This window comes from Xiphophorus couchianus, chromosome 13, assembly GCF_001444195.1.
Source record: "Xiphophorus couchianus chromosome 13, X_couchianus-1.0, whole genome shotgun sequence".
NCBI classification, from domain to species: Eukaryota; Metazoa; Chordata; class Actinopteri; order Cyprinodontiformes; family Poeciliidae; genus Xiphophorus; species Xiphophorus couchianus.
The window spans coordinates 16,187,317-16,248,264 of record NC_040240.1 but is presented as its reverse complement, the minus strand read 5'-3'; the positions used below and the strand labels follow the sequence as shown (position 1 = coordinate 16,248,264).

Sequence of the window (60,948 nt, the reverse complement as noted above, 5' to 3'; positions counted from 1 at the left end):
ATAAACTGCAACAGATTTCAAATAAAGCATTACATAATAGATTTGTAGCACTGACACGTCTGTCTTTTTAGAGTTATCGTCATCTGGAGTAAGCACAAATATCTAAGCTCTGTTGGTATGGCTAGAGGAAAATAAAAATAACGAATAGTCCAATTTGGATGTGGACATTAAAAAGATCTGCAGTGTTTTCCCAACTTAACAGACCTAAATTACCTAAGAAGATATAAAAAAACAGTTTTCAAATTATAACTTAATTAATTAAGAAAGTCTTGCCTAACCTTGTGAAAAAGTAATGTCCCTCAAAACCTAGTCACTGGTTCTCCCGCCTTTGGCTCCAAAAACTCCCATCAAGTGTCTGTGGTAGCTGGCAATGAGTGTTTCCCATTGCTGTAAAGGAATGAATATGTAAATACTGTTTTTTATTCAGCAACATTTCAGGGTTTTCAAGCATGAACAGTCTGATTTAAGCACACACTTTGACTAAGTGACTTTAAAACAATTATTGTAACTTTTAAACCATTCAGAGGTGGATAAATCCTACTGACTTTTTGGTCTGCTTTGGTTTTTACCTTAGGTCTGTCCCATGAATGCCATTTTAGTCTTATTGTTAAATAATGAACTCTGACCCTTCTTCATGTTGTCAGACGATTCTGTTTAGGAAATTTTTGAATTCCACATTATTGCAGCTATTTGCTGTAGGACATTAAAAAAGCAGCAACTTAAACCTCTTGGGAACCATTGATTTAAACACTGCAGCATGCTTGAGATACTTTTATTAATTTTTGCAGAGAAGCAACTGTTTATTAAACACCGAACAACTGCAGGGTGTGTGTTGAGTCATTTATTTCAGAGGGCATTACTTAAATCTTGGCAGTTAAAAGATACCATAACAAAATTTGGTCCAGCAGTGAGTCATTAGCTGTCAGTGTCTGATGAGCCTGAGAAAAGCTTAAGCTCTTGTGGCCTATAATTGACTTGTGAATAGGAAGAAGAAGCCATTCACAAGAAAAGCCAAGCCAAATTCTACCACATTCAAACGCAGTACTTCTGTATACGTGACTAACATCCAAACCAAAATAAAACATTTTCCTCTTTTTTTTGTTTAAACCAGTGAGTGACCAGTACAGCCAGGCATATTTTAGAGCTCGTTTTCCATCCACTGAATCTGCCAGTTTTGTCATTTGAAAACAATTACCAGTTGCTAATTAGGCAGCTTTAGGTCTTGTAAATGCAGTTCAAATGCAGATATGCTTTCTTTTCACACTTTAAATTTCTCATTTAACAATCAACCACCCAGTTTTAATAAGATTTAATCGAGGTCAGGTCATCGGGGTGATCATATTAGATGTCTGTGTAGCTACTCTAAGCAGTTAAGTACTTGGAAGCATGTGATGGAGCATTGTGCTGCATAAAAATAATATTACTGAATTATTTTTTACTGCACCACAGCTTAGAAAAGTATTAGTGAAAGAAAAACATCCAACCCTGAAATCAGTGATTATGCCTAAGCACCCGCCGCTTCTCCCTCTAAATATTTCCCAGTATATAGCATACAGTTTCTACAAACGCTCCCTGCATTGGAAAAATATTCTACATGGCTCCTACAGACAGTTATTAGATGTAAAGAATCACAAATTAATTGCATGATTTAATAAATGTTGCTGATCTCAATAATCCTTGAAATCTACTAAAAAAAGTTTGGACTATACATTTTAGGATCTTAACAGAAATTACGTATCCTAAAAACATTTACCTCTAGAAATTTTAAAGCATGGACTACTGATTGGTGTTGGAAGGAAGATGAATATGTAAATCTCTTGCAACACAAACTGGAGTCAACAGTCTGGTTGTGAATCAACAAGTTCATAGAAATAGAGATAGCTTGTACAAGGATTACATTTTCAATTGCACAGTCACAGGCTAATTAATTAGGTACAAACAGTGAATCAATCAATTACATGACAGCAACTCAAAACATTTAGACTTCAGCAAGACTCCTCTTGCTTAAGTTGCAAGTCTTTGCATGTATTAGGGGTTTGTTATGTTTTCAGAGACATTTTCTTTAGCACACTTTGGAAATATACAGTACGAATTAGGTATTATTTGCTGCTGTACATCTCCGTCTCTTTACGGTCACATTGTAGCAATCTATGTGTCATGTCACCAAGTAAAAACATCTCAAACTGGTTTCTTGAATCCATCAATGAGTTCATTGTTCCCCAACAACCTCCTCAGTCACGAGATCTCAGCCCAACAGAGATACTTTGGGATCGGGACGAACAGAAGATTTAAATTGTGACTGTGCAGCTGACAATTCTGCAGCAGTAGCATGATGCTGCGTCAATGCGGACCCAAATCTCTGGGAAATATTTCTCACACTTTGCTAAATCTGTGTCGTAAAAATCTAAAGCTGTTATGAAGGCAAAAAGGGAATTCAATCTGGTAAAAGAAAGGTGTACCTAATGAAGTGGCCATGCATTTCTGCATTAAAGTTAAATATTTGAGAGCAATATGATACAACATATAATCATTTACATTTCCTACAAAACACTTGACTGTCATATTTGTCTTATGAAAATGATGCCTATTTAGTTTATTATTGAACAAGTAAAAATTCAATTTTTGACCGATAAGTACTTTTGACTTGAGATATTTGGCCAATGTGAAAAAAAGTAAGGAAATCTTCTTCTGTTTTTAGGTAAAATATACAGAATTAAAAGGTTACAAGGGAAGTAAAGTAAGTAAAAGCAAGTATTCCAAGATTTTTCAAGCGTTGGGTTTTACTGTGTCTGAAATTAATGCACAGGATCAACTCTGTGAAGTGGCATAATGTTGTTTTTCCTAAAACTAACAAAGTAATTTTAGATCTAATTGATAAATTATGGTACCTTGCTCCAACTAAGCATGGTGGCGAAACCAGAGCAAACACAACGTGAAACAATAAACAACAGAATGTAAAAACGCAGCAAAAGAAAATGAGGAATCAAAAATAACGCTCAGGTGTGATCTCACTCTCGGTTTGTGTCAATTTTGCAACTTTTCATTACCTTGTTGTTTGGTTATTTACAGATTCTGGTCAGAAGCTTCACGTTGCTCTTTAAAATCACAACATTAGCTCAGGAGAACAGCAGTTTTCTTTTCTGTGTGCCTAAATGCCTCCCTCACCCCCAATAGACTGTAATCAACATCTAAAACCTTTATTTTGTATTTTCTTATTGATGATCTGAAACATTTAAGTTTGGCAACAAAGCAAAAACAAAACAAAACAAAAGATGTGTAAAGGGGGGCAAACACTTTCTCATGACAGATGTCTAGCCCTCCGCAGTCCGTTTCAATTGGAGGAGGTCAGTTTATCTTTTCCAGACATTAGTTGTTTTTTTTGTCTCACAGGTGCATTTATTATTGAATTATTGGAGTGCAGGTTGCACCTGTTTGCCGTAAAGCCAACCATTTAAACTGCTCAAGGTCTGAGATGTGGGGTGACAACGTCCAGCTGGTGTTTGCAATCTGTCTTTTTGAGACTGACAGTTTATATTAAACTAATTATAATGATTATATGGCTTCCACATTAACATAGGTTGTTAATCTCCTATGAAGGACTCAAAGCATGCAGCTGTAAAAATACTGTTTTGGTTTATTTGGCTAGGTTGGAGAATGAACGCAGCTTTGTTCAATAACTCAAAATAGAGAGAAGACCTTCACAATAAATCGTCCACCTGTTTGCATTATTAATCACGGTATTTTGTGTCAGCTGTGTGTGAGGTGGATCAAGCTATAAAGTGTTTGGTCCTGTCGTTTTAGCACCACAGACATGTCTGCTCAGTAACTTAACATTCAGTGTTATGACTCCCATAAAAACCGAGGTGTGGAAAAGCATTTTAGGAAGACTAACAACCTAAAATTCTTTGGGACAAATGGTGTGAGCAGGTGTGAGGGCCATAGCCTGCATGATCAGAAACCATAACTCTGTATTGGGCTTTGTGTACTAAATGGCACATCCATTCAGTCCATCAGGATGCATCACATGTTGAGCGGTTTCCCACCGTGGTCAAACACTCTAAGATGGGCCTCAATATTCCCTTGCACAGTTAAAATCCTCTGTAAGTAAAAAGGAAAGTCAAATCTGAGCGTCATTAAGGGATCTGTAAACCATAGGTTTCCTGGACAGCTCTGTCAAGACCAGCTGTGCATACATCAGAAGCTGAATGATATGTGTACACTGGTGAAGACAGCGGAGAGAAGGAAGGATAAAGGAATAAAAGCAAACAGAAGGACACAGACATGTGACGAAGAACATACCGTGTCCTTAAAAAGCATTAATACCACATGACCATTTTCATACATTGCTACATATGCAAAGCAAAGTGTATCTTATTTGGATTTTATCGTAAGATATTGCATAATTATAAAGTGGAAGAAAGTTTTTAAAACGTGAACAGCTTGCTATCCATATGTAATCAGCCACCAGGTTCCTTCAGGAGTATTAAGTAGAGTCGAGATGTGTGTAATTTAGTGTCAGTTTTAACGCCAGTAGTTCTGTGCAGGCCTCAAAGGTTTGTTAGAGAACACTGATGAGTAGACAGGATCAGAACGATCAAGGAACACTGCAGACAAGTCAAGTTAACATTTTGTACTTCCATTTGAGTCTCTATTCATGGATTATTGCCATTTTTGTTGCAACAAGTTAGTGTTTTTTGGTGTCTGGAAAATTTGCCATTCAAAAAACTTCTAAAAGCCTTCTAAACAAGCGCTGCCCCCCACCTTGTAACCCCAGTGAACCCCAGACCTGTTACCTAGCAACCCCAGTGAAGTTCCACCTATCACCCCAAGTGGAGTTCCAGCACATTTTCTCAGCTGGTTTTACCACTGTATGGGCTGTATAATGACTCCTGGAAAAGATAAGATAAGATTTTGTTTGTTTTGTTGTTGACTTACTATTCACAAACCACTTCCTACATTCTTGTTGGTTGTGCAGGAGGCTTTACTTCCACTTTTCAAAGATGTACAGTGGCGTAATTGTGCATCTGTTTTCAGCCATTTTCGTGAGTGAGCGTAAATGTTGAGTTTGCAGCAGCTTTCTCGCATTTAAAAGTCACAAGAATCGCTAAAACAGCTCATTCTGAAAGGAGGTCAAAGTAGGCAGAACTGAGCAGACTGAGAATGATTTTGTGGAAAAAAATGTAGGGAGCATGGTCTGTAAACCTATCTGAAGCATAATAGGTCACATTTAAATCTCAAGCCAATAGTAAATCTGGTAGTTGAACCTGTTGATAGAACTACTGTTAATAGTAGATTCCACCATCCTGCCTTTATAATTGAGCAGAAAGAACTGAACAGTTGTTGAAAGAAAGCCATTGAGTTCTGTTTGAAAAAAACATATGGGGGACACATTCGTCAGATGCTATGAAATTTGAGACGCTGGTCAGAGTTGATGTGAAGATGAGTGGAGCTAAATATAAAGTGATCCAGAAGAAAACCTATTTGACGGTGAAAAAGAGTTGAAACTACTGTAGTCAGGGGTTTACCTTCCTGGAGGGCCGTTACCCAGAACTTAAAGTCAGACCTACAAGGGGATTTTTTTGATTAAAGCATATTCATCTCTGATCTCCGTCCAGTCTGACTAAGGTTGAGCTGTTTTGCTAAGGAAGAACTGGCAAAAACACTAGATTCTAGATGTGCAAAGCTAGAAAAGGGTTACCACAAAACACTTGCAGACGTAGTTGCAGCGAAAGACTAAGTATAGTAGACTAGTCAACACTAGTCTACAGAGTATTGACTAAGAAGTGTATGCAAAGTGATGTTTTTATATAAAAATAAAATTTAAAAGTATGTTTTATAAAATTACACACTGGCATAATATGGTTTATCACATAAAATCTCAACCAACTGTCAAATTTGCGGTTATAATGCAACATAAAATCTCAAGGCTTGTGAACACTTTTCAAAGTCACAGAACATGAAGTGGGGGAGGGGAAGTTGCAATCAATCTCTGAACGAAAGTTGGACGGTGTGTCTAAAGTATACTGACTTAATAAGCGGATCTGTTACCATGTCAATAGCTCTCAGCAGCCCGGCATGGCTGCTTCATCTGTCCTTCCTCACCTTCCAGATGTTCTCCCAGTAAAGAGGTGAAAGGTTGCCAGGTGCTTCAAAAAGCCATAGAGTCAAATTTCTAAGATGTAAAGCAGTTGTTGTATTTGGGTGAAGGAAGCGTAATGTTGACTCAGTGTGCTTAGAGACCACACAGACAGAATATCATAAATCCACGCTGATCATCGCTATTAGCAATCAACGACTATCTGGGTTAGCCAAAATCTGCTTTTATGGCATTAAAAACTTGCCATCAAAAATCCATAATCCCAGAATCCTTTGCCTTTAGCACATTAGCATCAATTTAGTAAATCAGTATTTAGTCTGCGCAGTAAATCCACAACAGACCAGTTTGTTGTGGTCCGTCTATGAATATAAACGTAGATGGTTTTTAGGGACTTTGTTACAATTATTCTGTCAAAACTAGAATTCAAGGCATTGAAGATACCACTAATGATTTTTGTTGGAGGTAGTTACTACAAATACATTGTGAAGATCATAATTTTCGGCTTTTACAAACCCGAATGCTTGCCTGAAGAGATTCAAGAATTTCTCAAACATGCATGAAAGAATCATGTTAACACTCCAGGTATGTTTAAGACGAGGGAAAACATTATATCATTATGCATCATTATATTTGATTATATCATCAAAAAAAGTCAATTTTACATAATACTACCCCTTTAATATTTTCAAAGTAGTGAGAGACTGAATCTTTTTATTTTTCTGCTCTGAAAAACAGTTGGCGATTTCTGTTATGTTCTGTCACTAGAAATCACATTTAATTCACTTGCATCTCTAAGAATTGTGTGCATCTGTTCCATTATTGTGATGAGCATTTACGACTGCAAAACAGATTTCCCCGCTTTGCCCTATCACCATCCATTATGCAAACTGGCGATGAGGTCAGTTTATTAAGTCTAGGCATGTAGCCCTCCATCATCCGCCCCTTGCTGTGCAAACTGCAGTGACCCATATTAGTACATTTGTAATCAATATTTCTTCTGGTCTAGAATGCAGATTTAGACGGTGAAGGAAATTGTGCCGTCCACTTTAAAATGTCCCAGGGGAACTTTCATGGCCATGCAGCAATTAGTTTTACTGTCAATAACAGTAATGCTGCGGGACATTGTGTTTCTGGGTGAGAGGAGAGAACAGATAGAGGAAGGAGGGAGACATGGTGAAGTGCAAGCCTCATTGTTAAGGACTTGTTACACTGACAAGAAGAATTTGATCAGACATAGATGTACACTTATTGTTGGCCGGGATTGCCGTTGAAGGGCTTGTGTCATGGGGCAAAACTGCACAATCCTTGAAGATAATGAGTAATGACGTCTTATAAAGGTCAACAAACAAAGCAGTAGTGGGGAAAACACAGGCCATGTGATGAGATTCATTAGGACGGCAGCAGGAGCTGACTGGAAGAGGAGTGGGGGGGCAAATTCCTCCGCTGCTTCCCCAATGAAACAGGTGTGTTTCTATAAGGAGGGCAATGTGGGGAACAAAAGTGCTGCTCTCATGTGATCCAGGCTGGTCACATGTGACTACATTCTGACCTTTGAATAACCCTGGATTTCAATAAGTAGGTCCTAAGTAGCATACGCGTCCCACAGCTATTATCGCAGCAATTTAATGTTGACTGTGGCTGTCACTAAATGATCCCGGGTTGAGGATGTTTATCAGCTGTGTGAGAAGTTTCAGACGGTTTTCAATGCTGATTCAGCTGCACAAACATGTTCTTGCTTCTGGAAGAACATCTAATAAAATATTTCAATAAAAGACACAAAGAGTGTCATTTTAAGATGACATTTTTATTCCGAGCGTCACAGATCCTAGTCTCTTTAAAAGACGAATGAAAAACACATTTGATCCCTTTAACTCAGATCTAATGACAACACACAGCTTTGGTTTCCAGCTCAGGAAACAGAGGGTTCCTGTTTTTCACTCCAAGCTCTATTGTTATCCTAAACACAAGTTTTCGCTCTCTTTTTTTTTTCTTCATACATTTCACATACTAAACAGTTATCACTTACCCACATCTTGGTCCCTACATAACTATTTAGAAGCACCACCTTCTTATCAGAACCTTTACTTTCCTAATATTGACAAATCTAGAGAGATAAAGTCAACAGAAGCCTCCATCAGTACTTTTCCTGTTTTATCTGACCTTCTAATCTGTTTGTCTGCTTGGAATCAATAGCTGGATTTTGAATCATGCAAACTGAAATTACGAAAATAAGTTCACTAAAAGGGAACATAAAAATAATAATAATAAAAAAAACACTTTTCGATGAAAAGGATGAGGTGTTTTTTCCGCCATTAAAAGTCACGTTACATGATCAACAGCCGGATGCTACTACTGGGGTAAACGCCAAAGAAAACAACAGAAAGTAGTAGGAGGATAAAGGTTTGTTTTTGTTTATTTTTTTTACGAGGCATAGCTAGCTTCACGAGAGCCGCATTGAACACTTCATAAAAAGTTGTGTGTCATTTGAACATGTTGAATCCACAGCTCTTCCATGAAATCACAGACAACAATTTCCCCAAAAGGCTGCATACGTAGCCTCTCTTAAGTGTAAGGGTCTTGTTGTTATTGATATTAGCACAATGGAAAAAATTAAGGGACCACCGCAAAATGATCAGTTTTTCTGATTTCACTCTTTATAGGTATATGTTTGAGAAAAATGAACATTGTTCTATTATTCTATGAACCACTGACATGTCTCCAAAATTCCAAGCAAAAATTTAGTATTTATTTGCAGAAAATGATAAATACATTTATCAAAATAACAAAAAAGATGCAGTCATTTCAGACCTCAAATACTGCAAAGAAAACAAGTTTATATTCATTTATAAAGAAAAATACTAATGTTTTAACTCAGGAAGAGATCAGAAATCAATATTTGGTGGAACAACCAGGAGATTTTCAGTGGGGTTCAGTGCAGTGGACTCTTACTTTTTTCCAGAGCTGTAGAAATAAAGATTTTTACACATGCAAACTGGAAATGCAGCTAGTCTCTTTTCTGTTTCTGGTCTTGGGTTCATGAATCACCTGTCTAACTGCTTTGTTTTCTCACTAGCTATGTGTTTTCTTGTTTTCGTCAGATTTGAATGCATTTCTGTGGGAACCAAAGGTGGGGTGTCCATGTTGCTGTGGTGCTAAAGGTGTTGGATGGGATTGAAGTCTGGATAAGCAACAGCTGGATTTAATGCACCATTAAGGTCATCTGTTGTTCAGGCTGCACCTGCAAATCCCCTGATTTCACCCCCCATATCGAACCCCCTCCTCTGTCTGCACCGCTCCCCTCTCCTCTTTCCTTCACACACTCACTCACCCTTTCTTTTCATTGCTGTTCCTCTCAGCTTTCCTTCTCTTGTCCTGTCAGCCGTGAACCCCTCTCCCTCCCCTACTGTTTCTGCTTTCTGTTTTTTAATAATAAAAAATATATATATCAGCTGCCACTGCATCGGTCTCTTTATTCTACAACCCCTCCCCCTCCTTCCCTCCTGTTTTGTTTTACTCCTGTACGACTCCCTCTCATTGTCTTTCTCTGTCTCATTTTCTCAGTTTTGGGCCCCTCCCGCTTGCAGGCTGTCGTGTTGTGTCTGCCAGGCCTTCTCGGCCGGAGCGCAGGTTTCCTGAGTACTGGAACGGAACAAGAGCTGGCAGGGAGACGCATTGAGAAAAGCCAGCTCGGCCGTTCCCACTGAACGTCACACACGCTCAGCCTCCTGTTTGTGTCCGCGCAGCCCGAGCTGGACCCAGCACACACAGTGATGGATGCAATGATCCTGCGTGTCATGGGTGATCCCACCTGGATGCAATTTATCTTGTCAGGGCAGCAGAGGAGGCTGACCTTGACAGTGTGATATGTACCATATCCCATATAATTACATGGAGCAAGTGTGTAACATGTTGAATGCATTAATTCTCCATTTTTTTCCCACAACTTGAGCTGAAAAATTGGGCATGGATATTAATAATGTAAATAATAAAAGCAATAACTAAACAAATACATTCAATACGCATTTCAACTCTCTAAGTAGCTTTACATTTTATTTAAGTGAAATAATTAGTGATCAGTACCTTACAATGAGACGCCATCATAAGGAAAATGGTCATCCAGGTAGTTCACTGGAGTCTAAAAAAGCACAGACTATATATAAGGCTGTGGCTAATTAATAATTTTACAATTGCATAATCTATGAAATATTTCCTTGATTATTTAAGTTAGTGGACAGACACACATTATGCAAGGAAGTCCTAAAGTTTTGTTACTTTAACATCTTTTGTAAGAACTTTGGAAACTCACACGTACATCCTAACACACAATTTACATTCAAATACGTAATTCATTCTTAGATGGGGTAACTTTATTGGTTATAAGAACTGATTGTTTGGTGCTTTGCCAAAGTATGAAAGCTCCTTAAACATTTTTAGATCATATTTTAAAGAAATAACAAAACTGAAACAGTTTGTCCTGTCTGAGTGCATCGGTGTGCACATTGATAATATCAAAAAACTTTGTATCTCTGTTCCCTTCTAATGAGTAAAATCATTTGAGTTTCAGCCTTCTTATAGAAACATTACTTGATTTTTTCCTCTGGGTCACCAACGCCAGACTGTATAAAGTTGTGAAGCACATTTTAAAAGATGCTCATTTGAAGTTTGTCAAAGTCATCTCTTTACTCCACTGGGTGCATCAAGACTCAGGTAGCTCAGATAAAAACTGGATGTGTATTAAGGCATTTCAACTTTTCAAGAATTAGAAACACTGCTAAAAATCTGATTAGATCTATAAAAACACTAAAGGTAATCTCTTGAGTTATTGTAGTATAGTTCATGTCACAAATGAATCATAACTTCTTAGAATTGCCAGATTTCGGCAGCACTACAAGCTGTTTTCCTGTCATGCCCTTTAAAGTCCGAGTAAACAGAAGAAATAGACTCTACCCCTCTGGCAGACGCTCAGAATGTCCCTCACACTATTAACACTAATGCAGACAAACATAAACACCCCTGTCCTAAGAATAACTCCCCATTTTCTCTCCAAAGAATGATGTTTATTTCTCAGTGGCTGCTCAGCTTGCCGCTCTGCCCGGCTCACTGAATGATGTTTATATCTTCTCCAAGTCCTGATTCCACCCTGGAGAAATCTGTGCCCTCTGCACCTGGACAGTTTACCACCCTGAATGAACAGGCAGAGACTCAGATCAAAGAACAGAGCTTCCCGCAGACCCATAATTATGTTGTTGCTGGATTTCTTTCGGAGAGAAAAAAAAAAAAGGACATTAGCCTTCGTGGATGGCTTTTACGATTTGCTAATGGTACCTAATTTTGAAAATGGCTTTAGTAAAGCAAGAGGGTCACGTTGAGAAAAATTAGAGGTCTTATGTAGAGTGCCTTGTTAAAGATGCAGTCGAAACAAGCTGTCTTCTTTCTCGCAGCTGACTGGGTGCGGCTGTTGATATTACATCAGTGGTTAAAATTAGCACCGCAGCAATGTCTGTCTGACATCTGCTCTCAAAGTTCTCTTTGATGCTCACTAACGTGACCAAAATAAGGATTAAAATAAATAAATAAATAGACACATGTAATATATAAAGAAATAAATTCCTTTCATATCTTTTTAATAATATAAAAATTATCTCTGGAGTTTTTCAGGGGTCAATACAGAGGACAGGCAACAAGTTTAAATCTGGCCTAGTTTGCACAAAGATATTATAATAAAATGAAAAGAGTGTCAAAAAAAGGAAATGAATGGGTAAATATATAAAATTCATTCTAATATATATTCTTATATTTTATACAATATTATTTTAATTTATCATGCTATATTTGAAATAAAAATAGTATTAATATTTCTCTGATGAACACAATGACCACCCATAGCCTATAGAGTATAAGCTATTTTGAAAAAAAAAATCTATTTTTTTTTAACTACAACTTTCTTTTATTTTCCTTATATTAAAAATTGTAACAATTACCATTTATCTTAAAATTGTTGTATATACAAAAACATGTACGTACTGTTTCTTCTATCATTTCTTTATTTTATTTAAAGTTTATTTGCATATCCAATTTTCTTAGCCATAATTTAGATTAAAATCTCATTATTTGTGGCCCGTTCAGAGCAACGTATTTGTCACTGCATTTCCCATAAGGCGTCGCGGAGTGCCACGTCATTATTCTGCGCAGTGCTGAGGTGGCGTTTGATTTGAGGTAATCACACAAGACTTTTTCTTTACAACGTTAATGACTTACAGTGATATTGAAACTCCAGCTTTATTTTCATTACATTAATTTTTTTGTGTTTAGCCTGTTTTAACTGTCCGGCCTCTTTGTTGTCTTAAAAGCGTATTCTATCTCCATAAGTGGATGCGTTGCTACGTTACCGTGCTAACAGTTCCGTCTCCCGGTCAGGCTCTTCGTTGCTGAAATATCCATCATGACTAAACTCCTGCAGTGGCTGCTCGGGGTCTCGTTACTGGGCGCTGTGTGGGCTCTGGTCGCTTTCGACCTACTGGAACTGAGCCTTCCTCGGACCTACAGGGAGGTGGCCTGGCCCATTCCGCTCTACCTGCTGGTTTCGTTCGGCTGCTACTCCCTGGCTACGGTGGGCTATCGGGTGGCCACCTTTAACGACTGCAACGAAGCTGCCAGGGAACTGCATGAGCAGATCAAGGAAGCCAAAGAGGACCTGAGGAAGAAGGGGTTAAAGATGTAGGACAATTATAAAGAACTCTTTAGAGACTGAATGGAGAGACAACTTGCAAAGTGGGACGTTTATAAAATCTGTTGCTTTTTGGATGATTATTGGAGCTTCGTTGTAGTCAGCAGGTGCGACCAGAACATTAATTTGAATAAGATATCAAATATTTCTGGTCAATATCACGTTTTTCCTGCTTGACGGTTAAATTGTGTTGACTGACTGAGAACGTTTGTGTGAGACATAGACCCATGAGCTCAAGTTAAAGCTGCAAGCCAGACTTATTTTGTAAAATGAATTCACTTTCAATATAATTTGTCAACTAAACAGCATGTCCTGGTCACGTTTTGTAGCTACTTTGGTTTAAATCTTTACATAATTAAGATAAAAGTATATTCTCCTAAGACCCTGTCCACATTCTTCTAATGACATCACATAAGGCACAGGTGTCAAACTCCACTCCTCAAGGGCCGCTGTCCTGCAGTTTTTAGATGTGCCACAGGTACAAAACACTGGAATGAAATGGCTTAATTTCCTCCTCCTTGTGCAGATCAGTTCTCCAGAGCCTTAATGACCTAATTATTCTATTCAGGTGTGGTGCAGCAGAGGCACATCTAAAAGTTGGAGGACACCGGCCCTTGAGGACTGGAGTTTGACACCCCTGACATAAGGCATAAAGGAACCAATCACGGTTCTTTTGAATATGCCCGTTTGCAATTTTTAGAGTTGCGCTAATTAGGATTTTCCTGGCCGATACCAATTTCAGTGTTTTGTTTTCTCGTTAAAACGTTAATTGGTTCATTGGTTAGTTTTTTATTAAAGAACTAATACATAAAAAAGAACATTCTGGCCTGGTTTTAAAGGCAAACAAGCTAGATAGTACCTTCATATTTTGTGTCGAAGCATGGGATTTTTGTTAGACTCAAAATAAATGTTAAAGCACATGCTGCTGGGTAGTTAGAAACTACTCAGTTTTAGTTATTAGCTATTAGTTTTAATAGATTTAATGATTAGGGACCAATAATTCTGTGTTGCTTTTGCAATGTTGTGTATATTGTGCATTTTCTCAATATTTTTGGTTGGATTGTGTTGCTCACATGCTAAATACATCATCGAACATTTGCAGTATGTTATTAAAAACCTGATAAATGGAAACCAAAGGTTACAAATAAACACTGGATCTTATAGGAATTTCCTGGATTCTTGTTTCTGTCAGCTCTGAAATCATCCAATTTAAATTTGGAACTTAGTAGTTCTGTATTTGTCAAAAGCTGAATTCTTATCAGAGCAGATTAACTTGCATTTTACCTGTAAAGAAGTGTATTCCTCTGTTCAGTGTGTGAAATGAGTCCCTGAGGCGTTGCTGCGAATTAATTAAACAGCTGTTTATTTTCTGAGTTGGTGTCCCTTTGTGGGTTTGCAAGATCTGATAATTTGGTGTTTTGCCAAAGTATGAACCCCTCTTGAACTTTTCCTCTTTTTATGTTATAACCACAAACGTTAGTGAGTTTAATTAGGGATTTTTTATGCTTAAGACCAAAACTAAGTGGTATAAAAGTAAGAGAAATAAAAAGATCAAAGTATGAAAGGTGCAGGATGTGTTTGTATTCAGTTTTCCTAGCTAAATTATTTACAGAAGCATATCTTTTATATCTTTATTGTACCCCTGGCTGTGTTTTGTTGTTCAATGATTACTCTGTATTTAGCTCCATCAATGTTTCCATCAACTTAACCAGCTTTCCTGTCTCTGTTGGAGAAAGGTATCCCCTCAGCATAATGCTACCACCTCCATGTTCCGTAGTTAAGGCTACAGTCAGTTTTGTGGAAGTATAAGGCACTACTTCTCGCTCCCTTTTGAACACTTTTTGTTCTACAGCCTTCCACTTTACAATTCTGTGCTGCTGCTTGTTGATTTATCACAAATTCTCAGCAATGTACGTTGACGTTTCTGGTTCCAATGTGGCGAAATGTGGAGTAGTTCAACAGGCATCAGTACTTCTGCGAGCCACTTTATGTTTGGGGAATAAGAATGAATCCGACTATGAAACTCATGAAGTAATCGATGTTGGCAGTTTCATGTCTTTGGTGTGAGCCCTAACAGGCTGCCTTTGCTCATTTTTACTGAGTCCCTGCTGCGTAAAAACAAAGCTTCGCCTGTCCAAAGGCATCATTACGCGGCTTCAAAAGATCCAATAACTTCTGAACAAATGCAGAAGAATTGGCAGCTCCGCCTGTTGTGCTGTTTGGCTGCAGCCCCATCAAGCCTCGTAACGTTCTCTCATCCCCCCACGAATCTGTGCAAGCTGTTGCTTGAGCAGACTGGATGAAAGGCAACCAGTTACTTACTGGAAAATCTTCTAATCTGGCAAACGTACTGAAGCCTTCTCTCGTTAGTCAGATATGTTCTCACTAGTAACCACATATAAGGACTTTTCTCTGTCCTTTTTCTGCCCTTAAAATACATTTTATTTCCACAAACGAAAGGATTTATGATTTTAGGCTAAACATTTTACAGATCATGCAGCTTAAAACAACAGTTTGATGTCATTTCCTTTCATTCTATTACTAGAAACACACATAAATCAGATTGCATTTTCTTAATAGCAGGTCAAAGAATGCAATCAGACACATAGAGACATGACCTCAGTTGTTGCAACCTTTTTCCATAAAATTGAGTCTGTTTGATCTGTAGCCATAATGAAGTGAACTCCTTCACCCACAAGCCACAACATTTGAAGAAGAGGAAACACCTGTTACCTGGAGGTGAAAGATTTTGCTCTTTTTGAGAGAAAGCTTCCTGGGAGTATCTAAAACCTGTCTCTGTAGTTTAATTTTCCATCTAAAGCAGCTGCCATTTTGATTGCTATATCGAAATGTATTCTGACACAGTAATAGACAAACTTTTATATTTGTGTGAACATGAGAAAATAAAAGGACTTTGTGGAACATCAGTTCAATTTCAGATTGAAGTTGGGTAGAAACTAGTTACATTTACTTGAGTAAATGTAACTTTTTGAAAAAACTCTACTTTTAGCAGTATTTTTACTCTAACTTGAGTAATCTTATTATGACATATTGCTACTCTTACTTGGGTAAAATTTGTGGATTCTCTACCCACTGTGAGTAACTTTATTGAATGAAGAACAAGCTTGTTTGAACCAAAAATTCACCAGTCAGACACTCACCTACTGTACAGTTTATGTTAAAGTTTCATATGTTTTATTTGAAAAGTTTATATTTCTTTTGCCTGACTTTGTTATTTTGTAATAATCTTATTTATATGAATTATTTTCCTTTTCTCTAAAATACTAAAACTTCTCCATAACTTTATGGTTTGGATGTAATTTTTAAATTCATATTTTAATGACGCTTTATTTTTTTTACCAAATCATTTTTACTTTCACTTGAGTAAAATATTTTTGAGATAGTGCTACTCTGACTTGAGTACAATTTTTTGGATCCTTTATCCACCCAGAGAGAAGAAAAAAAGGCTTGTTGAGATGTACTCAAGGAGAATTCGTTCTTATTTAGCACAGGTAAAGTAAACGTAAAATTAAGAAGAAAAAATTAAATAAATTTAGCTAAGAAAGATATTTGAGATCTGTCAGATGTAATGTGCTTATGTGATAAAGTGAAGCTCCTCCCGTTGATGTATTTATGTAGGTGATAAAATGGTTCATCATTCTGCAGCTAGATTCAGTTTGGAGTCTGTAAAACCAGGAGAAAAAGACAATCACAGACTGGTGGTTGCCCTCTGCTCCAACCCAAAGGGGATTTTGACGGTGAGAGCAGCAGCACTTCGGTTCATGCCCGCTGCATGGCCCCTCTGAGACCTTAAAAAACATTCCTAGAGACACTCAGTGACAGTGCCGGGAGGAAATTCATCTCAACATGACTAAAAAATGATAGGTTATCGTTTTTGTCCGCTGAAAAGACTCCTTTTCCCCACCCACACGTTTCACAGCAAAACCTCAAACCCATCTCGAGACGGACAGGATGGCAGAAAGAGTCCGGAATCAGAGCCTTGAGCTGACAGATTGGGATTTTGATTTATTTAATGTCGCCGTGTCAAAAATATTTAGAGATGTTTCAGCAACTTAGACACAGATGAGGTGAAGGAAGGACTTAGGGAAAAGGTATTTAGAAAAGACAGACAGGAAACCAAACCATGAGCCGAAGTGGCACAGATGACCTTCGTTGTGGGGACAATGTGTGACAGGACTTTTTCGGGAAGGGGAGACCACACCCCGACCGTGGCAGTGGGCCAAAGTTTGCCCTCACTAGCACAAATGTTCCAGCTTATTCTGCAAAACCAGTACGCTCAGTTTCCCAGCAGCCTCATCTGACCTTTCTGTCATCTGAAGCTTTAACACGCTCCAACAAAAAGGGAAGAAAAGGCACTTTTACAGTCTTTTATCCGAACTGGCAGAATATCATCAGTGCATAAAACAACACAAACAAAGCTGGAAAAAAGTCACCTCTGGGTCAGGCTACTGTGGAGCAGCTGCTGTGATGCTTACAAGATGCTGGGTTTTCTTTTCAGTCCAGCATGGCTGCTTATAAACGCTCTAAAGAGCTACTAAGGCACCGGGTGAGCCGTCAGAGCTCCTCTGAGTCAGACCGTCCTGGCTGTTGTGAGTTCAACCATCCACTGGCAGGCGGACAGGGACCGGTCATCATGCATCCTGCTGATAGGAGATTTGACTGAGCACAGGGAGGCAGTGATGGACCAGCTGCTTTTGGAAAACGTAGCTTCCATGGCTGCCTCCCAGGTTTCAGTCTCACACACGCCAGTGGCTCACAGCTCTGGCTCTGTTACAACCTAAATGATACACAGAGACATCAGGTCAGGGTTTTCTCTCTCAGTTATTGCACTAAGGCTGTAAGCTCAGACTAAAACCTTTATCTCCTGCTATAGGATGTTTGATTTCTTCTTAACCCTCACTTTTACTTGCAAAGTTGGCCTGTTGCAATAAGGAATAAATCGATTAATCGCATGATAAATTAAAACAAGCTCAATGATTTAAATTTGCATGACTTAGCATTTTTCTCTTTTCTCCATCTCTTTCCAACAAAAACTGGATGACAAAAGTTTTCAGTCTGGTTCTTTATCAACTATTCCTTGTTTTTCTTTGCAGAGACTACACAATGGATTTTATTTGTTGTTTCTGTTGTTTATTGATTTTGGAAATTTTAAATGTTTTCCACTTCCTGTGTTAAATCTTTGTTAGAATTTAAAGTTTATTGATCTTTGAAAATGTGTTCATGCATTATCATGTCATTATCATTATATTACTTGAAAATGGTCTCAAGACAATAATATTATCGTTTATCGCAATAATTTCTGGGTCGATTTATCGTCCAGCACAAATTGTTACAGTGACAGGCCATTCCTGGCAAAGTTGTAGGTATGGCTGGAACTTCTTCACACTTCATCACCAACTTTTACGAATTTTATTTCGATCTGATGCCATTGACCTACAAAGTGGTCTATAATTGCAAAATGGAAGAAAAAAAAGTGCTCCACAACATGTTTGTTGTGGAAGAGACATGCTCCAAATAGAGGTTCTTCTACTATGCTTGACTTTGTGCTGGGTTGTCACAAAAAAAACACAATAAAATACCCTGTAGACTGGAGCTGTAATTGCAACTATACCTTTCTACAGATTCCACAGATTTAATGCTTACAGATTGCATCACGACATTTCAATATACTTAATAGGAACAGTAAAAATGCTCAAAACTCATTTTAGGCTTCACTGTAGGCACTGTGGGAACAAGAATGAGCTCAAAGTGAAGAAGCCAAACCAACAGATTTTTCATGGGAACAAAAGGACCAAATTAAGTCCTGTAGGTCCACAGCAGACGATGAGCGGTGGATAATTACAGGATCCAGTCCAATGCAAAATATAACACCTTCTGAGCATCTAGCTGTGTGAAGGACATTTCTCAGGAGGTTGACATGTCATTGTCCAAGATAGACAGATTTCCCCACAAGGTGCAATTACTTAAGCCAGTCACAAAAAAAAATCTAAAGTAAGATCACATCTTACTTAGATATAATGCAGTTTACTTCATTTTTCCACACAGTGTTTTCCTATAATAGCTTCTTCGTTTATGAACACAGATATTTTGGGATCTGTTTTTGTACATTCTTTTTTCCATAAATAGTTACTAAAAAAGCTGGAAAGAGTGAACTTTCTTTCTATCACCAATTCCCAAACTCTTTAAAAAAAAAAAAAAAAAGTCACGCTCCTTCATTTAAAACGATATAGCGTTTGTCTTGTATGTCTGCAAGACATTGCTCATGTTCTCAGCCTGACAGCCTCCTAACATTTACTGCGGCGTAAAAAGATTTCACACTTGCTGTCCACATTCACACAGGTCAGTATTCTGAAGAATGCGTAAATAAAACGAACGGTTCCCTCCTGATGATCGTCCACTGAACCGCGCCTCCTCCAGGGGTCGGTTAAGAGGGCCTGTCCGACTGTCACAATTTATGAGCACCTCTTTGAAAACACGGGGGAGTTGTTAAACTGTGGCACCGGAGTTTTTTTTTTTTTTTTTTTTTTTTTTTTGGTGCTGCAGCTGGTTTTACTGTCATGGTCGTAAAGCTCCCCTGGGAATGGGAGGAGAACAATGACTTGTCGTGTAGCTCAGATAATCCATCCATCCATCCATCCATCCATCCATCCATCCATCCATCCATCCATCCATCCATTTTCTGTTCACCCTTGTCCCTAATGGGGTCGGGAGGGTTGCTGGTGCCTATCTCCAGCTACGTTCCAGGCGGGAGGCGGGGTCACCCTGGACAGGCCGCCAGTCTGTCGCAGAGCTCAGATAATAAAAGAAAAATAAAAACGGAGTGTTTGACCGGAAAGACGCAGAGATGTGAGTGTGCGGAGAGAGTAAGCGCAGGGAGATCACATCTGTGCATTTGCAGGTCATGGTAAACACTGCGTGGATCTCCATGTTTTATCCCATTTCTGTAGCTTTCCCACTCTCAGCCAGCCTTAGCCTTGATCCTATTTGCCTCCTGTCACCTCGGGTTGTTGGAGCCATTATCTCTGATATTGGCTCCTCTGGAAATCTTTCCGCTCTAATCAGAAGGAAGAATGGGTTTGGCTTCCTGAGAGCTTTTTAACCCAAAATCACATCAGTTCCAAAGAAACAGGGATTTTATTTCATTTAGGACGAAGTCGAGAAGTTTCAGTGTTGCTTCTTTGTCATGAATATTTACTCCCCGACCCATTAGGAGTCTAACCAAGGGCGATGTGCCATGGCTGGATGCTGATAAATATGTGCTATACGTGGCGCAGTAATCCTGCATGGCCCAATTATACCAATGCCACGGAAGCGTGGTAATCCGTTTGCTCCTCGCCGTTTTGTAAAGTTATCAGAAAAGGTCGAGTGCTCCACTAACACTGCGAGAGGAGCTCAGCCAAGGAGAAAACGAAGTGTCACTACTGCTTTCTCAGATTTGTTCCTGTGTTTTCAAGTGTTGCTCTTAGAGTCTAAAGCCATGTTCTTGGCAATAGGAAGGCTGTGCTTTGAGATAAACGCTAAAGCTCGCATTACATCATTTCAGCCGGTTCTCCTGCACAGATGGAAGATATAAATTCAGCCCGAGCAGTTCCCACACACTTGGTCACTCTCCTTTTTCCACCTTGCTGTAATTAATTGATCGCACCAACACTTTGACCCCTCTGGTCTTTCTGTCACGAGTGTTTTAAAGCTCGTCTTGCAGCAGTTATATTGATATGCTTTTCCCCAGCCGCTCCGCATGCACAGCTGTGCCTCACTTATTTCTCTGACTGTGAAATGTGTTTAACTTGTTCAATTTGAATGTCCCATATCTACTTTATGCATTGGACCACATGTGTAAAACACAAGGTCAAATCTGGCCCGCTGTAGCTTTTTATGTGGTCCTCTAGACTCCAAATGACATCAATAAGTCCTTCCAGTTTTTCACAAATCTGCAAAATTCCCACAAAATCAACAAATCTCCACATTTTTGTCTGATTTTACTGCAAATTTTCTCAAAATTGGTAAAAAAAAAATTTCGTTTAAGTGACTGTTGCCTCAGCCTTACTTGATGTCAAGTGATAGTCCGTGGTCAATTCAGGAAGTAACAAAAAGTCACATTTACCAACATAGATTAGCGCAAATCTAAAGATTCCTTACAAACATTTCTAAAATGGCACCACAAAATCTGTTGTTTTAATCCTGGAGAAACAACTATTTATTGGTTTTTTAACAGCTTAATTGGTTTTATTAATATATTCTTGTACAACCAGCCCTTTAAGAACATTCAGATTTTTTGTGGTCCAAAATGAAAATGAGTTTGACACCCCTGCAATATAAATACTTTTTCGATTGGTGTTATTTTCTAATGTCAAACTAAATTTTGGATTTACATTAGCTGGTAGCCACAATGAGCTAATTTCCCTTTTTGTGACATGATTTAAATATTACATATTCTAATATGGTGAGTTTCACTTGGATTAAGTAACAGTCTGAGAATCTAAAGTTTCAGGCATTTGTTTCTTGACAGTTTTTGTACTTTTAAAATAATAGCTATAAATGCATTCATTCATTTAAAATATCCCTGAAACAGTATTGCTATCACAGCCACAGATAAACACAAGAAAGCTGGTCTGATTTTCCAAAAATATCTTTTTTATTTCACATGAAAATGTTTCACATTTATCAAACTGTTTTTTTTTAATATAATCTATATATATATACACATATGGACATATTATACACTTCTCTTACTTACACATGTACAAAATTAGGCAACGAGAGTTCAGGTAAAAAATAAGAAGAGAAAGATGGTAGTCATACACTGTTGTGCTTTGTCGTTTCTGGTCATTTGAAGATGAGCTTAGCAACTCCGTTCGATGCTGTGTCCTGTTCTGCTGTGAACTGGTGACAATTTGTTTTATGAGAGAGATCAAAAACTAAACACAAAGAAAGATTTCCAACCAGCCCTTCATGTCAGAGTTTAACCGTTACAGTGGCTTCACCCAGCTAACGGAGAAGACCAGCCTCTCCTCGATACACGTCATCATCTCAGTGTTTTTGCTATTTGCAGAACATTTTGCCTCGACACTCTTTCAAATCAAAACTCCCCACAGCTCAAGTACATTCTCCTATTTTCAGTTCAACACGCACACGCACATATACATTCCCTTTCACACAAATACCGCGCCCCCGGCACTCATCGCCATCAGTAAACATTACATTTAGTGAGCACAAGGTATGTACAGTAAAACTTCTGAGCTGCAAAAAATGTCATAAATTATCTTCACAGAATGTACACGTAAAAGGATGTAGTGTGTGTTCACACAGCATCAGGTGGAGGTGTGCGTCAGTGTTCGAACTACAGCGGCTTCCGAAAAGCCTACACACACCCCTGTTAAAATGACAATAAGATTGAAAACTTTTTCCACATACAATCTGACATTTTTCTTGCACAATTCAAGTGAAACTGTCTATTTTTGAGACTAAATAGAAAAAAGTTGGCTACAAAATAATGGATTTTAAATTTGAGGATTTTCTTGACATTTGCATCCCTTAGATAAAGTTATAGTTTGCAGAGGTTTACAAAACAAGGTATCAATTAAGAGCATTTTATATGCACTATGTAACGGCGACAGAAGACACCAATCACTTGAGAGAGTGTGGAAATGCGGGAACATTACAAAAAAATTTAATTTCACCGAAATGAAAAAAACAAAGCAGACATAGCCTGATCAGGAAAGGATGCAACAACACTGAAAGAGCTGTTGGTTTCCACATGTGACAAAAAACCTCCAGAAGCTTTTGGAAAAATGTGTTTTAGTCTAAAAAAAAACTAAACTTAAGCTTTTGTGGCACGATGGTTTCAAAAACCTTTAGGTGTTTTGGAACGTAAGGTGGCTTTAGATTAGTAGATAACTAAGCTTCAAAGAAAATCTGGACAGGCCACCTGAAGAGGGCAAAGAAATATCCTCACAATATGACAGATTTTAGGAATCCTTCAACATAGAGCAGGTAAATATTACCAAATAAATTTGATTAAATGCTGAAATTGAATTAAAAGGCGCTTCGTTTCAGAATATGCTCAAATATGCAGCCAAGCTTATTATTTTCCTGCTGATTGTTTTGTTTTTCAGTTGAATTGTGCAGGCTAAATGTCACATATTCTACAGGAAAGGATCTGAAAAGTGATTTATTTTAAAAGCTTGTCGTTGTAACCAGTGTGTGAAGCCTTCTTAAAGCCGCTGCATGTGAGTTTGTTAGTGCTACAGTGTGTAAGCACATGGTCCACAAAGCAACGGTGGTGATGAGAACAGCTCCTGTGTGTATGAATGCTACATTTAGAGAAAAGTAATCACTTGAGACATCAACAGCACTCAGTAACAATAACACAACAAATCAGCACACAATATTCAAAGGTGGAATAGTGTACAAGTTAGAAAGAGGGCTGATCTTTGGCTCGAGTTCAGAAATCCAAAACCTAGATGGTCAAGTTAGTGTCTGTGCTCTTGGTTGTTCTTCATCCATGTTGATATCTTCTTCCTCTTCATAGTTTTAGAAGGAATGTGTCCTGCAAAAATGTTGTTGCATGGCCCTCCAGACAAATACAACTCAAATAGGGCTAGGCTTTCAAAAAATAAAAAATAAAATAAAATACTGTGATCTTCTGGAAAACAAGACAAAGCACAAAAACTTTGTCTCAAATGCTCAATGAGGGTCCATCTGTACTTTACAAGTTCTGAAAGTCTCTCCCAGCGGCCAGCATTGGGTAATATTTTTATTTTAAGTCCGTGGTTTCCAACCCCACAGACTGTCTTCACTCTAGTCCCTGAAAAAAAGTAAGTCTTTTCGCTTCATTTCAGTGTAACAAAAGTAGTAAAGGGACTAGCAATGAGACGACTGAGAGCGACGTAGACGCAGCTGCAGAGTGGACACTTTGGACATTTGGAAGGACTGCAACTGGGTCATCTGCTGGAAGAGAATAAAGAAAAGACATTAAGATTACACCCCAGAATCTTCCTCAAACTAAGCCTGAATTCCAATGCCTTTGAAAAGTTTTCAGACTCCTTGAACTTTGTTACATTTTACCAAAGTTTCAACTTCAAAACTTCAATGCAATCTCCTGGGATTTTATGTGATAGACGAACATGGTGGGGTGCATAATTTTGTAGTGGAAGTAAAAAGATAGAAAGTTTTTCTAAATGTATTGGCAAAAAAAAAAAAAAAATCTGAAAAGTGTAGTGTGTATTTGTATTTAGCCCCCTTTTATCTGATAACCAGAAATAACATCCAAACAATTACCGTAGAAGTCTACATTCGCAACGAGAGTTCACCTTTGGCTCATTTAATTTCAGCATAAACATTTCTGTTTTTTTTTTTAGAGAACATAATAAACAAACAGCATCATGAAGACCAAGGAACACCACAGAAAGGTCAGAGAAAAGGTCTAGATGAAGTTTAAAGCAGGATTAAGTTGTAAAATCTCTCTAGTTTTAAACATCAACCAGAATGTTATCAAAATTATCACCCAAAAATGACAAGAATGTGGCAAAACTGCAGCTGAAAGGTTCATGATAACTCTGAAGGAGCTGTAAAGGAAGCAAGTTCAGGTGGGAGAATCTATTAACACTCTACAAGTCTTTGGGAAAGAGTAACAAGAGGAAAGCCATAAAAAGTCCCACTGGCACATCATTTTTACAATTTGGCATGTTGTTGGCAGCATCATGCTGTGAGAATACTGTTTTTCCTGCAGGAACACAAGAGCTAGCCAGAGTTCAGAGTTGTTTCTTCTGTTTCTTCTTTCATAAAAACCATTTGCAGAGGTTCGCTTCCCAGCAGGATGCCACACTTTTCAGATTTTTGTACACAGAAAGTGTTGAAAATTAACTAAATGTGTAAAAACTTCAAGTGGTCTGAATATATATATATATACATATATTTTTTTTTTCAAAAACTGCATCACAGAGGACTGGTGAGCGTACCTGCAGGTTTGTTGGAAGGGTTGTGAACACCACCCCCTGCTCCAACTCCACCCCCGCCTGTACCTTTGTTGGCAACTCTGGCCTCCTGGGAGCCTAAGTAAGAAACAGAAACACGATTAGATCTCCTGCTTTGGTCTGTCCCCCGCTATTCTCCTTTCATCAGAGATGTAGGTGAACTCACCATCAGCTGCAATGACGTCCACCCGCAGCTTAAGACACTCTTTGCCGTGGTGGTGCAAAGGTTTGGCTGCAGAGAAGGCAAGATGGGGAAACGACGACACAGGCATTAACATCCAGACTAATGCACTTATCCTCCCCTTTAATCCACCTTCATGCTCGCAAGGGTGCAAACATGCACACACACGTTTAAATTCTTGGCAACAAAGCCTTGGGAGGCCATCTGCGACCAGGCAAAGTGAGTTTCGTCCCGCCGTTCCTCTAATTACAACCATGGTAAGGGTGACAAAATTGCACGAGCTCTGTGCACAGTCTAGCAGGACAAACACGGTACATGCTATGCCAACAGCCTGCACACGATAAGCTTCAAAGAGCTGAACACTACGCTCCAGCTGGTGCACGGAGATTGTTGTAGTCATGCTTTCTTATCAGGCCAAGATTTCAGCACGAGAATAATTACATTAACTTTAATTTCACCCTCTTTCGGGGCCACCCTGAGATTAGAGTTTGTGTTAACCTTTTAAGATAAGGATTTTAATGTCTCCTTAGGCTTACATTATAACTATTTACAATATGAACTAGAGCACTTTACAATAATTTATCATCTGTTTTTACAGTGCCTTACAGAGAGCAGACTTAAAATATTTTGAGACATTTAATCAGTTAATGTCAGGTTTCCTAATCAGACTTACAAATCTCAAACTTTTAGATGGTAAGTCAAGGACTGGAAATGGCAATTTTTTCAGATTGTATTTTATTTACTCAATTTTATTTTTTAATTTGAAAACTTTCCAAACATATCCAGACACATAGAACGTTTAAATCAAATTCCATGGTTTTTCAAACCTTATAAAAGCAATGCAGGGATTTTAGAAATGTTTTAATTAAAATGTTTTATGGGAAAAAAACCCCCAACATTTTATGATCAAGTCCTTACAAACTGACATTTTGAACTTCTGAAGCTTTGTGTTATTTGACTAACATGCCAAATAATGACATGGCATTGAGGGGACTCAAAGAAAAATCAAACATTTCCACTACATTGTTGCTGTAGATTAAAGACCTGCAGCTCATGCCTGAAGTCAAAAACTTATTTCTGCACAAAACAAGACAAACGCAAAACCATAACAGCACTTACAGATATAATAGTAGCTTTCTCCCTGACGAAACTCCTTCCCAAACGTGAATGGAGTAAAACGCTGGAACTTTTCGGAGAACTTCTCTGGAGCGTGAGGAGCAAATGGATGGCTGCACTCCCAGCGCATCTGGTCGTATGACTGGGGCTTGCAGGACACGTAATCTTCACGCTCCACCATGTACAGCACATACCGCTCGGCGTCCACCTGCGGCACCTCGCCCAGAGGGTAGTGAGGGCAAACAATGTCCAGGTAGTCATTGAGCTTCACCTCCACGGCATAGTCGTCCCGTTGAAACCTGCAGAGGGGGAGAGGAAGGGTGAGGAAGGTTACGCCAGTGGCAGGAGACTGATAACCGTAGTTATAGCTCAGGAGGGGTGATAAATGTAAGCCTCAAAACCTGTGATTATATATTGATCGGATGAACGTCAAATGTACGACAGGGAAATCAGAGGAAAGACTGAGCAGCCTATAAATGAGAGACGGAGAGTGGGACGAAGAGGGGATGTTGGGCCGAGAAGATGAGTATGTTCAGGTGGAATTAAAAGAGAAAACAGGGAGAAACGGCAATCTGCTGAGAACCTGCGCATAAATATGGATGAATGTGAAGTAGCTGCTGAGCTCTGCTGGGCTAGGAGCTGGCACAGAGCGCGCATCGATCCCGTGTCCCCCAGGAGTTGAATGATGTTTACAAAGAAACATTAGCAGTCAGTTAGCCCGTCAAGACAAGAGATGAGTATCGACAGCAGCAAGGCTACACACAAACACCTCAGGGATGGAGCATCAGAATGCATAATGGGAAAATGCACTTAAACAGACAAAAAAAACTTTATTCAAACCACTTATTCTCCAAATAGCAGCCAAAATGTGTTGTTTAAACTTTCAAAAGTAATGTTTCCCCCTTTTTATAATTTACCATGTATTAATTTCATTATACAGTAAAAGTACAATGACGTCAATGTCAGCATGAGCATGTTAATGCTGCAATAGCATGGTAAAGCCAAACAAATGTTAATTATAAAATTTCAGATTTGTTGAATATGCCAAAGCAAATCAATTGCCCTGATCCCAGGAGTGATCAGGGCAATTGATCACAGCTGGGATAAGCATACATGTTCATTTAACAAATTAAAATATGTAAAAGTATGACAGAGCTGCAGTGTAAGTTGTAATATAAAAACTTAAGCTACAATTAAACCAGGTATTTACTGCTTAATTAATTATATGCAACCTTAAATTATAAAAAAGACAAAAAACAAACATGTTTGTACAGGGTATTTAATTGCCTCCCATTCATACTTTTTAATGAAGATTGCAACATGGTTACAGCTGCAGTCAATGCCTTTGCTAGTGTTATAAATTTATGCAAGTTTCCAGACTTAAAATTACCCAAAATAGCTTCCCAATATCTTACCAGTTAAAAATGGTAATTATGCTATCCAAGTGCCAGAAATGCATAGATAGCATAATTTACACTTTGATGAGAAAATCTAAACATGAAACATGCATTATACAATATATTTTCATACACAATTTTATTTTAATTACAGTTTATATGCGTTTTCCCTCAAAAGCAGTTACCGTAAATCACGCTGTCCAGTTCCAGCTAGCATACTATTAGCATGCTAACAGCACAATTAGCTTCCAAACATTTTTATCTGCAGCTAAGAATAGTGATTTTTAGAATAATTTTAAAATACCCAATCACAATAAACATTCTCTTTTTTATAAACTTTGTCAAATATGAATAAAAAAGTTAAATATTTCTCATCCAGTGTTGTGGGTGTGATGCAGTTGATGCTTGTGAGAGTGAATCCAGTAAAATTTAAAATATTCTAATGGTTAAAACTTTGTTTTGAGTCATAATATGCATTTTAAGAGACATGCAGAGAGACTACGTAATCAAAACAAGCGTTAGATCATGCTGTTCATCACAGATTTTGTGGTTCATTCTCAGCAATCCTGCTGGTGATTATGCAACACAAAATTAGGAATCTAAGGCATGAAACCACACAAGTAGAGCTCAGTACTTTCCCCTCTTTAAATAGGATATGATATAATCAGTTAACATACAGAACACGATTGAGACACACTAAGCTGTATGGGGCATAGAAACATATGTTTTAACCCATTCATTAGCCAAGTTGAACGAACATGCAACATGGTGATAGGCTTTAACTGTCTTCCATCACATTCCCTCTCATTACAAACACAGAGACAGTCAGACTGTCTCTCTCTCCTCCATGAATCCCTCCTTTCAGTCCTCCACCCTCTTTACGATAGTCTTCATCAAAACCTTTTTTTTCCTTGCAGAAAAAGATGGATTTCAGCCTTCTGCACTCTGGAAAAATACAGAAAAGTCAAGCAGAGTACAAGAATTTAACTCCAATATGTCTCAACAATCTACGATTCTCCCTCCTGAGTTCATCCTTCATAGATATGAGTTTATCTCCAGGGAATTGCCACCAAAGGTATTTCACTTTTGTCTCCTGGCTGAGTGAGTACTCCAAGGGTGGCTCACAGCTAAAGCTCTCTGTTCTCTGTTGACGCCATTTATCACCAGGCAGGAGCAGTAGCTGGCCGCTCGTAACACACTGTCGCACACACTTTACACTAATTCCCATCTATCAACAACCTAAAGCTGTAGCTACCTACTATTTACACCCACCAAACCCACACAGAGCTACTTTTCCTCCCCTGGTAGATTACCACCCAGCCCCCATGAAATGTGGATCAGTTTACCGCCTCTTACTGTTCTGAGGTATCAAGGGAATCCCGAAGGAGGGGTGAGATTTGACAGACCTAAATATTTTAACAGCTTTCAAGCACAGTATAGAGTTCTGTTGCTTTTGCGATGAGTTGGGTTTGGATTGGGTTTTCGAAAGCTGAAAAAACAGACAACCAACCGTTGGATCAATATATCTGCGAATCATAATCCACTTCTTTAGGTACAGCTTTCTAGCAACAATTTGAACCCCCTTCTGGTTTAAGGCATAGATACAACGAGGTGTTTGAAACATTCCTGAAATGTTTTGGTATTAAGATGACAGCATCAAGCAATTCCCGCAGATTGCTTTGGCTGCACACATCTGATGGAAATCTCCCATTTCACCTCATCCCAGAGGATTCCTGGTGTACTGAGATTAGGCAACTGTGGAGGAAACTGGAGAACCATTAACTCAGTAAACCATTGAGATTATTTAAACTTTCTGACGTAGCGTGCTATCCTGCAGGAAGTAGCCATCAGAAAACAGAAACACTGAGGTCATCCTCAGGTAAAAGGTGGCGTTTACAGGTGTATCTTAGTAAATCAGAATATGCATTCTGTCAGATTAAAAATACCTTTTTTGAAAATTACGACATACCTATCACATATTTTTGTATTAAAAATGTTTCATTTATTTGATCTAGCATTCTCACTTTAAGGAATTAAACGTGGTTTTAATATGTTTAAGCAGAAAATTATAAGCGGTCTTGAAACATCCTTTTGTTTGTAAATAATCCATATTATATGTAGTTGATACATATTGAGTTGATAAAAAATAACTTTTCAATCTAATTTATTGAAATACACCCATAAATGTTGTTCAGTTGTAGTTAAAACATCTCCCATCTTTACATCACCAGCAGCCTGAATTGTCAATCCAATATAGGATGATTTATCAGACAAGGCAAATTCTTCCAACCACTTATTGTTAAACTTTGGTGCACATATGCAGATCATAGCTTCGGTTTATCAAATTTCATTGCATGTGCTTCAAGATTCAACTTGTGCATTCAGAGATGATATTCTGCATAAGTGGCCATTTGAGCTACTGCTGCTTTTCTATCGTCTCATACCAATCAGCCCCATTCTCCTCCGACTCCTGAGATCAACATTTTCTCCACAAAACTGCATCTCACTAGATATACTCTCTTTTTGAACTATTCTTTGTAAATCAGAACATTACAGTCACTGAAACACTCAAACCAGCTCATCTTGCATCAACAACCCATTCAAAGTCACTATAATCCCCTTCCTTCCTCTTTCCGAAGCTCAGTCTAAAGTTCAGCGAGTTGGCTTCAACTACCACCTATTAAAGTGGCTGGTGAATGAATGCAGGGTCAAGCTTTCAAGAGCTTGGAAGAAAAAAATGAGAGCTACCTATCTTCTCCATAAATCTTACAAGTTATGACTTCTCAAAAGCCTTCAGGGTGCTAAGCTGAAGTAGATATTTCTCTGTGAATTCTGCCTTTTCTCATAAACCCCTTTGGATGTAACAAGTAGAATTTGGTGGGGTTTTAGTGACAGGCTCCATATGTGTGACTAACGATCAAAGTGCTCAGGCCCATGCACAGGCACCAGTCGCTCATTAGTCAGTGAGGTTGTTTGTTGCCATAGGTCTTCCTGATACCCCCTGGTAACAGGATAGACGTTATGGCTCCAAGCTCTAGGTCCCGACTCTCCCTTCCCCCTGAATCAGTTTACCAATCTCCGCCTGACTGCATTCCCTTGCTGCTGATGGCCAGATAAACCACCATTTGAATACGAGGTTTCTTTAGTACAGTTCTGAAACTACCACCAAACTGTGCTGATAACAGTGTGCGGCAGCCAACTTGTGGAGAGGAAGAACAATAATTATCATTTTGCCACGGTCCAAAAAAGCTCAGCGCTTATCTCCCGCTTGCCTGCCGCACTCTATTTACCAGATCAGCTCGGAAGTGTTTTTTTCCCCCTGCTGTTACTTTCAATTGCAGCTGAATCGATAACACAGTCAAACAAGCGAGGTGTGTATGTGTTATCCATGACAGAGCCATCATCCCCCCAACAAACTATCTGCTTACACCTTGATTACCAACTGGTTGCGGTGTGTTCATCAAAAGAGGGTCAAAGGGGGCGCAATTAAAAACACAAAAAGAGGTATTAAAGTCACCCTGGAGGGGGTAATTATGCCCTCCTGCTCCCCACTTCCAACCCATTTAGGGTGAGAGTCTGAGCGGGGGAGACGGGAGACATGAATAGGAGTGGGCGAGGCGGGTCAAAGGGCTCCGGTTGGGAATGGCTTTTGAAGTTCCCCCATCAGTAAGTGTTTCTGTTTCGTGCTTTATCAATGCAGCCGTTTCATACGGCGTCTCTATTGACGTTTCAGACAGGAGCGGCTCACTTAGCAGGGAGAACGGTGTCTGAATGCACACCAGGGGAGACTGGCTAATGCCTTTTATTAATGGCAAACAGTTTTAATTATCCCACTGCCTTTTGTTCCCGTCCAGCGCCTCGGCATTGAAACGTTCCACATCATCAGCTTAATTAACTGATTGGAGTAACTCCCTTCAAAGAAAGCTTTAGCTCTTGTGTTTAGAAATTAAGCTAACAATGTCAAAGCCCGCCACCTTTACTCTCCAACGCCCCGACAAATCTTTCTTTCACACCCAACTTGGCGGTCCCTTGTTATTTTCCTCTTCCAGACTTTTTCTTTCAGTTTGTAAATGGGATGTATTGATTTATTCATATTGCTTAAGCCAGGATGCTTCCTATTAATCACACCAGTGCTTCTGTAAATGTCACAGCGTGGAGGAGCGGCTGTTTCCCCTCTTTTGTGATGATTTGTGGAACTGAGGCATGCAGCGAGTATTGTTTGCATGTGTGTCTGTCTCGGCCTGATACATTTAAGTGTGTGATTGTTTATGTCTGAGAAGGCGTGTGTGTGTTTTGCCTCACTCCAGCTCTGAGGAATCTGGGAGTGCGTTTCATCCGCGATAAGGTGGAAGATGAATGCCAATAAGGAACAGCTATGATAGCTCAGAGAGAGAATGTCAAGTGGTCAAGAATTTGGTGAAAAATCCACTACAGACCATATCCGGCCTCTCTTCCTCTTCACACGCTAAGGAATCCTTGATTTATTGGAGAGTTCTTTGGGAGCAGGAGTCTAATCGCTCTTCTTTAATCTCCTAGGTCTGCCTTTTTCCTTTCTACTCAACCTCTATCCCCTCCTTTCATCCATCCATCACCCTCCCATCTCTTTGCTCTATCACCCTCTGGAATGCCGGACCTCTGAGGTGAGGAGGCCACGATGTGGATCAAAGGTTGGACAGTTGTCAAATCAGCACCCGAGGATCTTAAACATATAAAGTTGTAAAGAAATACTCCAAAACTTCCTTTTGTCTTAACAAGACAATATTAAACTATCATGTCCTGGGCTATGTTTGTATGGGTTATGTCTCCTGGTAATTTCCCTCAACAAAGCTAGGGATAGTGAACCAAAATGTGTGGGTCCATCTAATCGGCTCATCCAGGCCTGGATTATTGGGTGGAGCAGAGTCTTTGCTGCAGCCCATTCATCAGCGCCAGACTCTGTTTAATACAGGGGCTTAGAGTGGACAGCGAGGCCCAATCAGGGACAAAGTAATGTGTGAGACAGGCAGGCTGGAGCTTTTTTCCCCCTACTTCCATTGTCCTCACATCAAGAGCAGGCATTACTCCTGTACGCAACAGTTTTGGAGTTCAAAGAAAACATTACTGGTAATTTAGATGTTGCAAAACCGTGATTGAAAAGTGAAAACAAAGTAATAAAAAATGGACACAGGGGAGCAGTTTGCTTCAAGATATTCCAATCAGAACCACATGTTGCCTAATAAGATGATTAAGCCTTAAAATCCGACAGTTCAGTGTTTCGGCTCGAATTCTTCTTGTAACTTTTGTCTATCCATTCATCCATCACCGCCAGCCGTCCCCTCCCACACTCTGTCCGTCTTTCATCACTCAATAAGCAAACCAGATCCTCATGTCAACCCCGTCCTTCCCCCCCTCACCTCAAACTCACTGAGCCAATCACAACCTGTTCTGGTGGTATTCCAAATATGCGGCTGTCTCTGGTCCGCCATTTGCAGTGTGAAGAGATTTTGTGCCAAGCCTAAATGTCCAGTGAGCTCTCTCGACTCCCCCCTCTTAACTAATAAAATAAAATAAATTAAATTAAATAATATTCCAACTTTTCACTCTTTGTGGCCCCGCGTGACTTTTTGTCATCAGTCTCAATCTGCTTTCCCCTGCCTGCCACTCAATCTTTGTCTCCTGACTGCATCATTGGTCACCCCAGCAGCATCTCTGGATGAACAGGCCAAGCTGCTTTTGCCACCCAGCAAAATGACAAAGCTCGGAAGAGACTGACTTCTTCTCTGGTACCGAACAGCTCAGATAGATGCACATGCTCTTTCCAACTGTCTCAAACTAGTCCCAGAACCATTTGTACTTCATAAAAAGGCCATAGCAGAAAGGTCAGCATTGACATCACATCTCTCAGGAGCCAAATGGCTATACAACCAAATTGCTAGATTGATGTCTACAATTTAAATCTTTTTCTTCTTCCTTTATGTTTTCGCCTTTCAAAACAGCTTCAAACCTTTATTAGAAATGGACCAATCAAACCATTACTGGCCTTCAAAGTTTGACCTGCAGACTCTGATTTGTGTAAATGTTTATTTAATGGGGCAACTGAATGCTAGACAGGATCCTGAATAGAGGGTGTACAGAAGAAAATGAAGATATCACTTGTTTATTCCCATTGAGGCCCAAATATACCTTCTACTCTAAAAGTAATTTTCACTAAACTCAAAACATGCAGTTCTTTCACCCCTTTGCCATTTTGTTGTGTTGTAGTTTAAGTGTTTCCAACAGACAATGCATGAATTTGCTCAGGGCCTCGTTTTGTACCTGCTTTCACAACAGGTGATTTAAAGTGATTCTCTAAAACCTAGCCATTACGTGCTGCCAATAAATGTGGTTATAAATCAGTTTTACCAGCAGGAGGTTGTTCAGAGTTGCTTTGGATGGATGGAGGTCATGTCTTATAAGTGTTTAATGGCTCCATGAGCATCCAAAGCAATATAAATAAAACCATAGTGTATTGCATGGTGTAAATCTTGAGGAAAGAACATATGATTAACTTAAATTATAGATGAGATTTGACGTTTTTATAACCATCTCAATAATTCCTGAGATTTGGTCTGATTTGTATGTTTTGAACCAAAAACTTTAGGTAAAAAATTTGTTTCCCACAGGACATTTGGTACCAAAAATAGATCATTTCATATGCTCTTACAATTGAGACATATTGAAGGGTCTTGTATTGATGTATGATAGACCAAATCTTCACATTTAGTCTACTATAAAAAACTATATTTATGCTCTTATAATCTATAATGTACGTTTCTACATTTAGAGGCTTTCTCCAACATCTAGCCAATTATTTACAATAAACACAATACTTTAAAATGAATAAATGCAAAGCATATGGAATATGTTGGTATAGAAATGGAGGTGCAAAATGGCAAAGTGGTGAATTCACTCAGATTAGAAACAAACTGATATGAAAGTATTAAGCATATTTGTATGACGTGATTTGTACAAAATGAGGCAAATTGACCTAGAGCTCAACATGCTATTTGTCAATGTGTTTACAGATGTTTACAAGTATGAGTTTTTAGCTTTGATATATGTAATGATTTGGTGGAAAACTAAATTTTTCCAATATTTAACCCATAAAATACCAACAAAATAGATAATTTTATTGATGCTTTTCTGAATTTTAGGGGACTATCTTCCAAAATTGTCAGATCTTATTTCAGCTGTGGTAATAAAATTCATCTGTAGTGATTAATCTCTAATAGGATTGAATATAAGGCAGGGCTTAAGTTACACAACAGCCTGTACTTACCCAACAAGAAAAAACACAATGTTATGTTTTGCTGATGATATCCAACTTTTTTTTGGCAAATTGCTCCTCATTGAAAATTAATCATGATAAGGAATTACAGCTGTAACTGAGATTTTTCTTCCTCCATGACTCTTGTAAATCACTGCAGAGAGGTTAAGGAAAAGGGGAAGTCTGGTGCACAGATAAGGAAGAGTAATCAAGATGGGAAAGTGGGCGATTAAACAATCTGAGGGGTTCATGGGGGTAAGACTGGATCAGAGGTGAAGCCCGAGCAAGATATATTCGGTCAATTCATCCTGGTTGAAAATATGGCTCATAAAACAATTAATCCTCTGCTAATCATAATATTCTCACCCTTCAAACATTTCCCACATAAAAGCCTGGGAAGTTTAATCAACTCCTGCATTCAGACTTCTCAACGTTGCGTGTGTTGCTGTGTGAGAAATGTATTGTTTATTGTGCAGACAGGATACGCAGTTTTCCCGGGAAAACATGTTAACAGGATGCTCAGCACTACGCAGGAGACAGCGTGCAGACTATGGCAGTGGCGACCCGACAGCTCGCCTGCTGAAGTGTAAAGAACTTTGGCCTCATTCATTATATGGCGCAGTCAATAAAACATGTCCCTCCTACCTGTGACACTACGAGAAAGAGTTGAAACGGGATAGGGAAGAACAACACAAGACGTGATTACTGTCCATTTGACCATTTCACTGAGCATTTTCTCCAGATTGAATTTACCAGACAGATTACAATGCCAGATTAAGAGCAGAAGGAGGGGGAGAGAGGGCAGACAAAGATGGATCGACTTAGGAATTTTCTAAAGAGAATGCTGACCAGCAAAGGGGGAAGGGTGAGGGGCCGGATCAGAAACTTAAGTGGAAAACCTGGATGCTTTTTTTTTTCCAGGGAAGTGACTCTGGGTCAAGTTACTCGGAATTCAAAACTTCATCTTTCTTTGCCAAATGGGAAAACCCAGTTTTATCTGTGATCTCTGAGTCCCACATGTGAATACAGATATAGAAGCAGAACCAAGGCTTAACATTATTACTATATTCATGGGATTTCTTGTTCCAAATCTTCAGAATAACCTACATGTAGACAGGGAGGTATAAAGAGCAGGGAGAGTCTTAGAAAGAGACTCAAGTGGATTTTTGATGAGAAGATAGAAGAAGGAAGCTATAAGGGATACGGCTGAGAGGGGAAAAAAAGTGTGAAGGAAAAGGGCAAAGTACCTTAGTGCCAAGAACGATAAAAAAAAAAAATATATATATATATACCACACCTCTTAGCATGCTTCCCTCTTTCCCATTCCCTTCTCTGAGAACCAGAGTTGGAGGTGAGGAAATAATAGCCTGAAAAGGGACAGCTTGTAAAGTTGAGATAAAAGCTGGCAAAAAGGAGTGAAAAAACACGAAAGGGGGAAGAGTGAGAGTTTCCCAGAGGCAGAGCGCCGGCCTGAGTGGCAGAGTGGCATTCAGGGACCACCGGCGTGACAGAATGACTGACAGACCGATAGAGGCTGTGCCACTTCATCACACGGTGAACTCTGACCCGCGATCGGTCACACCAGTTACTATTCTCTTTCTGTGGCCCACTGTGAAGACCATTCCCCCCAATTTGTATGGGGCGCATCACAAAACAGCCACATTGACTGGTTAAATAGCAAGAAAATCCTTCATACCAGAAATAACTGCACACATTGAATCCAGGCATGGGGTGTGTGAGATGCTCAGGGTTTAATTATCTCACCTACAAAAGCCACAGTTTTACATACCGCAGCATTTACAGAAGAGTTTAAAACAAAGAAGCATAATATAATAGCTTTTAAAAAAACAGGAAAGAAGCAAATAATTCTACTTCTGCCAAAAAAAGTGAATGCAAATTACAACTTGAAACAGCTTTCAAGTTGTAATTGCACAGAAAAATATATCTTCTTTCCTGTCTGCTGTTTACAGAGTAATTCAAGTGTAACATGCTGATATCAGCTGGCCACATTTCACTGCACTCTCTATGAATTAAATTTGTCTGTCAACTAAATGAGGGAAAAGCGTAGATGCTCTCTCTCAGCCAGCTGACTGGCAGTACACATTGAGGAGTTGAGGGATATCACCGTTTAATTTGATGCTCTGTAATGTCGGAGGAAATAAGAAAACATTTCTGTGAATCATTAAAGTTGCAAGAGAGAGCTGAACTTTTACAGGGTAACAGGAAGGTTGAAGGAAATACAGAAAAATTATCTCAATTTCATCCTTCAGAGATTTTCATCTATGTCTGGCATGGAGCATGTCAGATTTGGAAATGTTGGCAGCCTTTCGTAAATGTTCTGGGAGACAACTGGAGTTACCTTCACTAACTGCATTGTTCATCAACGTAAGATGCTAAAGGCAGTTTAAAAAGAAAAATCTGTAATTCATGCTTTAAAATGACTGCCCTCACACACACAGTGTGGCAACACCTCTGCTTCAAACATAAATGATTGACGCCGCCTCAGGCTAAGGTGAGGAAAAACATATTTTGTAGTTCTTATATCATCCAATAACAATATCACTCCTGAATTGGCCAAAATAGCTGGCAGAGATACTAGCAATGAGATTCAGATTAGAGCATCTCAAATGTTTTGTTTTTATCTTCGTGTACTTTGATACTGGTAGCTGAGCCAGGGTAATCCTATCAGTAAACAAGATTACCCTGACAGTTGTCAGGAAGTACAGGAAGGCCCATAAACATTCAGAATCAAAGCTAATTAACTTAAAATGCAGGGTTTGATGCAAAAAGTGTATGAGTCCATGAGTGAGTAAAGAGTTAAAGAGACAGTTAAAAAAACAAAAAGTCACAGAGCCAAGCTGAGAAGAAACTGTGCCAAATAGGATGAAGGGGAAAGCGGCAGAGAGAGGAGCCGACAGGTACAAAGCAGAAAAGGAAAAGAAGGGGAGTTGGGTTTGTGGTCTTCTCATGCTCTGCCAGCAGCGAAAAGACGGGAAAAAGTGGAAAAAGGAAGGTGTGAAAAAGGAAATTATGGCCTCAGATTTGGAGTTCCAGGGTTTAGAGTGCTCCTGGGAGGATGTTAACCTTCACAACCGCGTGGCACATGTGTGTGCACGGTCGGGTTAATGTGTAGAGAGCATGAGTCACGGTGTGAGTAAGCTTCTGCACGAAGACACTCCCTTTCACAAAAAAACAAGTCGGCGTGTTGGAAGGGAGAACCTGTGCTCCTTTTTCTGGGAATCAAAGCTGATTAAGCTGTGGCTAATCTAAAACAAAAGTTGGAAAACACACCACAAGTGTTGAAATGCAAACAGATTTCAGTCACGCTGAAACAAAGTAGTCATTAAAAGTTCAAGCAGGCTCGACCTTGGAAGTCAGCAGGCCCCAAGGCGCGATGGCACTACCGGGAAAGAAGTGGATATGCATGAGTGTGTACTGTTGAACAAACAAGCTGTGAAAAAGGAAATGAGCCTGGGCCGCGTGGACCGAAGTCATCAATTTCAGATCGATTTGATTAACGACAGCTTTTTTTATGATGGGAGAGCACCACAAGGGAGAAATAATGGACGTCAACACATTGGATCAAGTGGCGGGTCACAGGGGAGGCAGTGTGGAGATTAAAAGATGAAAATCTACTGAATGAAACAAATTCAGAAATTCTGCTTAAGATAAGAGAAAGAGAGAGAGAGACAGAGTCATTTGGAGGAAAACAGCAAGTGCAAACAAGACGGATTACCAGTTTGTACGCAGGGACCGCAACTGTTGTTGCACAGCAGGGGCACGCCAACATTAAAATAAAACCCCTCTCCATCTGGGACTTTGACTTTCCTCTGATTTCCAGAGAAAAGCTTTGCTGCTGTAATTACGGACTTTCTGAGAACATGACATGATGCAGTTTTATCCCTCATGGGGAGAAAGTTGGTTGAGGGAGAACTTTTGGTGTTTGCAGAGAGAGAGAGGATGATTGATTTAGACGCCGTTGGTGTGATTGAGTGATTGTCTGCCAGGAGTCTCTGTTTGCACTTGCCTGCTCATATGTGTCGCTATGTGTGTCTCTGTGTGCAGAACTTTGCTTGTGGTTTCTTGAACCTGACCTTCTTCGGGCCGTTTCACCCCAGACATCATCAACTATGATTCTAATTGACCCCCCTCGCTTATTCCAAACGGCCGGTCCCTAACCCCGACGATTTGAGCTCCAATTTCTTCTCCCCGAACAATCCATCTCTCTCCCACGTAGTGTGACCTACTGGGCAGGCTTCATGTTACCTCCTCTGTCTCTGTCGTGCAGCATTATTGTTCGTCCTGCCACCTGAAACATAAACGCCCTCCTGTCTCCCTGACGGCCCGCGCAGAACGCGATGTGAAAGACGTCCCCTGATTTAGGAGATGCAGTAACCTCACGACTCCACGCAGTGGTTAGGGCTCTGTGTTAGATGGGGAGGATATTGCAACAGATATTTCAACACACTGCTGTGAGTCAAGCCTGTAAAAATCCTGGAAAAGTTTATGAGCTGAAAGGATGTTAGCCAATGAATGAAAAAATGTGTGAAACAGATGCTTTTTGTTGCATTTGCCTTAAGGATGCCATCCAGTGGTGTATTTTTTATTCAAATATGAACTTAAACGGGCAATAAAACACATCTGGGTAATTAAATAATTTTTTGCCACAGCAAAATGCTATATTTTTAAAAGGCAAATTAAAGAAGAAGAAGAAAAAAATGCTAGATGCTTTGATGACACCACAAGAGGAACAACACCCCATTTCATATCCATTAAGTTTTGCACCATGCTCTTAAGCCATCCATTTAGAGTTTATTTGATTTGTTTCCCCATAGATTTATTTCCAATGTTTCTGGACGACTAATTGGCTAATTCTGATTTTGACCAGTTCCGACTGGAACACATGCAATAGATTAGCTGCACTTTCTTAAACTAGAGCAATTAGAAAACTGACCAATTTTCCTGTTTATGCATCATAATATGCACAGCTAACTCCAGCACAATCAAAGTATATGCTCTTTAATGCCTTCAAAGACTGAAAAAGGAGGGAGTTCTTAGTTTTTATTTATTTTACAATTAAGAGGAAACAGAAATGTTTAGTATTTAAACTGAAACTTAACTGTTTCATACAATTAAGGAAAATTTGGCAAATTGGGGCCAATTGACTAATTAATCTTCGTGTCTTTTGTGAGTGATAAAAATCACAGAAACACTCAAAACCTGAACTTTGTTTGGAAGATTGTGCTTAAACCAGGGTTTAGACTCTGATGGCCACCAAAACTAAAAAAAACTGAAAAAACATCAATGATCGTCTTTAACTTTGGAACAAGTCTAGCCAGTTCTGTGGCACTAAAAGCAGTCTGACCTCACAGTACTTATCTAAGCTTAACAACTTTTCCCTTTCTGACTGCTGAAAGATGTTTTTTTCATACTTCTTCCCCCTGGTGTTGCCAAGAATGGTTATGATTGCATTGGTTGGACAAATGCATTCATTGGAAGGCAAACTGGAGGGATTGAGTCAATTATAAACTATTAGAGGAAGAAGTGACTGATGCAGAAAAAATACTGGAGCTTAGAAAACATCTTACCAGAATGCATCAACCAGGCCATTTTGGTTTCATTTAATGACTTGGCTCAAAATCGTTGCTGAAGATTCTTCATTCTCGTTTCTATTTTCAGTCAGCCTACGTCCATGTGCGATATTTAGAAAGGCACCAAAAGAGATTGAATTGTGGATAATTTCCCTTGATCGGTGGGACAAATACTGAAAATCCACATTTTCTTTCTATTCCTTGCGGCACATTCCTCATTTTTAATGTTACTTAGTTGTTATTGGGGGAGTAAATATCTAAATTGGTACAAACTGGAATGTCAGCAAAACCCAGGAATCAGTATCAAGCAGAACAAGCCTGAAATATATGCATCATTCTCTCACATAGCTGAAATATTTTGCCACAACTTTGCAGAAGAGTAGTAAACATAAGGTGATGTTGATCAAAAACTAAAATAAAATCGCAAAAATACATGCATACAAAATAACCAATAAGCTACTTTATGCCTTTTGTGATGTCATCAGCAGTGCATTTATGGAGAGGTGTCTGGTCGGATAGATTTTATCTTGATATATTACGACTTACAACAAATTAGAAGCGCAAACAGGAAAACCGAACTTTCTATGTTGTTGAATGGGTGAAAAACTATAGTGAGTGACTTTACCGAAAAGTCCAGATAATGGCTTTAAATCCCCGCTGCTTTTATTAAATCCCTCCATTTAACTCAGCTTTATATCCATCTAATAGCAGGAAATGTTTAATAACTTCGCTTTCAGGTTAAAAAGATAAATACACAAATACTTCTGCACCACATGCGCACCCAGATTGCGAAAACAAAACAAGAAAGAAAAAAAAAAACCCGGATTAAATGAGAACAGGTTGAGCCATGACCTACAGATAAACAACCTTATAATAATAACAAGGCACGAAGGAAAGTGCCGTAAAGTGGGGGAAAGAGAGAGGGAGGAGAAACACTCCCAACTGTCTGGCATTATCATGTCAACAGCAGCCAGTTGCCTCCATCCCAAACTCATCAAAACAACAACCACAGGAGACTTGCTGCAATTATTCATGCATGCACTCGAACACTGATCGTGAAGGATTGCTAGCCAACAATTAAAGATGAAAACTTCTCGTTGTCTTCACTTTTGAGCATGCATCTGATCTGAGGGATGAAATAAGAGGAGATGTTTACTTTGGGTTGGTGCTGTTCCAGTAGACGCTGTGCCGCTCCGCCGAGGCAAACCAGGCGCAGAAGCTCGCAACGAAGCCCGCAATCCAAATTAAATCCATGCTGGAGAGAAGAGTCAGAGGCGCGCAGAGACTCGCAGAAGTGAACTAACTGATTTGTGCAAAAACTAAAAAGCAAAAAGGGGAAAAAAAAGCAGACTACCACTGACAATAAAGTGCACGCCCGTGCACCTCGAGGCTGCACGCTGAAAAATGATAAACGCTTTCTGTAAATCTGAGAGAAGAGTAGCAAAGAAGTGGGAAAGAACTCTGAGTGAACAAGTGAACTCAGCAAAGCCGTAGTGAATGAGAGGGTGAGCTGCGTGGAGGCTGGTTTTGTGAAACGCCCAGTGCTGGAGGACACGCCCTCCGTAGGGCAGGGGACCAATCAGAGACTTGTCCGAGAAATGGTGCGCTTTCAAGCTTTGGGCCAGCAGTGAAGGAGGATACCTGGTCAAATACACATTAATTATAGAATTTGGACATCCGTTTTTTATTATAATATTAACCTTAAAGTTGGGTTCTTCAAAAGCTTTTATGTTTTGTTATGATTTATACTACTATGGATGTGGAAAATGGAGTTCTGACATCTTAATAGAGAATTTACCCCAGTTTAAATATAAGGTGAATGTTATCTGTAATCACCATAATTAAATTTAACCTGTCACTAACTCTAGCTGAATGTTTTTTTTTTTGTTCTTGCAAATATATTCATACTGCTTGGACTTGTCCACATCAGACAACTACAAGTCCTCCTTTTTTTTATTAGGATTGTCTGTAACAGATCAAAATGAAAAAGTGCAATTAATAAATTAATTATTTTCAGTCGCAGTGACTTAGTACTTTTCAGAAGTTAGTAAACAGAGTTTAAACTTGGGTAAACTTCACTGAATAAAGAACAAGAATGCTGTAACCATAAATGCACAAGTCACAGACACACACCTGCAATATATGTAAAAGTGAGACTTCTGGTCTGTGCACAAGCTTTGTTGTTTTAATGTTATGTTCAATCTGCTAAACCTCCAAAGTGATTTGAAGGTCAAGTTCATTTACAGTAATGTAAGTAGTGTCAGTAGAAAAACTTCATCCTGTTCTAATACAAATTAGGTTCAATGTAATTTATCCCTATGAAGCCCAAAATTGTACTCAGGTAAAAGTAGGATTACTCCAGCATTTTTTTATTCAAGTAAAAGTGAAAGGCAGACATCCAACAGCTACTTGGATGTTTACCTTCCTGGCAAGAAATGAGGCAAGTACAAACTGATCATAACAACTGAGATAACATTTAAAAATGATGTAATCAGACAGAAAAAAATATATTAATTTATATGCAAATTCTGGTGTTTTAAAGACTAACATAACAGCAAAGTCACAACAAAAAAATAACATAATTACAAAGTAACACATTTAGGTAAAAAGAAATGTTTTTTGTTTGTTTTTTTCTTTTAAATAAAACTTATGAAACCACTGCTTACCTGTTCTAATTTTACTGAGGTGCAACACACTGAAGCTTTTGTTTACATCCACTTTAATGATGAAGTATCTCCTGTAGAGAAACTTAATCAGAACCTGTTTCCCAGAACAACTTCAACCGGTTTAGATATCACTATAAAAGTTTATTACTGTCTTCCCTGCTCACGTTAGAAAGATGTGCACAGTGAGTGTCAACGCTGTATTTTTACACTTTATTACACTGTTTACAGCCAATCCAATTATTGAAGTTGAACACATTCAGATTATGTTTTCCCCCCAAGCCCATGTCAGTCACTGAGGTGCACCACCCATGCTCAAACAGTGGTTGGGCAACATCCAGGGTGTTGGTTGCTCAGTGATTCCATTAACTTAAGGTGTATTTCTTCCAACAGTGTTTTCGTGACACGTCAGAGTAACGACAGACACCAGTGGCACCTCATTTACTAGTAAAATCCTTCCTTACTTAAATTAAAGTAGATCAGATGTTCAGTCCTGGTGGATTTCAGCTTTTAGAAATAATTGGATCAGCTCTGATTTTCTGTATCATTGAATAAATAATCTGGACAGGGAGCTGCTTGTTCAGTGAAGTGCACTCCTTTGCCCATGGGGCGTTTCCAAGCCTACTTCTGCTTGGCATAACATTCTATTTGCAGCCTGTTCAGCAGCCCAACTTTTAAAGGTATCACAGTAAACAACAAGAGCTGAAAATGCTGAAAACTTCCAGCTTTACATATTTGCAGGATGCTCTGAAGGATGACATTTAAAAAAGATTCTATAAACATCTCTTTATAAAAGGTAGATTATATGGTAATGTAAATGTAACATTTAAAAAGGGAAAACATTAAATACAGTGATTTGCATTGATGATTTTTTTTTATTTTTTAGATTTTGTCAAGTTAAAACCACAAACTTAATTTATTTTTTCTTTGTGTTTTATATGTTAAACCAACCCAAAGTAATGCTGTGGTACAGATTTCAACATTTCTACAGGTAAAAACCTTAAAGGTCTTTGATACCTCTAAATAAAATCCACTGTGACCAAAATTCACCTAATAAGTAAACAGTGTGTGTGATTTAACGTCAGTATAAATCCAGCAAACATTGAACAAAACATTATCCTCAAGCTTCGCAAACTATGAATTACATTAAAATAAACATTTGTCATAATAACACGCAAGAGTCAGATCAGTGTAACGCATTTACATCTTGGGATACAAAAGCAAGCCGCTAAGCATTCTGGGAAATAGTTTGCACTTCCTGTCTTTAACTTCTTTCAGTTTTTTAAGTGCTAGCCTGAAAACTCTAGTTTATTCAACTCTTTTGAATTTGACAAAATTAGCAAAAGGTTAACACAACTTACTGTAAGTTTATCTTTCATAAACTCACACATTTAGGTTCAAAATCTAAAACTTGCTACATTTATTTGACTTAAAGAGCAGAAGATAGTAGACACAACTAAATGCGGCTCAAATGTTTTACAGCATAGGATTTTATTTAAGGGTAAAACATTACAGGTGGCTGAATACTGAAGAAAACCCCTTTCTGTAGATTTTATTTAGAAAAAAGGAAGAATATTTCTCCTTCTCTTCAGAAATTTGCAGTGATCATTTTGGGCTCTGCACAGAATCCTAAAAATAAATCAGCCTTGAGGTGAAAATTTCAAGTTTGTCTCAAACAAATCTCACACCTTGACCAGTCGAGAAGGCTTCAGCTGGCAGTTTCAGAAGATAATTAAACTGTCAGCTTAGCTATTGATACGAATCAGTTATTAATCAGGCAGTTTAATTGTCTCAGCGCCGTTACATCAACCCACTTGGAGTTTCCAGCAGATTAAAATCTCCTATAATACCTGTCAGCCTCTCCTGTTAACTCCTGTTTGAAACTGCACTCGCTTGTCCTGATCTTCCAATGATCTCCTCCATAAACCCGGCCACCCACCCACTCTCTGCTTTCATTACTCGCTCTCTGTAGCAAAAGTCCCCGACTCGAGCTCTTTGCACTCTACAGATAATACAGTCTGCGCTCAGCGGCGGTGAGAGCTCGCCAGTGGAGGCAATCTGCATTTTAAAATTCTGTCCAAGCTGACAAACCATTTCAGGTCTAACACTGCAAACACAGAAAGGCATACATGCTTGGTAATTGTGCACCATTCTGTGTCAAGCAGGTCATCCAGAAAGGCAGTGTTTTGTATTCATGAAGAGCCCTCATCATCCTCCTGCTGGATCAATTTTTCAGAATCCAATTGTTTTTTCTGGCTCCGTATCCAAAGAGAAGGAGTTTGAGAGGGACCGCCAGGATAATTGTCATTTGCATTGCAATGAAAACCTGCGTTTCAGGATGTCGAAACTTCAAAATGAGCGGATCCTTAACGTCATCCAAAACCTAAATTTCCGAATGACTAAACAAATGTAGCTGAAGAGAGCTTCTGCTGCTAAGTCCAGATATGTGTTAACACGCCACGCATGAATCCCAGCAGCCATACAAAAACACACCCTCATAAACACAACCTTTTTCACCTCAATTCCTGGCAGAATTTGCACCGAGCTCTCCTCTGTGGCATGAAAATGAGATACAGGAAAACAACAAGGACGGCCATTTCGTGTCGGCATGGGAACATGACTATCCATATTTTCCCCCAATCCTTTTAACCAGAGTAATTAGGTGATGTCATAGAAACGCACTCTCTGTGGTCTTGAAAAGCTCAGAACATAAAATGATGCATTTTGACAAAAATTGAGAAACATCCACTGTTACAGACAGCAGATTCAGATTCTGGTCTGAGGATGTTGCTGCATGATTCGGACTAATTTGCTGATGTTTACTTCCCTGAATCCACAGTCAAATGAAGACTGTCACCAATTTAGTTCAGCTCAGCCATTAGAGAGCTTGGTCCCTTTTGCTGTGAATACAAATGAGAGGTTTAATGGCAGATTATCATCATGTTCTCCTCCCCTTAAGAAAAAAAAGCACTGTCTATTTACATAAATGGACCCCTTTGGTGTGAATCATGCAGAAGCCCAGCGGTGCTCCGTCCAGTGTGTGTCTCCTTACATTAGCCTCTCCGAGCCCCATTGTTAGTCAATGCAGCTCCACTGCTGGAGTTGTTCCTCAATCTGAGAGCGCTTTCTTTGCAAACAATGCAAGTGAAGTGTTTCCTGTAATTAGCACTGCATAGATCTACCTTCTCCTTTCAAATCAAGACTCAATAAAAAGCAACGTGTTCACCGGTTTCTTGATACGTTGCCTGTGAAACCCCCCCCACAAAAAAACATGTAATTACTTGCTTTAATTTAAAAGTAATTTAATGACAAGGTGAAGCAATTTCAAAGGCAATCAGTAAGCAACAGTAACATTAGTGCGAAGAGATGAATAACTAAGCGCTTCCTCCTAATTAGCTGCTGTTAATTATCGGGCTGATTATACAGACCTACATTTAATGTTTCCAGCAGTGTGTTGACTCAGTTCACAGCAAAATGCACTAAATGTTTGACTTATGTGTACAGTGCAATGCAGAGCCATTTGCAACTATAAAACCTTTTTACATTTTGTCACATTACAACCAAATGTATATTGTAGTGATTTTATGTTGCACACCAACACAAAGTAGCACATAATTGTGAACAGGAAGGAAAAGGACTAATGGTTTTCACAACTGCTTACAAATAATGATATGAAAAGTGTGGCATGCATTTGTTTTAAGTCAGTCCTTTGTAGAACCACCAGCATTTACAGCTGCAGGTTTTCTTGGTCTATCCAGCAGCTGTCCACATCTACAGACTAACATTTTTACCCACTCGTCTTTGTGATGAGTCAGTCACACCGTCTATGAACAGTAATATGCAAGTCCTGCAGATTCTCAATTAAAGTCCTGACTTTGATTGAGTCTTAAGTATTTTACAGCGTCAAACTAGTTTTCTTTCCCAGTACTTAGTATTTAGTTCCCTTCTGAAGTGGCAGGAGGGGGATTGAAAAATTGGTTTCAAGCAATACCAGTTGGGGAGTGTTATTACAAAAGGTAAAACTAAAATTGTACAAGAATAAAATATTTTACTCCAAATTCAGTTAAAACAGCAGAGATGGCCTCAATAAAAAACAACAACAAAAAACAAATACAAACTTCAGGTATTCTGCTAGACCCTGAGGAAAAAGGTGTCAGGATCTTAGGTCGTTTGTTTTTGGGGTTTGTTTCTGTGTTCTTTAGTTTCTTATTTTTATTGGATTAGCCTTGTTTCTGTTTTTATGCTAGTTCAGTCCTTTCTGAGTGATTCTAGTTTATGTTTATTTTTTATCAAGTTATTCTTTGTTATTCTAGTTTAATTATGTTTCTTAAGTCTAGTTATTCTTTATTGTTAGATTAATTTTCCTGGTTTCCCTGTTATGTAGTCTCCCTCACCCCCTGTGCCACTTTGTCTGTCTCTGTCTGTCTCCTCAGCCGTCTGCTGTCTCCTCTCACACCTGCAGCCTCTTTGTCAATCAGCCCGGTCTAATGGTCCAGCATTCTCACTCCCAGTATTTAATCAGTCCTCTCTTATTCCTCCTGTTAGATCTTGTTCCCCAATCATGTGCCTTGTGCTTTTGTTCATTTCTGACAGGTTTTTTTTTTGTTGTTGTCCTCTGGCTCTCTGTGTTCCCATGGTTGTTTTGTAAGTTTTGCTTATTCTTATTTTTCCATTAGGTCTTCAAATCTACTTATTTGGGTTCTCTTCATTGGCACATGACAAAAATGAGGGTGTGAGTTAGGAACAGTCTTTCCCCCCAAAACACACACACACACAAAACACACATGCAATAATGCCAAAAAGTTTCTTTCTTCTTCAGAGTTTTTGAAGTGTTTACAAATAGCTGTCAGAGTTTCCCACTTGAGCTTTGGATATCTGCAGCTCCTCATCCTTCTGAATAAAAAAAACAACAACTTTTTCCTCAGCCTGTCACCTGACAAAATGGTGACATTATACTTTCGAAAAACAAACTGAGAAGGCTGATATTTCAAGGCTGAGGGTAAAGGTACAGGTGCATTAGCTAAGATTATTTGTTTTCTCTTTCTTCTGCTTAGAAATCCACCAGCTTCACATCATGTTTCCACCGTTCCCTTTGTTGTTAAAACACCAGTAAAAGGGATTCTCCTTAATCCAAAAACAAGTATTCATAACTTGCACTTTTTGGAGTCAAAATCTGAAGAAACTTGGAGCTTGTGGTACCCCTCCAATGAGAATCACACAAAGCATATGCAGCTGCATTTATTAACACTGACTCAGAATAATACACAGGATACAAAGAGTATTGTGAACGCCTGCACATCTGCCATGTGAGCAAAAGTAGGAGACAAAGAGCATCTTGGAAGGAGGTGGATCATGATGAGGAGGAGGATGGAGGAAAATTTGCAAACACATTGTTAGATAACAAGAGTGTACGAGACCAAGAATGAAAGCAAAAGTGAGGAGGCGTGTGAGAGAAGAGCTTTAAAAAGACGCATATAAGAGGGACAACTTGCAAAGCAAAGTGATGCAGGAGAAATAAAGGGAAAGAGGCACATAACGTAAGGAGGCAATAAATATGTTTCAGCAATAAATGATGCAGGAAGACCTTTCGACCGGTAATTAGTCGACACATAGCTTTTACTGACCTGTAATTATGGCTAGCTCCCTTGGGCAAATTGAAATTTTAGAGAGCAATACATCTTTTCCCCAATACTGTCACATTCTAGTAAGTGGGTTGTGAGATATTGCAGGTGACTTGCAGACAAACAAATGTACAATGCGGCAGCATCTCTGGGGCAAGCAGAAAGGGCTGGGAAGCAACGAGAAAGGATGGCATCCGTCTCGTTTGCTCCCTCCAATTTATGCATCGAGGATGTTTAATAACGAAGGAGAGAGCCATGGAATCGAGGTGAAAAGAAAGCTAATGTGTAAACATAAATATGACTGAGGCGGAGTGAAGAGCAGAGGAGCAGCGGAAGCAGGGATGAACGCCAAATGAATACTAGGCAGCCAGCAGAGATGGCGGTAGATGGGAAACAAATAAGAAGGACAGAAGGAGAGGTGCGAGATGTAATAAGATGCTCAAATGAGACACAACATACAAGAGCAGGAGGAGCCAGAGAAGCACAGTGCAGGACTGAGGATGGAGAGATGGGAGAAAATGGCAAATATAGAAAGTTATGAGAAGAGATTATTACTGGAACTACATGAGGATATTTAGAGCTGACTGGAGCCACTGAGGAAGAAATACAGGACGAGGTAACACCTAGATACCATGCAGAGCAACCAGTTACCTTCAGATGTCACATAACAAGCAAATATAGAGTATATCTGTGTGAAATCTGAACTCAGTTTTTTTATGGGGGCTTCAGAGGTTTGTTAGAGAATATTACAGCTTTATGAAAACATAAACAACCCACAGACAAACATTCAGTCCATCATCTGAAAGCATGAACTACCACGCTACCAAGATATGGTTGTTCACATAAACTGATAGTTTGGACAAGAGGGGCATTAATGAGAAAATCAGTCGAGTCGTCCATGTTAACTCTGGAGGAGATGCAGAGATCCAAAGCTAAGCTGGGAGAATTTGATAGCAGGATTGGTCCTGCAAGATTTGAAAGAAGAAAGCCATGAGAAGTTTTGTTTGGGGGAACCAGAAAGGTGACAGGGAAAGTGTGCATGTACAATGATGAGCATTATGTAGCATAAAGCTAACACCCCAAACAAACCTCCCCACTGTGGAGCACAGTGTTGACTGAATCATGCTGTAGAAATGCTTTTCTTTTGTACGGGGAGAGAAGCTGGACAGTTGATCTAAAATCAGATCAATCTTGGAAGAAAGCCTTTCAGAAGCTGCAAAAGTCTCTTGACCAAATCATAGTAATGTTTTAGAATGATCTAGTCAAAGTACAGGGCTAAAACAAGACAAGAATCTGTGGCAAAGGTTGAAAACAGATGCCTTCAGACGGTTCAGATGAACTAGAAAAGCTGCAAAGCTGGAAGAGGCATGTCTGAAAAAATCTTAGATTTAATTGTAGTGATGGGCGGTTCTATTAACTATTAATTCAGGGGAATTCACCTTTAATCCATCCATCGTCTAAACCTGCTTATCCTTGAAGAGTGGCGAAAGACATGTAACCAGCCCTGCCACAAATTTCTGATTTTAATTAGTAGAAAAGTTAAATAACTATGTTTTGTTTTCCTTCACCTTCACGGTAATACACTGAATCCTAGTAAAATATATCCAAGTTTGTAATTTTTGACTGAAAAAATGTGAAACATTTTAATGGTTGGCATGACTTTAGCAAGTTACTGTAGCAAAGAAAACAGAAACAAAGGCTCCTGATGTAAAAAGTGAATTTCCCATGAACCATTTTAGAGGCAACAAAGAAAAAACAGATTAAATAAGCTTTTGGAATAAGAAGAAAATTAAAGACTTTGAGAGGCGCTCACAAAACAAATACCAGAAATCATTGAGGGAGAAAAAAACAGAAATCAAATCCTGGAATGTAAAAAGTACCTCTTAGAAAGGAATAGACAGATGCAGAGAGGAATAAAGGACAGGCATGACACTCAAATGTAAATAGGAGGCGAGGTTGAAAACGGTGCACGCTGGTGGATTCCTCAAAAGCCCCTTCAATATGTATGAGGCCAACTCCATAGAATACAGCAGCCACAAACAAGCGACCAAAAGAGGAGAGAGAAGAGTGGTGAGGCAGGTCGAGCTGAAAAGATAAAGCTCCTCTCCTGTCAGACGACTTTACTTTGTGTCATTGCAGTCTGAGTCCAGAGAAAGAAGACCACCCAGGGTCTCTGTTTACATCTCCTGCTTTTTCCTGACACAACAGCCGGAGAGGCTGTACGGAGGCTTCAGAGGGAATAAGCATCTACAACTGAACGCTTAAGTCAATTTACATCGTTACAACACACACAAGACCCAAGGGGAAGAGGAACCAGAAATCCTATCCATCTGTAAACAGCCCAGCAGCATATTTCACTTAAACAATAGGACTTTTAACCGAGGGTTCTATCAGTCTAACAAGAGCCAGCTGTGCTCTTTCTTCCTCAGGAGAGAAAGCTAAGTCATAATGAAAAGGCCTGAAGATTCTAAAATTGAAAAATCTGAGATTTTCAGATTCAGATGCTTGCCGCACCTGATCCCAGAGTCAACATAACCAAATTTGCACAGGAACACTGAGCATCATTAATCTTAAGGGCTCAGTCTTCATATTCGCTCATTAGTCGAGTGAAACAAGTGGAGCTAGAAAGGACTTGTCCTGCCTTCTAATGAGGAGCAGCAAAGTGACTCATTCTGGGATTCAAAAGCCTTTGGAAGACTTTGGAAATTGAGGAGGTCCCATCAGAAAAGGGAAGGTACCATATTGAGAGAGGAATCACGAGTCTAGGTTTGCTCAACGCTCGGCTTGACAACAAATCAACGAATCATTTGTGATCTAAAATGTACTGTACTGTCATGACAGTGACAGCTTGTAAGTGCAACCCATATTTCTTTCACAATTTTCACCCTGAGCGCTGAAAGCCTGAGGGTGAAATTTGGTCCATTCTCTTCTCAGGTTTAGATGTTTACAAGACATTTTTGCAAAGCCTCGGTCAAGACTTGAGTCTTGGAAGGGCAAGTCAAAATCAAGTTAAGTCTTAAGTCTTTCACCTCAAAGTCAAGTCAGGTTTCAAGTCTCTAAAAACGGCACTACAATGGACCCTTGGTATTTGTGGGGTTAGAGGGCACAGCCGCCTCTGAATGGCTAAAATCTGCAATTACTTGAGATCCCCATTAAAACGCTTACAGCTGCCTATTTTAATAATTCAAAAACGTTATATATACTAATATGCATTGATATGCACAATGAAAACCATCTTGCTAAAATCTACAGGCTTTCTTATCTCCACTCTTGGGGATAAAGCCAATCACTGCCAAGGAAAATAAATGTAATTTTGTGATTGGCTGCTTTAAAAACATCACCTAATTATTACATACTCTTGATAGTCTAAAATTTGCTTTAAGCTCCTTCAGGGACAACAGAATAAGGTGAATATCCCAACTTCCATCTTCTTAGACTAGAAGAAAATAGGATTTTAAATTATTCAAAACAAAATTGCAGAATAACAATATATTGGTATGTCTGCAGTTCAGCTGTACTCTCTGCCTTTTTAGACAAACAGCGTTCAAAGGCAGTTGATTACAAATGCCTGCCACACTTTTCAAATATCTATTTTTACCAAATTTTGAATATCAATGTATTACACTTCACAATTATGCATATTTTCCTTCGAAAATATGCATAAAATACAAAGTTCCAATAAAATACCTTCAACCATTTTGTTTTAAAGTGACAAAATGATGGTTCTGTAGACTCAAGTACCAAACATAGAGTTAGAGTCAAGTCTAGAGATACAAAAGGATCTTCATGTTTTATGAAGAAGTAGAACAATTTTACAGACCCTTTTCAACACTCAAACACCTTAAGAAGCAAATGGAAAAAGAAACTTCAAAAGCAGTCATTTCAAGAACAAGTGCATGGTGGGTATATGTTCTTCAAACGGTAATCACAAGAGAAACCACTTCTAATAGGAGCTGATAGTTCACATCAGCAGCTACAGTGATGTTAAAGATTCGTGTTGGCAGATGGGGAAACAAATCATTCCAGCTCTTCTACTTCAATGTGACTTTTCAGAATCTGTTTGTCTTGTATAATAGCATTTTATATCTGAACACTGCTGCTAAGAGATAACAATAATCCTAAAAAAAAACCAAAATCTGCAGCACAGACAGAAGGCTGGATGCATACAAACCGAGTGACAGTGCTGTAAATTGATAGCTCTCTGCGCTTTTTAAACATGGCAGTGTGACAAAAATAATCGCTGCACCAAAAGCCTGCAGGACTATTAGATAGCGGTAAATTCGTCTGACATGAATGGAGTGCCTGTGCGCATGCTAAAGATGTGTTTATATAAGTCTGTTTATGTATGCTTGAGCAAAGTGTTTGCATGTGTGGTCTCAGGCTGCAGCGGCACAGACTCAGCGTCTTTGTGCAAGTGTGCCACTCTGAAATCTGATTATTAGCAATTACTCCACCCTCCATTCAACAGGCACATGCCGCCACTCTGCTTTATTACCTCAAGCAATAAGGGAAAAAAAGACTTTTACGACCTCTGACCTCACTCCCTTTTCTCCATATGAACAGTCGGCCCTCTGCCACAGCGTGCTCCTCAAGCAAAAAGCCCGTCTCTCTCTAGGACAAATATAAAACCTTAAGGAATTATTTTTTATTGCCTCGTTTACCCTCCTTCTGACACTTTGGTTTCCCCATTACTTAAAAAGCGGAAGGTAAAATGAATTTTACAGCCTTTGGTTCTATCTGTCGCCCCAGAGGTCTCACTCCCTCTTTCGCAAATGGCACACTCCACCGTTTTCCCTTCTTCTCATTACTTAACCCCGATTAGAAATGAATTTTACTGCCCATGCACTTTCTCCTCGCTGTCCTGTGGTTACTCATCCACACTGCCGCCATTGTTTGTTTTCTTTTGCCGTCTGGAAGAAAAAGAGAATCTATTTTACAGCACCCTCTGCTTCATCCCCCTCTGATTTCTTGCCTTTCTACTTGTTAAAAAATGTAGGTCCAGAATCAATTTTTGGCGTCTGTTTTACGGCCCCTGGATTTTTCTAAAGGAGCGACACACTTTGGCCCCTCTGTGAAAGCCTCACAGCACATTAGCATACAGGTGGTGTCTTTTGTCCTGATCGGAGGCACACTTCTGCTCCATATACTGCCCATGTGTCCACTTCAGACGCCCACCAGTGAGGCTTTGTGAAAGGGCTGAGGGTATTAAAAGGTCACTTCAGATAACCAAACCTTCTGTTGCCACACCTCCTCAGACACCTACTGCTCCAGTGCCATTTTGTTTCAGTGCAATCGGATACTTCATCTATTTAATGTGAGTTTATTTGATAAACAACAAGAAGAGTATAGTTGTGAATGGGGAAAGATCATGATATGGCTCAAAAGTTTAAACAACTAAAATTGTAATCATGGTTTTGCCCATTCTTTGGAAAACAGCTTAATCAGATGGCATAGTTTGTTTGTTTAATTGTTACCACAGATGTTTGATTGGAGTTAGGTCTTAACATTTACTGGGACAAACACATTAATACCGTGTCCAAGTTATTTTATTAGGGCTGTCCTTCGACTAGACGGAAACCTCCACCCAAGTCTCAAGTGTTTTTAAGTCTCTTACATATTTCTTTCCAGGATCATCCTGTAATTTTGCTCCATCCATATTCCCATCATTTCCAACCAGCTTTCCTGTCTCTGCAAAAGGAAAATGTTCCCACACTATGACTCACAGTGTAGATCATAGTGTCAAAAAAATGCAAAAAAGTTTCATTTTCTTCTCATCTGACATTGTTACACATGTTTGCTACAGTATGTCCATTATATCATCTGCAGAAAACTGAAAACATCTCATCAAACTTTGCTTCAACAATGGCTTTCTTCTTGTTTGTCTTTCATAAAGGCCAAATATGAAGAGAATAATATCTTGAACATTATTTACAACTAAGCTGTGGATATCTAGTTAATACTCTGATTAATGCTCTCTTTGCCCACTCAGTTAGTTCAGTCAAATGAGTGTTTGTTTTGGTACAGTTACAGTTTTCATTCCTAAAAGATGGACTGAACAGAGCTATGTGAGATGTTTAAATATTAGGACCTTGTTTTATAAATTTGCCCAGCTTTAAATGTCACAACATCTTTCCCCCTGATCTGTCTTCTGCGTTTTTTGGTCTTCATTTTTGTTTACTAATGTTCTTTAACAAAGCTCTGAGGGCTTCACAGGACAGCTGCATTAATACTGAGATTAAGCTAATAACTATTTGCCTTTGAAGACAACTGACTGTACTCAATTTTATTTTGGATAATCAAAGTTAAAGGGGATTTCATTGGTAAAAAACAAAAAAATCATAAACATGTAATTTTACTTCCACTTAATTACTATTTTGTAGTTTGTCTTTGCTCAACTCCCAATCAAATTGACTGAAGTTTATGGTAAAGTTTGTTCTGTGACAGAATATGAAAAATGTTGATGGGTATAAATATTTTTTGCACAGCACTGAGGAAAGTTTAAGTCTTTAGTCTAACACTGAACTGTGGCCCTTCCCTGCAGGCTGTGACTCAGTCGGTACCAGAGCTGGATGCACACTGTGCAGGGTAACTGAGTTTATCTGGTTTTTCATCTCTGTACACCATTTCAAGAGTTTGAGCTTAAACAGTGAGCACTCACGTTTGACCTCGTGTAGATATTGCTTTGAATATTTGCATGCGATAGATCCACTGACTGGATTTCCAACTAGGCAGGTTGAAAAAAAAAATGCTGGATGCAAACCATAACTTCTGGATCCTTCTCCTCCCTCAAGACTTCTACTTTTACCGCAGCTTCTTCTACATGACTGCACACATATCTGCTGCCCAGATGCCACCCAGTCCCCTCCAGCCCCCCCAACCCGCCTCCATCCGCCACTCCTCCCTCCTCCAGCTGGCTCGCTCCACTTGTGGCCACTGCTGCAGCACCCTATTCATTAACAGCTTCTTAATGCTCCCAGATGGGATGGTTGTAATTTATGGTGGCTTCAGTGTGTTTACCATTATGTATATGTGTGCAAAAGGAGGTGTGTTTAGCCACAAAATCTGTGCACAGTGCAGCAGATCTGTTTATATGAGTAACTGATTAGATCCAGTGGAAAAAGCGTTATCTTAATTAGACTGCAAATGCAATTATTTGGATCAATTTTCCGTGCAGCGCTCGCGCTCACTCGGGAGAAAACTGCAAGCATATGCAAATATGTTTGTGCTGAACTCCCTCGCCGTCCTTTGTTTGACTTGGGTTGGAGCACGTATCGCTTGAGGGCAAAGTGAGGACAGCGATTAAAGCACATATTTTCAGGTTTCCACTTTGCACACTCAACATTTGGGTTTTCCTCTAAAGCTGACCTCAGCCGGAGCAAGACAGTTTTCCATTTCTTTTCCTCTCTGAGTGTGGACAGCTCTCCACTTGGTGGCACTGGATTGAGATGTCATCAGCTGGTGTGGGAAGTCCCCACAATCGTGCAGGCATCGACATATGTGTGCAATGTGTGCGCGTGCACGCATTTATGAGGTTGTCCGAACCTCAGCCAACGGAAGCTTGCACGCTATCTCCTACAGACTCAGAAAAAATCTGTTTTGAGCTTCTCTCCAGGATGGCGAGGAAGGGTGGAGGAGGTGGTGGTGGGTGTAGGTTACAAAGGTTACATTAGAATTGGCTGGCTGTCTGCTTCACCAAGGAAAGCCTGTTTCCTAGTAAAGAGGAGACAAACACCCACAAACACATGGAGAGAGTTGCCTGAATGCAGCACATCCAGGCTGCAAAAATCTACAAACATTGGGTTGCAGTATAACAAACACATGAACATGAAACCACAAAACAGTTTGGTCATAAAGATTCAAGGCTGCCTTCATAAATCACCAATCAAACATCTCTCCGTTTGGAGGATAGAAATAAGACAATGTCAATGTTGCTGTTAAAACTAATTTTGTTAGGAAATTTAAGACTGTTTTTCACTATGGGCAACTACTGTATAAAGCAAATTAATTTAGGTGTCCCTCGTTAAATTCGAAATTTGCGCAACAGAACAAATTTCACACGTAATTTAAAGACAAAATTTGTGGCGTTGCTTCAACTACAGTGTGGTGGACGAATCAGTTCAAATTAACTTAGTTTACAATGTTCAGGTGGTGAACTACGAGCACAAAACAGCTCCCTTTAACCTGGATAAACTAAATTTAGAAGTAGTTTTTTTTGTTTGTTTTTTTTTAACACTAACTGCTGAACTATTTCATGATAATAAAGCAGGGCTGTCAAACTCATTTTCATTTTGGGCCATAACAAATATCTAAATATTCTTAAAGAGTTTCTTGTGCCAGAATATATTGATAAAACCAATTAAACTGTTAAAATATCAATAAATAGTTGTTTCTCCAAGCTTTAGTGATTGCTTTCTTGTAATCTATTATGTTAAATGTGACTTTTTATTACTTGCCTTATCGATCACGGACTGTCACTAGACATCAGGGCTGAGGCAGCAGTCACTTACGCTCAATGTCTTTGACCAATGTTGAGGAAATTTGTAATCAAATCAGAAAAAATGTGGAAATTTGTTGATTTTGTCTGAATTTTGCAGATTTGTGAAAAACTGGAAGTGCTTATTGATGTAATTTGGAGTCTAGAGGGCCACATAAAAAGATACAGCAGGCCAGATTTGGCCTTGATTTTAAGACTTGCAATAGAGGAAAGTTAGTAGTGATAAACATGTTAAGGTGCAGCTTCATTGTTCTGTTCGTCTCTACCTTAATAAGACTTCCAAAAACGCCCCAGTCACCAAGCTTTTATCTTTGAGGGAAAATGTTAAAGTGTGTCCTAAAAGCTTCTCAATTTACATAATTTGGTCCCAAGTGGATCATTGGTTTATTACCACAAAGTAAAAATGTCCTAAGGTCAAAACTGTTTTGCAAAAGGTTATGAAGACTTTAATCTGAACACATCAATGCAGTGCGGTTCCTTGTCCTTTTCAAGCTAACAGACTGAAGTTTAGAAATCTGTCCTGTTTCAGGGCACATCTGACCAATGTGTGCACTACAGTATCCTTGATGTGTGTCCCCTTTCGGTCTGTGGCAATGGCTTTCAAACACAAGAAGAATGCATCAAGCCTTTCAGGTCTTGGTGAGACTTCTCCACAAAATGAGGTGCTGATGTAACTTGATGTTCAGGAGTAACAATAGGAAATAGCAAGAGATGGATGTAATATGGGTGCGTGATGAAATCCGTCAATTTGTAGGAACAACTGAGTCAGACGGCTTCAGAACCTCATGAGATGATGTTGTTTAGCAACTGAAAGAACGAGATCCAGATACAAACAGCCGAGCTGAGCTTTCTCCAGACCCAACATCCTGGAAACGCTCGGAGTAGAACTGCTCCTCCTCCACACCCATAAGAGTCACATAGGGTGGTTAGGGCATCTCATCAGGATATTTCCTGGATCTCCTACTCTGAGGAAACCCTGGCGCAGACACTTGCTAGAGGGATTATGTCTTCCTTCTGGTCTAGGGAACTCAAGGATGTTGTTGAGGAAAAGGAATGTCTGGGTTTTCCCCTCAGCTTTGTGATCTTCATGACCTGACCTCAGATAAGTGGAGGACAATGGTTGAATAGTTGGATCTTTGGCCACTTTGATGATAGAAACCTCAAAGACACAATTTGTTCACATAATTTCAGTTGAAAAGGAAACTAGACAAACATAGCAGTAGTAGTTTGTCACTGAATTATGATGTATCTCCTGAATTGAGAAAAAACATTTCAGGCCTGAATCTTCCTCTTTAATCCTGCTTTTCACCAGTCTTCACACAAAGGAGTGTCGATCATGAACACTTTTAAAAAGATTAAAACAAATGTTTTCTTCTTGGAAGCAAAAAAATAAATAAATAAGCAGAATACCTTCCCATTGACCATGTTGTATTTCCTGCACCTTTCAGCCCTGCCAGTTCATTGGATCTCCACACATGGTAAAAATAAGCACTTACAGAGCCAGTCAGCACTAGCCATGGCCGGCTCCAAAAACATAGCGTGCCCACATTGCCTGTTAGTAGGACCATTTCTATTTACAGAGACGTACATGTTGGGAAACAGGCAAAATGTAGCGGTGGGAAGGGTGGCTTCAATAAGGCGGCAATGGAGTGTGGGAGGGGATCTTAAATGGGGGGGAGGGGAGGCTGTGGCATCTAACCGTTACACCTTTGAGCACTTATTTCTAATTACTCCGTTTGTGCCCGACATTCCAAATGGTTTGCAGACGCGACACACATGTCGGCACACAGAGAAGAGCCTGAGACGATGAAGAGGTACACGAGGGACACAGCACAGACCGATATCCTGCCCACTCGAGTGGCTGAGCTAGAAAAACAGATGGAAATGAGCTCCGGCACTCTTTAGCTGCCATGTAAATATACGTACGCACACAGACACACACAGATGTGCACACAGGTTCGGGGACGTGAACACAAAGAGACACGGGCTGGAGAGAAAACAAACACAGACAGTTGGAGCTTTGGTAGTTTCCACACTCTCTTTAGCATGCATGGATGGGTTGTTGCATCCAAACTCACAGGCATTCGCCCAGGCCAAGTATGTCCTCATCGCCAGCATGCGTAGATAAATATATGTGTGTGTAAGTGTGTCCTCTGTTAGTCGACCACAATGCACAGCTGGCAAGGACAGAGAGACCTGAGTGTGTCAGTGTGGTCAGGTCAGGGGCCCCAGCTCTCCCCACTTTCTCCTCCATCCAAGCTCTCCCTGCCCTGTCTTCCTCTTGTTTTTGACATCGCCTTCCTCTCTTTTGGTCACATTGTGGCATGTTCATCTGTCTGTCTGCCCATTTGCTCCAGACTCAAGCGCTCGCCCAGCTTCTCTCATAGCAAAGCGTTGTACAAACACATACACAGATAGAACCAAAAAGACACGACTTCCAAGAACTGCGGGGACACATGCACTTAGAAATGTGAAGACGCTTGTTTTTTGACAAACCTAAACACAAAATATGGACATTTGCTGGATTCACACGCTCTGAGACGTCAAACTCCCTCGCCCAGCTCTCCGCCGATGGGCTTGTCTCTCGTGTGAGTGCTGACCACATTACAGAATCCCAAACAAAACACTCGCTGTCAGATACCAAACATAAAACGACCACAAAACACCAAAACAGGCCAACTCATCGCATTTCATGGGTCATGAAAAAATATTGTTTGTGTTATCTTAAGCAACAAATACTGCGGGGTGTCGCTAGGAGACAAAACACAAACTGAACCTTTGTTTGGATGGTAGTCATTATAAAACGAGTTTTTGATCTTTTTGAGAGTTTAAATGTAGTTTCTTTTTTTACTGATTTAAAGTGCTGTAGTAAATAAAAATCATCAATTAAATTATTGTACTAAGATTATGCAACCAAATTACACTGCCTGGCCAAAAAAAAAGTCTCCACCAAGAAATGGTCACACTCTCTAATATTTTGTTGGACCGCCTTTAGCTTTGATTACAGCCCGCATTCGCTGTGGCATTGTTTCAATAAGCTTCTGCAGTGTCACAAGATTTATTTCCATCCAGTGTTGCATTAATCTTTCACCAAGATCTTGTATTGATGATGGGAGAGTCTGACCACTGCGCAAAGCCTTCTCCAGCACATCCCAAAGATTCTCAATGGTGTTAAGGTCTGGACTCTGTGGTGGTCAATCCATGTGTGAAAAAGATGTCTCATGCTCCCTGAACCACTCTTTCACAATGTGAGCCCCATGAATCCTGGCATTGTCATCTTGGAATATGCCCGTTCCATTTGGGAAGACAAAATCCATTGATGGAATAACCTGGTCATTCAGTATATTCAGGTAGTCAGCTGACCTCATTCTTTGGGCACACAATGTTGCTGAACCTAGACCTGACCAACTGCAGCAACCCCAGATCACAGCACTGCCCCCACAGGCTTGTACAGTAGGCACTAGGCATGATGGGTGCATCACTTCACCTGCCCCTCTTCTTGCCCTGATGCGCCCATCACTCTGGAACAGGGTAAATCTGGACTCATCAGACCACATGACCCTCTTCCATTCCTCCAGAGTCCAATCTTTATGCTCCCTAGCAAACTGAAGCCTTTTTTTCTGGTTAGCCTTACTGATTAGAGGTTTTCTTACAGCTACACAGCTGTTCAATCCCAACCCCTTGAGTTCCCTTCGCATTGTGCGTGTGGAAATGCTTTTGCGTTCACAATTAAACATACTCCTGAGTTCTGCTGTTGTTTTTCTTCAATTTGATTTGACC

General features: G+C 39.5%; 2 protein-coding genes across 3 annotated transcripts; one reads left to right on the top strand and one right to left on the bottom strand.

Moving 5' to 3' along the window:
- The first annotated feature begins 12,218 nt into the window (after positions 1–12,218).
- Positions 12,219–13,204, top strand: dpm3 (dolichyl-phosphate mannosyltransferase subunit 3, regulatory). Its single transcript, XM_028037071.1, has 2 exons — positions 12,219–12,313; positions 12,515–13,204. The coding sequence occupies exon 2, from the start codon at positions 12,540–12,542 to the stop codon at positions 12,816–12,818; it is 279 nt and encodes a 92-aa protein (XP_027892872.1). The 5' UTR covers positions 12,219–12,313; positions 12,515–12,539; the 3' UTR covers positions 12,819–13,204.
- Positions 13,205–21,527: 8,323 nt separating this feature from the next.
- efna1a (ephrin-A1a) lies at positions 21,528–41,903 on the bottom strand. Of its 2 annotated transcripts, none has more exons than XM_028036408.1 (5): positions 41,547–41,903; positions 26,121–26,416; positions 24,987–25,052; positions 24,806–24,898; positions 21,528–23,795 (listed from the first exon to the last, which is right to left on the bottom strand). In XM_028036408.1, the coding sequence occupies exons 1-5, from the start codon at positions 41,642–41,644 to the stop codon at positions 23,683–23,685; spliced, it is 666 nt and encodes a 221-aa protein (XP_027892209.1). In that variant the 5' UTR covers positions 41,645–41,903; the 3' UTR covers positions 21,528–23,682. The 2 variants fall into 2 exon arrangements, with proteins under 2 accessions (XP_027892209.1, XP_027892210.1); XM_028036409.1 differs by having other exon boundaries at positions 21,528–23,792; positions 41,547–41,902.
- Positions 41,904–60,948: the final 19,045 nt, after the last annotated feature.

Bases quoted from the DNA above. Each gene is read 5' to 3' on its own strand.
- dpm3 (XM_028037071.1), top strand. From the start codon at position 12,540: ATGACTAAACTCCTGCAGTGGCTGCTCGGGGTCTCGTTACTGGGCGCT.
- efna1a (XM_028036408.1), bottom strand. From the start codon at position 41,644: ATGGATTTAATTTGGATTGCGGGCTTCGTTGCGAGCTTCTGCGCCTGG. The intron at 24,899-24,986 runs GTGAGTTCACCT...TTTCTTACTTAG, and splicing joins GGACGTCATTGCAGCTGATG to GCTCCCAGGAGGCCAGAGTT. The intron at 23,796-24,805 runs GTACGCTCACCA...ATTCTCTTCCAG, and splicing joins CCCTTCCAACAAACCTGCAG to CAGATGACCCAGTTGCAGTC.